The sequence below is a fragment of the Pteronotus mesoamericanus genome, unplaced genomic scaffold (assembly GCF_021234165.1).
Source record: "Pteronotus mesoamericanus isolate MK-2021 breed Mesoamerican mustached bat unplaced genomic scaffold, CSHL_Meso_final scaffold_54, whole genome shotgun sequence".
Lineage (NCBI taxonomy): Eukaryota > Metazoa > Chordata > Mammalia > Chiroptera > Mormoopidae > Pteronotus > Pteronotus mesoamericanus.
The window spans coordinates 21,930,200-21,991,147 of NW_026555321.1; the positions used below are offsets into that span (position 1 = coordinate 21,930,200).

A 60,948-nucleotide genomic window follows, 5' to 3' on the forward strand; every position below is an offset into this window, starting at 1 on the left:
CTGTACACTGGGGGCACAGGCCCAATGCCCTGGCCAGCAGGCCTGCAGCCCAGCGTCCAAGTGAGCTCTGGCGTCGGCCTGTGTGAGGGAGGCTCTCGGGGCTGGGCGTGTGTGCTTCTGCATGAGCATGTGCTAGTCCCACAGTGGGGACGTGGCAGTGTTTTAGTTCCAGCTGCCTGGGCCAGGGCCAGGTGGGAGTAGTGACGGCTCTGTTAGGAAATGGTGGGGACCTCCAAAGGGGCCTCTAGGTGGGCCTGTGCGGTGTTTGCGCTAAGAGGATACCCCGGCCACTAGAGAGCTGTCCCCTGCCTACATGACTTGGGCTGCCTCCTTTCCTGAGCTTTGTGTGGTAGACATGCGGGTCCTGTGCTTTCCTTTTTAGCGTGGCTTTTGCCTCTTGTCCTTCTCTCCTGACACCCACTGCCCATGAGAACGACTATTGTATTGTTTCCTTATTTCACCAATTCATTCATTCATTCGTTTGTTCATTCTTCATTCCTGTACTCATTTGGCAAATATTTATTGAGTACCTACCAGATGCTGGGTACTGTGCTAGATGCTGGAAAGCTAGAGATGAATAAAATGGAAAAAACTGAAAACAATCTTAGGATCCCAATAATCAGTCATATCAATAGAAAGTATGAACTATTCACATCACACAGGACTGGAACTAGGGTGAAAGCAAGTGCTTAGGGCAAAAAAATGTAAGGGGTGCCAAGAAATTCCATAATTGAGATAAACAATATTTTAACAAATAAAAGTCAACCCATGCTCAACAAAACAGCAAAATTTTAAATAAAGACAGAATCAGTATCAGTTCTATGTTGCGTCTATTGGGAGCTGTGGCAAAGGAAAAATCAGTAATACAGATCCCTTGTTCAAAACTGAATAAGGCATTTATCATATCAGCATTAAAATACATCATGGAAATTTGCTTGTTGACAGAAAAAACTCATGACATATTGTTGAGTGAGAAATGAGAGATTACAGAACCACATATAAAGTACGTTCCTACTGGAAATACATTTAGGTGTTGGAAACTGTAAGAACATATGCTGACGTGTCAACAGCTCTTTTCTCTCTTTTATTGCCATTATCTTGTTTGGGTTTCCTGGTTATTTTAAGAGCAAACATGTAATCCTTGTATAATTTTCTTAAATTTATTTTTAAAATAAATAAATAAATAAATAAAATAGCAAAACAAGAGAACTGTAGCAGAGCACACTGGTCTGCAGTAGAGCTGACGAGGAGCTCCCTGACCTGTGAGAGTCTGGGGGACTGTCCAGATCAACCCTCTTCTCACACCAGCAAGGAGGCAGGGCCAGGACTGCCACCCCTACTTTAGAAATGAGAAGCCAAGGCTCAGTGAGGTGGAGGGACTTGGAGAAGAGGAGCCACCTGGAATGCAGTGGAATAGGCCTTTGCATGCACGTCCGTGCTGCTAGAATCCACATGACCCAGAGCATGGTATGCTGAGTCTCTTGCTTCCCAGCTTCTTCCAAGCTGAACCTTCTAAGTCTCTCTTTTTCATACTAGCTGCCCTCCGTTGACCCACCACTTCCATTTGGTGCGTTTCTCAACTGAGAGTAGAACTGTAGGAAGAAAACCTTCAAGAAATATCTTGGGGGATGTGGCTGGCCCCTCTTTGGGAACCTCAGTGAATGGCAAGTGGGCTTTGTGAGTGACCGAGAAAGTATTTGCAATGTTATGTTTTTCTCTCTGGCACAGACACACCCGCAGACTGGCATGAATCATAAGTAATTCCCTAAAGCCCCCATCTGCCTGGAAATGCCTGGTGGTACTTCCCAGAGTTCAGAGCCATCAGCTCTACATGCCAGTAGGCTTAGCTATTCCCCACCCAGCCACAAACCTCTTCCCTCCTCCCAGTCAGGCTCCAAGGGTAGAGGGATCCAAGGCAGACAGGCCACCTCTGGAGCCAGCTGCCACTCTGGGATTGGGCTCACACAGCCTCTGAGCTGAGACCCTCTGGAGTGTCCTCGCTGTGACTTTAGTAGGCCTATTGTCTTAAGCATGATGCCTATGGGGGACAAAATAGAGGCCTTTTCTCTCCTAAGGTAAGGGCTTTCAGGCTCCAGATCACCCTTAGCAGTGTGTGGTCTCTACTTGTCTACCGAATGCCATGAAGCAAGAGTGCCCTTGGTTCTAAACATGGGTGTGGCAGATTGTGTTTCTCAAAGACAGCGGTGATGATATTTTCCTTGGTTAGCTATGCCTGTGTAACTAAGTTATGTCCAATGTCATGTAAGTAGAATTATCATGTGGAAATTTATGAAAGTTTCTTTCAAAGGGTGGCGGAGCGCCCTTCTTGTCCCTTTCTCCATCCTGCTGCCTGTAATACAGATGTGATGGCTAGAGCTCTGGCAGCCTTCTTAGACCATGTAGACTTAGGGTGGAGGAAACTTTCAACAAATACCACAAACCCAGAAGCTAGGAAAGAAAGAAAAAACCATATTTGACTAGATTAAACTTTTAAACATTTCACAGCAAAAGGTAACACAAAGACAACAGATAAGAGATTTGGAAACTGTATTTACACATATGGTTTGTCCAGAAGGTATCCAGCCATGTAATATGAAAAATAGAGACATTTACTAATGAAGATACAAGATAGAAGAAACATTGTACATAGGACAATGATGCCTCAGTCCCCTTCAAAATAGCTTCCTTGGGACCTCACACAGTTCTCCCAATTGTCATCAGCTGCTCAGTCATATCTTCTTGAATTTCATTGACGGTCTGAAATCTCTTCCCTTTTAAAGGTTTTTTAAGTTTTGGGAAAGCCAGAAGTTGCAGGGTGCCAAATCTGGATGGCAGTTGGGGCTGAGTCACCTGTGTGATTTGATGTTTCACCAAAAAACTCTGCACGAGATGTGATGCATGAGCGGGCACGTAGTTGTGATGAAGCTGCCAATCACCAGTTGCCTATAGCTATGGCCTTCTGAATCATCCCAATAGTTTCCACAGAGGAATGTTCAAGCTTAATGCAAAATTTGATGCAGATTTGTTGCTCTACTCGCTCATTTTGAACGCAATGGCCACACAATACTTATGATCACTCAACAGCATCTACCACCCCCACTGACTAGTACAGTGAAGTTGTCATTGTTCACACATGCACATTCCAACCCACTCTCCTTGGCTGCCAGGTTATGTCAATGTCGCACAAACCGTTCTCGTTATATTAACAATGGCTGGACTTTTTCTGGACAGACTATATATTACATATATAATTTGTTGTTAGTAGTTTGGGTGCTCCAAGAATTAGTCACCAAAATGCAATTCAACTTGCAAGAGATTTACTGGGAAAAACTTCTGTAGTAAAAAATGGGAAGTTTTGGAGGATGCTGCAGAATACAATATAGTCAGTTCTAAGCAAGTTTTGGCAACTGGGATGGGGAACCCTTGAGTCAAAGTCCCAGGTTTGTGCAGTCCTGTGTCCTGGAAACAGGCCTGCCTTGGCATCCCTGTCCTGCTCAGTCACTGGCTGGGGAAGCCTGGCCTCAGTGCACATACTGTAGTCAGAGGTCTCAGGGGCATATTCTCAAGCTGCCTTATTCACACGTGGATATGCTTGCACATGTATGTGTGTCTACAGAGGGATACACGTGTATGTGTACATACAGATATGTGTGTATATCTATGTTTGTGTATATGTGTATATACAAGCATAAAGACAGGTATGGAAGGATCCCTGCTAGGTTTTCACATGGGTTACTGGGGGAAAGGCCCTATTTAAAAAAAAGAGAAAAGAAAAATTGCACTAAAATCCCTAATATTCCAGCCTCTTGTACTCAACTGCCTGTACAACACCTGAGGAAGCATCAATTTTAACATGTTTAAAAAATAAATTTGCCCCCTCCACGGATGAAACCCCACTCTTCCTACAGCTCTCCCAGTTCTGATTCCTGCATGTCTGTAGGTGACCTGTGTTCTTCCCACTGGAAGCCTGTGGAATCTTTCCTTTATGCCAGACATTCTGAAATCACACCAGCCCTTGTCTTGCTGTGGGTCTTTCCCCATTAATTGTACTAGGTATGTGACAGGGGCTTGGCTCATGTCTTTCGGTTTGGGGGGATTTTCTTTTGACAGTTTTACATATCATTTTCTCTGTACTTTCTTTTTGAATTGGGTTTTTTGATTGAACCTTCATATTTTCTCATCTTTTCTGGTTTTTTTTTTCATTTTATTCTTCTCTCTGAGTGATTTCTCTCATGACCAAATTTTTCTATTAAATATGGTCTGCTTTTATTTTAGAGTCACATTTTTAATTTCAAAGAAGTTCTTTTTCCTCTCTCTCTGAAAAAATATTCTGATCTAATTTCATGGAAGCCATTTTCTCATCTGAAGATACTGCTTTTCTTGACATTATCCTCTACTCTGCATCATCTATTGTCTGCTTTTACTCTGCTTCTTTGTTGTGTTTTCTGCCTTTCATGTGGGGAGTCTTCTCAAGGGCTTGGAGGCGCTTGCATTTCTCTTATTTTAAGAGGGGTGCTGAGGAAAGCTAACTGGAACTTTGTGCTCTGCTTCCCTGGAGTCTGATAGGAGGACCCAGAGGATTGTTTGGAGAGTTGGTTTCTCTGGGTCTCTTCTCTGAGGCCATTCAGTTCCTTCTGAGAATGGTACAATCTCCTCCTCTGGGTTAGGTAGGGCAGTGGTTAGGGGTGTGGGGGAAAGGGGTTGGTGGGCATATCTTTCACATGGTGACTCTCAGTCACCTGTGTTTTTTTAATTTTTAAAAATATGTTTCTTGATTTGAGAGAGAGATACAGAGAGAGAAACATTGATATGAGAGAGAAACATTGATCAGTTGCCTCCCATACATGCCCTGACTGGGGCTTGAACCCCCAATCTTTTGGTGTACAGGACAACACTCCAACCAGCTGAGCCACATCAGTGCCAAGGGCTCAATCTCCAGTGTTCAATGCTGTGTTCTATCCCCCTACCTTGCCTTGGCCCTCCATTGTCCTGGAACTCCTCTATCTGGCGTCCCTTGGGTTTAACTTCTCTGTATCTCCTCTGGGTGAGATAAATTCACCTGCCAACCAGCTGGGGAGGGAACCAGGGTCTAACTGATGTCTTTGCAGATTCTTAGCCTGTGGTCTGCTTTCTACTCCAGCCCCTTCTGCATTGTCTATGTCTCAGTCCCTGAGCCACCTGGGCTTTCCTGCATGAGGGACAGGTGGTGGCCTCTTGGGCAAGGCCCTCTGGACTGGCACTTGACATTTAGTTTGCCTACCTGCCATTTGCTTTTCCTTTTCTATAAAAGTACTAACATGTTTCATCTGTTAGTTTTTCCTCCCTCCCCCACCATCTAAGGGTCCCTGTGGGATTTGTTATCACTATATAGATGTTATTCTGCAATTTGCTTTTTCACTCAGCATTAGGTCATGGGCATTATTCCTTACCTGCTCATTCAGGTCCACCCAACCCCTGGAGTTTTGAACTATCCCCTTACTGTGTCAACGTGTAGCTTATTCTGAATTTTAACCCTGGAAAACAGGGTTGCTGGGAGCTTCCTGTGCATCCTCGGCGGGTTTGTTTTCATGTACTCTGCTGTCTACTCTGAGCCCAGTTGGCAGGACCCTGGGCTCGCAGATGCATCATCTGCCCTCCCACTGGGTCTCTGTTAGAAGAAGAGCCAAGGAGGCGTCCGTAGGGTGGCTCTTGCTCTCCAGGGAAGGGAAAGGTGTGCAGGAAGGTGCTGGTGAAGAAACGGGCTTCCCCACCAATGGGCCCGTCGCAGTGCACGCCACTTAGTCACTCTGATTATCTCCAGTTTTCTAGGGAGGAGGCCTCACTGCCATGCCTGGGCAGCACGTGAGTCAGAGATGAGGCTCCGGTCCCACCCTCGAGCCCTGGTTCCCAGGTTTAAGTTCCCAGGCAGCCTGCCACTGAGGTGCCAGTGAGAAGGTATTCACGCTTTAACACGACGCAGCGGCTTGGGCTGAGATCTTCAATGGCTTATTTATTTATTTTTTGAATGAGTAAGAGATCCATAGACTCTTCACATTCTTGGATTCAAATACAGTGAAATTGTCCCTCACATTCTTGTTGCACAGCCAAGCAGCTTCTTTCCTTAGAGGTAACTGGAGCCAGTTTCTAGTGCATCCTTAAATAATGTTTTGTAATGGAGGAGAAAAGGCAGATAAAAGCCCACAGTTCCTTATCTGGAAACTTTGGGGACAGGTGTGTTTGGGAATCTGGAACTCAACGTGTGTACAAAGTAGCCCCGCAGGGGCACTTCCATTTTGCAAGTTGTTGGTGATTGTGACAGCAGGGACCCAAGCGCATGTGGGTGGGACCCTCACACTCCTCAGAAGAGGCAATGGTGGACCACTAGTGCATTTTCTCTTCTCAGTCTTTATTTTTCTTTCTTTCTTTTTAACCCTGAAAACCCTATGATGGGAAAGCTCTGTCTACTCATGAGACAACAATAAAGGTAGTGTGTATGTTATGTCACACCCCAGCAGAGTCTGTGACAAAACACTAGTATTTCTGCACCAAGGAGGATCAATAGAGATGTAATCAGCTGTAAGCCAGTTCAGCTGAATTCAGACCTTGCTACCAAATGTGTTTGGGCCAAATTTATTAAAAAACAAAACAAAACAACTTCTGTTCTTTTAGAGATTTTTCAAATTTATAATTGCAAACAAGGGAGTGTGTACTTACTTGTGTTTGTACTACTCCTTATTTAAACACTTATGGTAGTATTCTGTACACTTGGGATCAGTACTGGAGACTTTCTTTTTCTTTCTTATTCTTTTTTGCATCCATGTAGTATTCTATGATACACATGCATCATAATTAACTTACTCTGTTTATGGACATTTGGATTATTTCCAGTTTTCTCCCCAGATGCATCAATGCTGCAATGAATAACATTGTAAATTCATTTAACACATGTGCAAACATATCTGTAGGGTAAATTCCTAGCAGTGGAATTGCTGCGTCAATTAATAATAATGATAATTAACATTTGCATGGCATTTACTAAGGGCTGGGCAGTGTGGTAAGTGCTTTACAATAATTAACGTATTTTAATCTTACAAGAATCTTCAGAGGTGGGTACTATTACCATCCCATTTTACAGAAGAGGAAAACTGAGGCAAGGAGACTTTAGATGACTCGGGCAGCTGGGATTTAGACCAAGGTGTTCTGGCTCCAGTTCATTCTCTTAAACATTACATTCTACTGTTTTTGAAGGTAGTGGGAATTTGTAACTTAGAGGGACATTGCCAAATTGTCCTCCATACAATCTTTCCCAATTATCATTCCCACCAGCAGCATGTGAATGTGCTTGTTTCCCCGCCAACGCTGTGTTGAGTCAAACTTTTTGATCTTTGCCAATCTGATAGGTGAAAATGGTATCTCTGTGTAGTCTTAACTTGAATTGCTCTTACTATGAGTCAGGTTGAACATTTTTCATCTAAGACGCATAAACCAGCCATTCATATCTTTTCCTCGTTTTTCTGTTTGATTACGTTTGTGATTTGTGTTGAGCTTTTCCTATCTTAGGGAGATGAGTCCTTCGTGATTCACATTACACAGATCTTTTCCCAGGTAGTCATTCACCTTCTGATTTTGCTTGTGGCAACTTTGGGCCAGAGTATGGTGAGGAAGTCAGTGAAGAAAAAGGCTTCAGGCCTGGGAAGTGGAAGGAGGGGAACACAGAACAGATCCTTGAAGAGAGAGGCCCTCTGCTGAGTGAGGCAGGAGGGAAGGAAGGTGATGGAGAGAGTGAGGGGGTCCCTTATGGTGCAAGGCCACTGGGTGTGGCCCGCTCTGACCTGAGGCTGGGAGGAGGAGGGGCTCCATGGCAGACAGGAAGATTTCTCCCCAAGAAAGGACTGCCCAGCTGCAAGGCTGTGGTCAGTCGGCAGTTTACAGCTGTTGGCTCCTGCAACATCCACTCAGCTTTTGGACCACGTTTATGCTCTTTGCGAGGTGGCCTTGGCCAGTGACTTAGCCAGGTGGTGGTACAAGGGCCTAACCATGTCCTTATTTCCACCCAATACTGAACAACTCCAGCAGGCTCTGGTGGACTGACTGGCCGGGTCTGCCAGGTCTGCGCCCCAGACTGAAGGCGCCACGTCTGCTTTCTCGCTCCCCTTTCACAGGTGTCACCCCTCCCTCCGTAAGTCACCGGGCATTCCGAGCTCCATCCCAACATCAGCTTCCTGGTAAACCCAAGCAGCGGAGACTCCTCAAGTCTTTTGGTAAAAACTGACATAAAAATTTTAGAACTAAAGAGCCATTCTTGTGTTGGAAATTTTTGTTTGAGTTTAAGGATTTGCTTTTTTTTTTTTTCCAGTTTGGTGATTACTACACGCTTTAGCTCGGACATAAAGTGAAAATGTCACCCTGTGGGTGAAGGCAGCTGAGGTTGGTCCCGGCCAACACCTGGGGGGATTCTGATCTCAGCCCAAATGCGGGAGAAACAGCATAGAGCGGCCAGTGTGGGTCTAGGGGTGACTAGTCAAGCAGGCCAGGACCTCTGGAAAGGTCTCTTGGGTCAGGTATGTGGGAGCCCCTCCAGTGCTGGCCCCATACTACGCAGTGCATGGCACTCGAATGCAACCCCGCCGGCCGTGCAGGTGGACTGACTGTGCCAGGCCTCCTCTGCAGCCTCTCTCTGGCCTGGCCATCTCTCCCAGGGCCTGCTGCTGTGTCCTGACCGGTCTCCCACCCTTTGTATATTGCCAGAGTGATTCCATCACACCGCTTCTCGGTCTTAACCTTTGGGTGGTGCAACACGCGTCCTCCTCCCTCCTCTGCATTCCAGGCTCTGCATATACTGGCCCTTGCCCTTTTTTGTCTCTTTTTAACCATCTCCAGCCTTTACTTCTTCATTCCACACTCAGAGGACTGCTGGCCATTCCGAGAACCCAGCAGGCACTGTGTCCCCCTTCATCCATCGCAGCTCGTCTTTCTGCCTGGAACGCCTTTCTGCTTCTCTGTCTCTCCTCAAGGCCTAGCTGGTACATTGGCATCTCAGACTTGACACATTCTAGTTTCCTTAAGAGATGAAGTAAATATTCAAGGTGCCCTTAATTAGTTAAACCCCGTTCCCCACTCCGTGGAAGTACCATGTCTTAGAAAATATTTAGTATAGAGACTGGATCATGCGAAGGCTGGGTTAGATGGGTCACACGTACATTCCTGGAAGATAGCCTAACTGGCATTTCTTGGCCATTGTTCTTGCAGCCATTTCCACCCCATTCCTGCCAGACATACCTCCCTAACCACAATCACTGATCAACATTAAAACCACTAATTTGGGTGAGACATTCTTTCAGCTCTCTCACCAAGATTACCCAAAATGTTGAAATGCAGTAGAATGCAAACCACCTCAGAAATGCTTGTTGAGCATGTAAGATGGGCAGTGAATGCTGGGAAGTGATGGGTTGGTGGGTTACAAGGAAGCATCATCTGCAACAGAGTACCTGGCCCGGGGGAACGGATTACCCAATTTGTAGATAACACAAATGCTGGTCAAACGATGGCTGTGCGTGGGAAGTGACACAGGTCCTAAGTGACAGGGGACCTCAGAGGAAAGATGCTGCTGCTGAGGCAGCCAGGGAGAGCTTCCCTCAGGAAGGAGGGATTGAGATGGGTTTTGAAGAATGACAGGAATTTAGAGAGACCGTGGAGTGCCAGGAAGGCCGTGCTGGGAAAGGTGGCTCCATGCATCCCTCAGGAGGAGCCCTACTTATTTTCTTTGATGAACCTGGGATGCATCAGATAATTTTTTAAGCACGTTCTCAACCCTGGCTGGGAATTCTAACTACCTGAATGCGGGTTCTCACCTCCAAATACTTTGATTGCATTGGTCTGGGGTGCAGCTTGGGCGTTGGGAATTTCAAAAGCTTTCCAGGTGATGTCTGAAACGCTGCCAGGCCTGAGAGCCTCCGCTTTACAGGAAGTTCAGGCCTTGTGAGACCTCAACCTGTCAGCCCTCAGGCGCACACACACCTGTTGGGCTCTTAGGATGTTTCTGAGGCAGGCCTTTCATTCCATCCTCCGGGACAGCGGCCACCTCAGGGAAGGGCCCTGGCCGCTTACATCCCACTTGCACACCTGGCACAGGCTCCCAGGAGCATGTCTCTGTCAGTTTCATGTCAAGTCACAGAGTGGTCACCTGGGCCACAAGTTGCTTGTCTTCCCCTCTGCTGCCAAGGCCTCTTTTCTGGTGCTGTCCTGAAGCTCTGAAGGAGGCTGTGGTGTCTCCGAGGGCCCGTCTCCCAAGACGGCACCATTTTCAGTGGGCCTTGGACAGAGCCACACACATCAGCTGGGCAGGGGCCACAGAGAGAATTTCTCTCCCTGCACTTCCTGGCAATGACCGGGGCCTGAATAAAGTCCAGCTTGCCCTTTGAGGTCACTTCCACTGAATGGTCGCAGGAATGCGGTTCCTCATTTCAGAGAATTCTGTAGGTGTGGCTGTTGGCCACCGACCAGTGTCCCCAGTGAGGAACGCATTGGTCACAGGTTGGAGTCAAGGAGGCCACTACTCGCCTTCCCTTTTACAGCGCAGCAGGCTGTCCAACGGCTGCAGGATAGGGCGCGTAAGGGTGACAGGATTTTCTGACAAGAAAGCTTGCTAAACCCTGGGGTTTACAATCAAGGTGAGAGGTGAAATGCCCTGGCTCTGAGGCCTGTTTCTCTAGTTACTTATTTAAAAAGAACTTCATTGATTTTGTTTTTAAAAGATACATATTCTTTATTAAAAGAAAAAAAAATGCAAATAGCACATACCCAGAAGAAACTGAGATCCCATTGGCTCAAGAAAGCCACCCACACGAGCCTTTTGTGAGCCTCTCCAAAGGCAGCTCCCTCAACCCCTGGTGCCGTGCTGGGCCAGCACAGAGGTTGCGACCTGGGCCAGCACTTCTACCCAGTCCTGGGCTTGCATAAGTAATGCGATGACTCTCACTCCAAATAGCCCTTCTGGAGACTTCCCACCATCCTGCCTTCTTGGAAAGAACATCCAGTGCGTCCCACACCAGAACCCAGCCAAGGAGAGGAGATGCCGAGGCGGTGGCTCATCTTTCTTGGTCGGGAGAGGCCTCGAGCAGTCATCTCTGTTGCCTCACAGCCCTCCAGCTATGCGAGGAATGCTAACCATTTCCCATGGAACTGGCAATGCTGAGCCCAACCTCCCCAAATATCTGCTTTGCAAACAGATAACACAGAAGCATCCTGAAAATGTGATCTTCGGCCGGTTACCCTGGGCGGCTGTGCAGGTCTGCTGGCCTGCCAGGGGCGTTTCTGCCTGCAAATGCCATCTAAGAACTGTTGGTGAGCCCGCCTGGGGTGTGGCTGTGTTCCCCGAGGGGGGCAGAGTAGAGAAAACCCTCTGGAAGGGGCCTCTGAAGAGAACAGACACCAAGCAATGCCCCAGGGACCTTTGCAGGGGTCCGGCTCCTGTCCCAGTGCTGGTCGTCATTGCTGACAAGTTCTGGAGTCATTCGGGTGCTTTATGGCCCCTGAGATGTCTGGGCATGCGGCTGTTCTCCCCAGCAGCAACTCAGCCTGCCTTTGGTCTCCCCAGTCTATGCCTCCTCTGATATTATGGTCTGAGTGGATGGGGACAGTGGCAGGGACAAGGCCTGTCAGACTTGGCAGCGCGTGTGTCGGGGGAGGCAGAGGACATGGCTTTCTGAGTAGCTCTCGCCCTTTAAGAGACTCTGGAATGCCTCACCGCACCGCTTGCAGGCGTGATCAGGCCCCGGTGACCTACGTAGCCTTCCAGACGTGGGGCAGGTGGGCACCCTGACTCATCCCAGGGCAGCCTGACCTGGGAAGGGTGGGAGTGGGGAGGATTTATATTTCTGAGACGTGGAAACTGCCTGAATGTTCAGTGATGGCTCAGTGAATCATGATATGTCCACAGGCAGAATGTTATGTAAAAGTGACTATTATAAAGGCTGTTTAGCAACATTATAAATGTTTATGATATAGTACTAGTTGGACAAAAGGAAGACATGCATCTCTTTTGCACACGAATAAGAGAAGACTGAAAGTGGCTTTTCAAAGTAGCTGCTATGCTACAGCCATGTGATTCTGAACCTTATTATTTTATAAGAAAGCAGGGACTTTCAAGTCAGATAGATCTGGATTAGGAGCTTAGTTCTATTTTTCACTAAAAGTAACCCCAGCAGGTAGCTTAATGTCTCTGAGATTGGTTCCTGACCTGTAAAATGGGTACTGTAATTCCTGCCTCACAAGATCCTTGTGAAGATAAGTCAGAGGCTGTGTTTCCTCCCTTCTCGTCTTCCTTTCTTCCCCCTTTCTCTCCTTCCCCCTGGCTAGTTTTCACCAACACACCACAATGCAGTTACCCACAGACTAGTCTACCACCGAGTCAGCCTCGGGCCTGCTTAAATGTCTCTCGCGCTCAGGGAAGAGCATTTGCCTGCCTGTGCTCCATCCAGAGCTGAAGCCCATGTGCTTGGATGAGGAAGGGTGCTAACAACTATAGGCCAGGCCACCAAGGGCAGCAGATGCCTGCCTGGTCCTCCCTTTCAGAGCAGCAACCAAGCTGAGCACCTCTAGCCCCCAAGCAAAGTTGCCAAGGCCATAAAGGTTGAAGCAGGGATCTGGTGGGCCAGCCTGGCTGATACTGAACACTAAGCAGACCCTTCTCCTTTCCCAGCTGTGGGGCTCAGGCCCTCTTATCTCCAGCAGGATTGATGATTCCCAAAGCATGAGACTGGTGCCCCAGGGGAGAAGAGAAGTGATTTCAAGTGACCATATACTTTGCATTTTAAGAGTATAGCATTTAGATATATGTTCGGAAAAAATAAAGCAGTAGCTGTAATCGTACACAAGGGATGCCGAAGAATGAGCTGACATAAAGGGAAATAATACATGAATGATCATTGCGGTTGTGCCTGGGTATGTCAAACACCACCAAGCAGGCACGGGAATGACTGAATGAAGCCTGAGGGTCTCTCGCACCCATCTTCTAGCTCTGATCCGGCTTGTCTCTCCCAGTGTCTGCACCCTGACCCCCTCCTACTGCAGCCAGAGAGACCTTCCTAAAAGGAAACCCTTCATGACAAGGCAGCGTTCCTTGGGGACATCGAGACCTCTCTTTGGCAAGGCTTCTGAGGCCTTTAGGGTGGGACTCTCCCTACCGTGCAAGCTTCCTGTCACCCTTGTCCTCTTCCCCCTTAGATTCTTATGTCCCAGACATCCAACCCAGCTTGCCGGCTGGGTCTCTGAGTCTTGGGAAGTGCTGTCTCCTCTGCCCATGACGTCCCTTCCCCCTTATCTGTCCCAAGAACTACGATTCAACCTTCAAAACCTTTTCAAGGGTTTCTTTCTCTTGTGAAACTGCCTTGGTCTCTTTGAGGAAAGTTAATCCTGCCTTCCCCTCCATTTTGAACACCATTTTGTCATGTGTAACCTTAAGTTCCTGTTTCCTTGACTATCTCTTTGATGCAAACTGGAACTTTGTACAGTAGTGGGTATATGACAGGGGTCCAATATTAATGAAAATACAGTAATTATAGCTATTGTTTGTGAAGTGTTCTCTGTGCATTATCTCATTTCATCTTCCCAGACTTGCTAAGAGAAAGGAACTATTCACACACCCATCTCAGGCATGAGGAAATTGAGACTCAGAGATATAACTCATTTGCTGCACAGCCAATAAGTGAAGGAGCCAGGATTTGAACCCAGGCTGCCTGACTTTTGTCTAAGGCCGTTAGGTTAATCCCTACCTAGTCTCCTGCAGTTCAGAGCTGCCCCCTCTGTGAGGGGCAGCCGTCCCACTTAGGTCAGGGGACTGACTCCTTCCAGCCCACCAGGTGTGGCTGCAGAGCACAGGCTCCTGGGCTGCTCTGTCAAGGTCATGAGGGCAGAGGCAAGAGGAAGGGAGAAAACAGAGCTGAGTCAGAGACCTTGTGGAATTTTGCGAATTCTGGGAAGAGAATAAAAGGCTGTACTTATTCCAAGTATGTCAAGATAATAAGGAACTCTTACTGTTTACATGCAAAAATCTCAAGCAGCCAGCACCTGCAAGCAACAGCCGGGAATCTGAGACCCATAGGCCCTGGGCTGGGGCCCCCGGCTCTGGAGCGGGGCAGCTGGCAGAGATGGGGAGATGCAAGAAGGAAAGGCGTCCATGCAGCCCCAGCATTTCCTGCAGGAAGAATTTGGTTCCATTTCCTGGAATGTGGGTGGACCCCTCCTGCATAGAAAGGGAAGTGAACTGCTGCTTCCCTCAGAGCCCCTGACACCCCTGCCTTCACTCCTCGGGCTCAGCAACCCCCTTCTTTGTGGGCATCGGGCTGCCTGGTAGAGCCTCCTCCCTCAGCAGCCTTCTCATCCGAGGAGAGGCCTTGCTCACTGGGAGCACTGCAAAAACACATTGGGTATGAAAGACGATCTGCTTGCAGAATACCTGTGCCCTCCGAGGGTAAGAGCAGAACGGGTGGAAGCCAGGGAAGGGAAGAGCTCCAGATAAGAGGAGGATCCCATGTATTTGGGTGGGGGAGAGGAACAGCAGACAGCAAACTGGCTTCTCAGCCTCTGGAAAGCTATTTATTTACACAATTCTAAACATCTGAGTTGAAAATGGGAAAGGACAATTAATGAGCAATCTTCAAGCACTTATACATCTACGAATACAGTCAACACACATTTATTCATTCATTCAGTGTTTGCCCTGGGGCTGGGTATGATGCCAGGGGCTGGGTATTTGGAAGCATCTGGCATGTCTGGATTTATGTTTCTCACTTGGCAGCAGGTTTGCCTGAAATTCACATACTCATGCTGGGCTCCACCCAGCCTGGGAATCAGGACTTTTGGGGAGGGATCTGGAAATGAAGACTTTGAGAAACAACCCAAGTAATAGGGATATGAATCTCTGATCCAGAAACAATGACCTGATTGGAAACATATCTGTCCAGAAGTATCCACAGCCATCTCTAGGAAGGTGTGGGCACAATCTCCGGCTTGGATTCATTCATTCATTCATTCATTTCACTGTTGCTTAGTATTTATTGAGTTCTTGCCAGGTGCCATGCCCTAGGCATGGGGTTGCAGACTGACCCTGACCTCCTGGGGCTCTCACAGGTGTGAAGACCCATCATGCCACTCTCCTGTTCTGCAGGGCTCTCCATTCTATTCTCAGGGAAGCCATAGTCCTTACAGTGAACCAGTGGCCAGTGACCTACTCTCTGGTGCTTCCCTGACCTCCTCTCCCACCACCCTCCCCTCTGCTCCAGCCGCCTAGCCTCCTGCCTCTTCCTTCCACAGGCCTTCACTCTGGCTGCCCCTTCTACTGACATGCTCCTCCGCCAGGATCCCTCTGCTAACTACTGTCAGCTACAGCTTGCCCCTGCCCCCAGCACCCCACAGCGTTCTTAGCGCATTCTTCTGTTTTCCCTCATACCTATCCCCTCCTAACATTTTTGTCATGTTCTCATTTATCATGAATATCATTTACTGTTGGCGGTCTCTCTCTCTCCTCCCATGGAATGTAAGCACCCAGAGGGCAGTACCTTTGCTCTGTCACTGACGTAGCCCAAGCATCTGGAATAGTGCCTGGCATATAATGCATGCTCAATAATTATTTGTTGAGTGATTAGCAAATAGCAACACACATAAGTGTAAAATAACTAATGTGGGAAGGGCTGGTTAGAAGAGAATGAGAAAATTTATCTCTGAGCTCCTCCCAACTCTATAATTTTACTTTTGTTTTTCTTTGAAACATCTTTCAGTATTTACAAACATGCGTGTGGTCAAGATCATTCCTTTCTATTTTTGTTGTCATTGTGTTTTCTTGTGGCCCCGGCCTCAGGAAGGGAAAGTATGTTGAAGACCCGGCTGCTCTCTGCCCCAGGGCTCTCTGTCCCATCTTTGGGAGCAAGGGCAGCAGGTGACCTCTTGGTGTCCAGGCATGAATTCAGCTTGCATGAGTCACTGAGCCTGTTCAGAAGGCAGAGATAATGGGATTTTAGAACAATCGTAAAAATACTTAACATGCCAGCAGGGAATCAATCAGCAGATTCAGGAGGGTCTAAGCATTCTGATCCTTCATGGTAGCTCAGGGAAAGAGAATTCCAAGGAAAGGGTGCTCCAGAGTGTCAGGTAGTGTGTGTGTGTGTGTGTGTGTGCGCGCGCGCGCATGCATCCACATACAAGCGTGTTTGTGTAAAGGGAGTTGAGCCAGTGACCCCTGTCCCCAGGATCCCAGCATTGATCAGAAAAGCCACCACTCAGAGGCACAAGGACAACCACATGGAAGGACAACCCCACTGAAGAAAGGATGTGTCGGAGCCCTGGAGGGACAGCAGCCTCAGCCCAGCCATACGGACCATTAATTGTCCCAAGGATGGAGTGGGGGCAGCAGGCCATCACAGTCTGATGCTCTCAGTCAGGCCCTTATTTTCTGTCTCCATCTTCTCTCCCCAGGTGGCTTTTGGCATCTGCCTGTTGTGAGTGAGATAAGTGTCCAGAATCCTGGTCATGGCGAGGGCTGTCCTTGGCCTGGTTGTTGTGCCCCTTTCCTAGAGCCAGGGATGGGCTTCAGCAAAGGGAGGAAGGAGAGCAACCTGGTCAAGGAGAGAGTGCCATCCTGTGTTGTCTGGAGTAGGATGGCCACCCACTGGCATTTTTCTGATGCCCAGGCATTGCTCGGTGCCCCAGAACCATTGCCTTTCTTTAAATGTGCTGGGGGCAGTGCCTGGTGAGCCCGGAGGTGGTGGCTGTAGATGGCCCAGCTGAGGAGTCTGCAGTGAGGGGAGGAACCGTGGAAACCGCACTGTGCAAGGTTCTCAGCCGGGGCAGCATGAGGCCGTGTGCTCGGACCTCAGGGGAACAATGGAGGTGGAGACACAGGCCAAGGAGGCTGCAAGGAGAAGGGCCAGCGCAAGAGCTGTCATGGGCTGGCTCAGAGCTGGCACACTCTGAGACACTCTGTCCGGGGTGAGACAGGTCACAGGCAATGACTGAGGTCTCGTGGTGGAGGTCTGGTCTTGGGAGCTCACGGGGAGGGAGGGAGGCCAGAATCTCTTCTGCTGGGAATGAATCCAAGCTGGAACTGCTTGTGGATTGATTAAATTGCCCTTGTCTCACCCACATTTTGTGATCTGATGACCCAGATCCAAGGCCCAGTCCCTCATGGATAGGCTTTGAGCTTCTACCACCGGCACCTGCTCCCTTTCCTGGCCTTCCCCAGCCCGGGTGCTTCCCGTATGGGTGGCTTCTTCTTCTGTGCCTTTGCTCTTCACCCACTCATTCCTCACGCTAAAAGGCCATCTCTTCCTGGAAGTCTTCCCTAAACATGCTGGCGCCCTTGGTGACCCTGAATGACTCTTTTGTCTGGGAGTGTCCCTTGGTGAACCCCAAACACACCTGCACAGGTGATCCAAGGCTGCAGGCAGTGTGCTCAGAGTGTGAAGGCCAGGGTCAGGGGGGCCTACTTTCACAATCTCCTCTAGCCAGGCTCGAGGAAAATCTGCAAGGGACAAACTCTACCAAATGCAGGGCCAGCATTCAAGTGAGCATGCACAAAGTATACGTGGGGAAGGCTTCTGGATCTGGGTTCTAGCTCCACTGTCCAGGGTGGGCCCCTTGGATGAAAAAATTCTGTAGCCAATACTTTGAAAATCTCTCCATGCCATACATCCACTATCACCCATTAGCACATTAAAGGCTCTGGCGAGTCCTGCAGGAAAGTGACTGTTTGAGATTATTTTACTCAGCGCTTCTCTAGTTCTCATGACCAGGGAATCTGTTGTGTATGTGTGCGACATGTGTGACACCTGTTAACATCGCCCAGAGCCCTGGCATTGGACAGGCTCGAACCTCCTTAAGTGCCTGGTGGGCCAGGTGACTTTAGGCAAGTTCCTTGGCCACTCTGAACCTCACATGTCTATTTAGTAAATAAGTTCTTTTTTAAGATTTTATTTTTATTTATTTTTAGAGACATGGGAAAAGAGGGAGGAAAAAAAAGGAGAGGAACATCAATGTGTGAGACATACATCGATCAATTGCCTCTCGCACTCCCCCTACATGGGGACCTAGCCTGCCACCAGGTATGTGCCCTGACCAGGAATCGAATCAGTGACCTTTTAATTCACAGGCTGGTGCTCAATCCACTGAGCCACACGAGCCAGGGCACACAATAAGTTCTTAGCGCAGTCAATGAAAGGGAATGTAGGTTTGGCTGGGAGTCCCAGGAGGACATAAGGTACGAGGCTCCTGTGGTTCTAGCCTCATAGATATGGTCCATGGCTCATGCGACACAACAGGAGTGGGAATTCTGGAAGGCATGATCCTGGAGAGCACACCCAGGAGCCCCAGCAGGAACCACATCCCCACCTACCCACCGAGGGGCTATCTGACCAAAGCACCCCCTTCCAGGTAGCTGGCATTTTCTAGGATCCATGCTGTCCTGGTCACCCACCCTCCAGGCCCACCTTGTACCCCTAGGCCCTCCACGTAACTGCCATATACAGTGCCTGTCTGCTCCTCCCCTGCTCCTTGCTCTCCCTTACCCTGCCACCCACCTTCCATTCTCCCTCCCCTGCTTTAACTGGCTAGTTCAGCCTGCAGGCCTCAGCCGAGATGTTCTTCCTCTGCGAAGTCTTCTGGCTACCCCAGATCACAGGTCTCTGCTCTGTGCTCCTATAGAGCCTCTGCTTCCTGCTTCAGAAATATCTGCTCCACACATTGTGCGCCTTTTATCCTCTGCCTCCAGCCGGCTTGTGCTCCTCTGTGGCAAGGCTGCTGCACCATCCGTGCGGAGCACAGTGTTAGAGGAGGTTCCCCATTGCCCCTCGCCCCTCTGGGCCCCATCCTTGCATCCCCTTTTTCCCTCCATCTCCGTTGGGGTGTGTAGACTGCATCACCCTTCTGCTGCTGAGAGTGATGACTCACCTGTCTCCACGTCAGCCCCACAGGGTGAAAATCCCCCGCCCAGGAGCATGAAGTAAGTGCCACAGACTATGGCTCAGCCTCGTCAAGAGGAACAAGTGAGAGGGGGGTGGGGGCCTATGCAAGGCGGGGAGTGCTGGGGATCACACGCCTGCCCTGTGCATCTTCTTGGTTTCTGCCACGTGGGGCTGTGCGACGGGTGGAAGTGTGGCCCTCAGCTGAAGCGGGTCCTGGGGACCTGGGCATCCTTGGCAGTTGCTGAGCTAGGCAGAGACAGGGAGGGAAGACAGTGCTCCATAGCCCGGCCCTGCCCAACCCAGCCCAGACTGCCTGACTGGTGATGGGGAGCTGGTGAGGATCGGAGACTTAGGGGGGCCCCTTCTTATGTCTGAGGTGGGAGGACAGCAATGCTGGTGCAAGTATAGGTGAGGCCAGGCCCTGATGGGCCGTGGGGCCTTCTTGCACTACCAGACCAGCCCGAAGGGAAGCCAGAGCTGGGATGGCCGGGCAGGATGCGGAAGGCTTGTGGACCAGGCCCAGCACTTCGAGAAACCAATGGGCTGCTAAAAGACAGTCCATTCTGGGTGAGGCCCAAGGCCTGATGGTCACGGTTCCTGGCATGTCCAGGTAGTCTGGGTGTGGGTCTGGGAAAGCCTGGGCCTGATCCCGGCAGGGAATCTGCTGACGTGGGCGCCCCCAGGGGCGGGGCGGAGATACCCTACCCATGGGCAACTTGTGTGCCCAGGCCTCTATAGGTGGCTGTTGGGAGCTTGAGGCCAGAGCTGCCACATACCAGGGTGCATAGCACTGTGGGCCCTAGAGTGGGGTGGCAGGCCAGCGGGGTGAGTCTCCACCTCCTCCTAATATGCAAAACTGACCTTGCCACTCCCTGCCTCCAATCCTGCCCCCTAGGCAACCAGGATGGCATTCAACTCCAGCCTCGGCCTATGAGGTCTTCATGATACGGTCTGGCTCCTCTCACTCTTCTCCACCTGGTGAATCACTCCATGTCCCTCTGCCTCGAGTGCCTGGGACTCGAAGGCCACCCCAGCACCCCTCTAAGTCCTGCTCATCCTACACTTGCTGCTCCATTAGGGGAGTGGTTCTGATCCCCATCTAGTCCCTCCCTGCATAGCTCCCGCCTCCCATGCCAGCTCAGTGCACTGCTGAGTGGGTCCAAATATCATACTCTTGACTAAGTCACTAAGGATATCATGGTGCAGCCTCTCCCCAGCAATTCCCCTCTCAGCCTACAGAGTCCTACAGTGTGTTTACTCATCTGATGAAAAGGTGCTCACTGCTCCGGAGCTTTCTGGCCACCTCTTTATATTCTCACATTTTAAAATTCCAGGAAAGAATGCATTGGCTCATCTTAAGCCAGTTGCCCATCCTTGGACCAAACACTATGAAGAGCATAAAAAAAAAAAAAAAGGCAGTTCCCATTCAAAGCACATGGTTGGAGAAGGGTAAAGAGCAGAACCTAAGAGGTGGGTGCTGCTCTGGGCAGACAAAATAAAGTTGAACATTGCATGAGTGAATAAATGGATAAATGAATGAGCCAAGAACAACACACAGCCTTCAGATGATGGTACAGCTTCTGCAGTGTTTGCAAATCATTCTCATAGGCTCTTACAAAAATTTTATGAGCCCACATTTTACAGATGAGGAAACAGACTTGAAATCACACAGGGAATAAATGCAGCCAGGATTCCACCTCTGTACAGCATATGAGATGTGTGCCCTGGGAGGCTTTCCTCCCACATACGTATGGGCAGCTGGACTTCTCCTGGGCAGTCACTGGAGAAAAGGGCAAGTGTTTGCCTGTGAGGGAGGGAATAAGGACTCTGCCAATGGTTAACTCCAGGACCATTTCTCCACCAACTCTCTTGTTCAAAAAGCTTTTCTTGTCTCAGTCAGCATTGTACATGAGGACACAGCTGCTTCTTTGGGGATTTGAGATCATGCCATCCTTGCTTTAGGGTTAGACTATGCTTTACAGCAATGATGATCTGAGCTTGTAACTGGAGGTGTAAGGACAGGGAAGTCATTATTCAGAACCAGGCAAAGCTGAGGCAGCCTTTGACTTGGGATTTAAAGGGCAAATGGGCTACCTCCCACCCCTGTACAACCAGATACTAGGAAATGCACTGCTTTCTTCTCTGCCTTTACTCTCACATAGCACTTTCTTCAATTCATTGTGGTCAGCTGCTACACTTGCTTCTTAAGGGCAAGGCTTGCACCTGCTCATTTTATCTTCCCAGAACTTGATTGTTTGCAAAGATGCTTTCAATAACTGTTCCTATCCCTATGTGTATGTCCTTTTGCAATGTGACTCTGCTGCTTCTGCCATGGGGGAGTCTATTTCCCTACCCCTTGAATTTGGGCTGGCTTATGACTTGCTCTGACCACTAGAATGCAGCAGCCTAGTCCTCAAGAAGTGCTGCAAATTTTGCTCTTGTCTCCTTAGACTCTGCCAAGCTGTTGCAACACTTGGACACGCTGCTGGAGCAGGTGAGACCACATTCAGTAGACAAGTGCCACTGCAACCGGAGTTCACCTGACTGACTACCACCAGCACTAAGAGTCAGACATATGAGTCAGACCATCTGGGACCTTCCAGTCCCACTAGGGCCACTAGAAGATTGTAGCCACCCTAATGACCCAGGTGAGACTAGCAGAAGAATATTCCAGCTAAGCACAGCCCAAATTGCTAACTCAAAGAATTGTGAGCAAATAAAATTATTGTTGTCTTAAATTATTGACTTGGGATTTAAAAAATTATTGTCTTAAGCAGCTAAGTTTTGAAATGGTGTGTTCCACAGTAATAGGTAATGATACAGGACATTTGCTAGTTGCAGGGGGCTGTGTGTCCCAAAAAGATGTATTCAAGTCCTATGGCCCAGTACCTGTGAATATGACCTTTTTTGGAAACAGAGTCTTTGCTGATGCAACCAAGTTAAGATGGGGTCATACTGAATTAGAATGGGCCCTAAATCCAATAGCTGATGTCTTTATATGAGAAAGAAGAGGGAGATTTGGATACAGAGAGACACAGAGGGGAAACAAGGAAGAAGGCTATGTTACTACAGAGGCAGAGATTAGGGGGTGGGCAATGCTGCTTATAAATCAAAAGATGCAAGGATTTCCAGAAGATACCAGGAGCCAGGAAGAGGCAAAGAAGGATTCCCTCTTAATGTCTTTGGAGGGAACATGGCCCTATTGATACCTTGATTTCAGACTTCAAGCCTCCAGAATGGTGAGAGAATAAATTTCTGTTGGTTTAAGCAACCTGGTTTGTAGTAATTTGTTATGGGAGCCCTAAGAATTGAACACACTAGTTCAAAAGTTTTGCTCAGAGAGTGCTGACTAGCTGAATGCAGAAGCAAGCAGAAGGGTATTAACCCACCCTTTCGGCCCTTCTGCTCTTCACTGGCTCCAATCACCATGCAGCTGGGGCACCATTGTCCAGGGCTCAGATACATCCATCTTCTGCCCAGCCCTCAAAGTCTGGCTCCAAGTCTTCAGGGTATGATGCTCATGGCTTTCTTTCAAATGAAGATGTGGTGTACATGCGTGTGTGCCCCTTTTTTGCACATAAAAGTAGTTTGCAAACCATTAAACACACTTAGAAAATATAAAAAAGTAGAAAGAAGCCCAGAAAAATTACCCATTACTTTATATTTATCTTCCCGAAACAGCCACAGTCAACACTGGTCTGTAAACGCTTAGGGTTTTCTTTTTTCAACATACTGATTTTAGAGAGAGAGGAAGGGGAGAGAGAAAGAGAAAGAGAAAGAAACTTGTTGATCCACTTATCTATGCATTCATTGGTTGGTTCTGATTGTGGATTGAACTGAAACCTTGGAGCATCCAGGCAATGCCCTAACCAGCTGAGCTACCTGGCCAGGGCAATCCTTAGTCTCTTTATTCATACAAATATTGACACGCTACCTTGAAGAGGTGTCATTTTGTGTCCCATGTTTTTCCACTCAGTAATACACCATGAACTTTTTTTGTGTCGATAACTACAAGTCTATTTGCTCAGCAAATATTTATTAAATATCAGTTATGAGCCAGACATTTTACAGAACTCCAGGATGCAAAGATGAAAAGACAGTGCATTCACAGTCCCTGTTCTTGTGACATTTATAGCCTCTCAGGGGACACAGAAATCAAACAAACAATCACAACAATGCTTTTTTGGATTTTTTGTTTTGAGACCAATTTAAAGTTACAGAAAAGCTGCAAATATGGTTCAGCGTTCTCCTGTACCCTTCACTCAGGTTCCCCTGACAGTAATATCTCCCACAATTATATTATAATTCTGAAAACTAAGAAATCAACATCTGTGCTATACTTATCTAGTACAGGCTGTCTTTTCCACTTGGACTATATATATATATATATATATATATATCTTTTTTTTTTTTTCCTGTTCCAGGCTCTAGTCCAGTGTCTCATATTACATTCAGTTGTTATGTTTTCTCAATTTCCTCCAATCTGGGACATTCTTCAGTGTTTCATCACCTTGAGACTTTTTAAGAGCACTGGTCAGTCACCTTGCAGGGGTCCCTTAATTTGGGTTTCTCTGATGTTTTCTCAAGATTAAACTGAGGTTATGCAGTATCAGAAAGGACACCACAGAGGCGGCATGCCCTTCTCAGTGCATGATATCAGGCGGTACATGGTGTCTATATGTCTTACTGTTCAAGATGTTAACCTTGGTCACTTAGGTAAGGTGAAATCTGCTGGGTTTCTCCACTCTAAAGTTTCCATATTGCCTTTGGTCATTAATAAAGAATTGTCTTGGGAAGAATATTTTGAGATTATGCAACTATCTCATTTAACATCATCTCATTTAACTCACTAAGTTTAATATCCATGGGTGGATCTTGCCTGCAGACTCTGGTGTTCTAATGGTGATTTTATATTTCCTCATTCCTTCTATATTTATTATGTGGAATTCTTCTGTAAGGAAGAGTTGTCACAAATACCTCTTCTGTGACAATAGCAAAGAGTTTTACAAGCTTGTCTTGAGAACACAAAACAGAATGACCCAACTCAGTCTGGGGTAGTCAGGGAAGTTGTCCTTGAAGAGGTGACATTTAAGATAATTCCTGCAGGATCAAAAGGAATGAGTTAAGGGAAAAGGTTGAGGGTAAAGGAGGAATGTTTCAGACACACGGAATAGTCTGAACAAGAGATCTACACCCAAAGCCGAAAGAGACCACAAGAAATGGCACGGCCGAGTTTGGCCTGGTAGAAACCTTGGCCACCTGGAAGGGTTTCCTCATTTAAAAGGAGCAGCTGCTTCTTACTTCACACGAAGTCTTGCCAAGTGGAAATGAGGGCCTAGAACTGCCAAAGTTCCTGGTGTGTAAGAGAAGCTGGACATCTGGTTTTTATTTTCCATAAAACTTCTCAATCATTTTCCATGATGGCAAATAATCCCATTCTTAAAAGCCAACAAAACCTGTGAGCTACTGGTGGTTTTCTTGTTTGTTTGTTTTTTAGACTTTAGTATTTTAGAGCAGTTTCAGGCTCACAGCAGGATTGACAGGAAGGTACAGAATCCCCCATGCATGCCCGGCCCCCACCCCTGCACATGCTCCCCCATTGCCAACACACCCCACTGGGGTGGCACACTTGTTACAATTGTTGAACCTGTATTGACACATCATAACTACCTTAAGGCCACAGTTTACATTAGGGGTCACCTTGATGTTGCATATTCTGTGAGTTTTGACCAAGGAATAATGACAGGTATTCACCATTATCATACCGTACAGAGTAGTTTCATTGCCCTAAAAATGCTGTACCCTTCCTTTTACCTCTTCCCTCTCACCCCAGTTGTCAATTTATTACTTGTTCATGGCTGAATCATAATTTATTTATCAGTCTCCTGTGGCTGGACCCTGAATTCACTTTCTACTTTTTACTATTGTAAACAGTGCAAAATGAACATCCTTGTACAGACAACCTTGAAATCTTTAGCTGTGAAAATTTGCTCCAAACTGTGGCCTCTTCGTTGCCAGACCCCATGGCTTTTCCAAGCCCCTACTCTACTTCACCCCTCTGCCCCCACTTTCTCCTGATGCTTCCGTTCTGACTCTACTTTTTCTGTTCTTTTCTCCATTTACATCAAGGTCTCCGCCAGAGTTGGACCCAGCCAACACTGACTGAGACCACACTGGAATCCATACCATCAGTAGAGTCTGTGAAGTGATCTGGGATGTGGTCCCACAGAAGGTGCTCAGCTTTCACCTGGGTTGAGGGGCACACGGGGACATTTCAGGGCAGAGCCCTGGCTTAGCTAACTCTGCTGATCTGCTTCCTGGAAGGCACGGGCCCAAGGCCAGCTCCACAAGCACTCTGGTTGCTCAAAGGGCAACAAATACATTCTTGGTGGATTCACTGAATTGCTCTGATACCACTGGTATGGAGGAGATAAGGAGCTCAGGCCTGATGCCAGAATCCAAGGAGGAATTCCTACCACATGTGGAAGGACGGACCTGGGATCTTCTCTTGGGCCCGGCGTCACCCCAGTACTCTGGCCAAGTCCAGCGCGCTTCCAGTGGAGCCCCCTTGTTCTGTTGTCTCTGTGACTGGACTGTTTTTACCGCCTGACATATGGAAGGGGATGGAGGGAACCAAAGGAAGGGCAGCTTTCCCTGCTCCTAGTGTTCCTACTCAGGGAGGCAAGGAAACTTTCTTTCCTTGTGCTAAAGAAGGCTTCATCTGTGGCCAGGTAGAAGGTGAGGGAGGGCCCTGATGGCTGCTTCTGAAAGAGGTGGAAAGATGCTTGATGCTCTCTGAGTCTTGGATTGGTCCAAGGGACATCTACTGAAGGATTTTTAAAGTTATGAACAAAATGAAGCTATAAGAGAGTCTGGCTGTCAGGGGGCTTCCTTCTAGAATAATTTATAAAATAATAAAAATCACTGTAAAATAGTAATGTCCCCATTTACTCTATGCCAAGCATTGTGCTATGGACTCTTCATACATTATTTCATTTAACTATCATGCTAGGCCTGGTCTTAATACAATTTCTGAGCAGGTTTTTAAGCTTATCCTGAAACCAGGGCTATTAATCTGAACCTGAGGTCTGTCAGGAGGGACAGGCTTGGCTGCCACAGCATCTGGAAATCCTCACTTGGACCCCAGCAGACAAGACCCTGCTGCCTACAACACACCTACTCATCTTCCAGATTGGAGAAGAGGTTAAACTACCTTTATTTGCAGATGACATAACCTTGTATATAGAAAATCCTAAGGAATCCACTAAAAAATATTAGGATTAATTTTTTAAAAGTTCATCCAAGGTGGTAAGACATGAAATCAGAATATAAAAATCAATTTTATTTTTCTACACCAGCAATAAACAGTCCTAAAATGAAACCAAGAAAACAGTGATATTTATAATAGTATCAAAAAAATAAAATAAAATGCATAGGAATAAATGTATTGAAATAAGTGCAACTGAAAGCCACGTTCTGGTGGGAACAGTTGAAAAAATGAAGGGACGTCAGCTTGGCCAGGCCATATCCTCAGGGAGGAGCAGGCAGGCCCAGCAGGACCTCCCTCCTGCAGCCTCAGCTACTCGCCAATTTGCACAGCCCCAGGGCTCCAGCACCGTGTCTCCGGCTCGGCCTGCCTCCAGGGTCCTTTGCCCCATTTCGGAAGGGGATTCTATTGGCCTTGACCATAACAGCTCTGCAATCATATCTGTATTTCAGGTTGTGCAGGTGATGAGGACTCAGTGGTACAAAGTCTAAACTGGCGTCCCATTTTGAGGAAAGGCAGAAAGGCACTTCCCAAAGCCCTGCCTCTTTAGGTTATGAGCACTGGCTGCACCTTGGAATGTAAGTTATCTGCTGCCTCCCGCTTCTGGCAAAAATACAACATTTTTTTTTTTTAATTAGCTTTTTATTTTAGAGCAGTGTTGGATTTCCAGAATTATTATGAAGATAATACGAAGAGTTCCTGTGTACCTTGCACCCAGTTTTCCCCATTATTACCATCTTAATTACTATTGTACACTTGCCACAATTAAGGAACCAATATTGAGACGTTATCATACGTCATACTTTATTCAGAGAGCCTCAGTTTTCCCCTAATGTCCTTTTAGTTTCAGGATTCCATCTAGGATACAGTCACATATTTTGTTGTCTTGTCTCCTTAGGTTCTTCTTGCTTGTGACAGTTTAAAAATGAAAGTTTTAGCTTCAACATGGGGATATAAAAGGAGTCTGAGCTCTGGAGTCAGACAGACCATGACACAAATCTTAGTTCTGCCCCTAGTAGTGGGGGACCTAGAGTAATGTATTTATTTTAATTGTGTTAAATGTATTGGGGTGACACTGGTTAATAAGATTATACAGGTTTCAGGTCTACAATGCGCCGTCTGTATATTGCATTGCGTTCGCCATTCAAAGTCAAGTATCCCTGTCACTGTGTATTTGATTCTCTTTACCATCCTCTACCTTCTCCTTACCACCCTCTCCCTCTGGTAACCTGTGGTCTGAGTCTATGAGTTTTTGTTTGTCTTGTTTGTTTGCATGTTGCTTTCTGTTTTAGTATCTCCCAAACATGAGTGAAATCATATGGATCTTGATTTTTTCCATTTCACTTATTTTGTTTAGCATGATATTCTCAAGATCTATCCATCTTGTCAGAAATGGCAGTATTTCATATTTTCTTTTGGCTGAGTAGTATTCCATTGCATATATGTACCATATCTTTATCCAGTCCTCTATGGAGGGACACTTTGGCTGTTTCTGTGTCTTGGTCATGTAAGTGATGCTGCAATGAACGTAAGAGAACATATATCTTTAGGAATAAATATTTTCAAACTTTTCAGGTAGATATCCAGAAGAGGGATTGCTGAGTCACATGGTAGCTCTATTCTTAATATTTTGAGAAACCTCCATACTGTTTTCCACAGTGGCTACACCAATTTACATTCCTACCAGCAACGTACAAGGGTTCCTTTTTCTCCACAACCTCTTCAGCCCTTGTTATTTCTTGTCTTATTGATGATAGTCATTTTAACAGGTGATAGCTCATTGTGGTTTTGATTTGCATTTCCCTAATAGCTAGTGAAATTGAGCTATTTCACTAGAAATTTATATATCTGTTGGACATTTGTATGTGTTCTTGAGAGAAGTGTCAGTTCAAGTCCTCTGCCTATTTTTAAATTAGATTGTTTGTCTTTTTTGTTGTTGAATTGTATGAACTCTTTATATATTTTTTATATTAACCCCTTACTGGAGGTATTATTTGCAAATATCTTCTCACATTTGGTTGGCAGAGTAGTTTATTTAAACCCTCTGAGCATTAGTTTCCTCACCTGTAAAACAGAGGCAATCCTCTTTAGCTTGCAGGGCTGTATCCTGTAAGATAATACACAAGAAACGCCTGGTACAGCTCCAGCGCGCAGCTGTGCTCAACAATAGCAGCATTAGCGATATGTCCACTTGTCTCCCCATCCCTCCGGTGCTGAGCCCTCCTAAGCCATGGCCTGCCCCCACCCTCTCTCAATATGCACTGCACCCATTAAGAACACTTGCCCCTGACACACGTGCTATCATGCTGCAGAGACCTAATCAAAGGCCCTGAATAAAAGGCAACGCCTATTTAATAACTGCTGCCCTATAACCCCTTGGTTTTCTCTAAGTCCTTTCCAGTTGACCTTAGGTCCAGGCATGTAGGCCAGCATATCTCATCATAATCCATGACCTACTTGTCAGGAATGTGCAGGCTGTCTGCTCCTGGCCTTGAGTCAGCACCCAGGAACTCTGACATCCTCTGGCCCAAGCCTGACCCCACCCCAGTCTTCTCCTCCTGAAGGCCTGGTGGTGAGGTGACCAGTCTGCTGCTTGCTCCTTTGGGGCTATATTAAGAGGGCAACATGGATGCATGAGTGAACTGTGTCCCATCTTTCTGTCTGTCACTCACTGAAGATGCAGGGAAATTGTCTCGGAGAGTGAGTCTATGTGCAGTGGACATGTAGTGTTTCTGGGGTATATGTTAGGTGTGAGTGTGGATCCTCAAGAATTTGTGTGTGTGTGTGTGTGTGTGTGTGTGTATGCGTGCAAATGGATGCATGCCCACTTTAGTGTACCTGAAGGTTTATGATGGATGTTTGTGGTCAGGTGTGCATGCCAGCAAGTCCATGAAAGTATTTAGAGTCTGGGTGTGTTTGATGTGGATGGAGGCATGCATTTGTGATGGGGTGTGTTTCCAAGTGTGAAAGTGTGCTCAGTAAGAGAAAGGCATCCCCATGTATCCATTGTGCCACATAGCCTGGGCTCAGATGCAGAAACAGGTCAGACGGATGGAACCTCCCTTATCATCGTGGCCCTGAACCTGTGTAGACACAGGAATGGGGCTCAGACCTCCTGGGCTGGAAGCACCTCCTCTGTTCACATCTGGAGGTAGGTGCACTGAACAAGGCAGACAAAGTCTTTTTACCAAGAGAATGGCCTCTGTTTGATGCTCTGTGTGACCCTTGTATCGGGTGTAGAGAGTTGGCTCACCAAGAAAGATGATTCTGAAAGAAGAGAAGAGATCAGGGAAGCTGTGCCCCTACTTAGGATCTCAGTGCTGGGGAGACCCTGCCCAGACATGAGATGCTGCATGGAGCTCTGAGGGGCCACGGATCGCCCCAGGCCCACCCCAGGTACAGGAGCCACCCCAGGGAGCTGTAGGCCATGCAGAATTCAGAGCGGCCACCTTGGGCCTCCCCTACACAGGGATCCCTATTTTATCTCCCTTTATAAAGCTCCCCCATTCCCTGCCTCCTGCCTCTCAACCCTCAAGAAGGCTTGAAGTAGCCCTGGCTGGTGTGGCTCAGTGGATTGAGCACTGGCCTGCAAACCAAAGGGTTGCCAGTTCAATCTCCAGTCAGGGAACATGCTTGGGTTGAGGGCCAGGTCCCTAGTGGCGGGTGCACAAGAGGCAACCACACATTGATGTTTCTCTCCCTCTCCTGCCCTCTCTAAAAATAAATACACAAAATATAAAATTAAAATTAAAAAAAGAAGGCTTCAACCAGCCAAAGTCCATATTTGCAAAACTCTCCTTTTCGGAATGCACCTTCCTCAGATACACATGTGGCTCACTCCTTCACAACCTTCCAATCTTTACTCAAATACCACCTCAGTCACCACCCTTTTAAAGTTGCAACTCTTTCCCTGGTCTTACCACCTTGCTGTAACTTCTCATTTCTCTTACCCTCCTTTGTTTCCCCTCAAAGCTCTTACCACCTTCTTATACAGCGTGGACCAAGTATGCCCACCGGAAGAGGATATGAAAGCAAAAATTGAGAGGAAGCACTGAAAAACTATAGGTACTCTAGAATCTATGGCAATTCGACATTGCCAAGAAATCCAAGTGAAGATCAGAAAAAAGATGAACCAGTTTGTTCTAACACACTCAATACAATGTATTCAGTTTTCTGTTTGTCTTTCCCCCACCCTTCCGTCACCTGAAGGCAAGCTCCACAGGGCAGGATTTTTGTCTGCTTTGTTCCTCCATGATCTCCTCAGCACCCACAATAGTGTCTGGCACGCAGTGGGTACGTAATGGATGTTTGTTGAATGAGTGCATGTGGAGGATGGGGCTTGAGAGGGTGAAGCATCACCAGCAGGACAAGAGATGGAAAGGCAGCAAACGCTCCCTGTCCCCCATCCTTGCCTGGCTATGAGCACAGTGCTCATGGTCTGAACCCCTGCGAGTTTTGCCTGGGGCTCAGGTACCATCGGACATGGCTGGAAACTGCTGCCCTGATGAAAATCGTTCCACCCTGCTCCTGCCCCTGGTCTGTGCCCAGAGGGAGCCCAGGGATGGCAGGGCCACGCAGGAGCAGCCCTCTTGTGGGGGGAGGGAGTTTGGCTCCACCAGCTATTCCCACGGTTGGGGCTGGCCGGGGCCCACGTGGCCTGCAGCGCCTGGGCCTGTTTCATGGGCCAGCCATCCAGCAGGGCTGGTTCTGGGCTCGCACGCCCACGGCTGCAAGCTCAGCCACTCCTCTCTACCTCGACCCAAGCCCTCAGGCTCGGCTTCTCCTTTTCTGACTTCAAGACTGTACACACAGAATCTCTTTTGTTCTCCTTTACTGCCAGTGAACCGTGGGGGTCTGGCCAAGGAGGAGGGGCATGGGCCTTCTGACCAGAACATCCTATGGGTTTACCACCCTGGCAGTGTTCAAGGCCACTTGTGACTCCAGCACAGGACCATGTGTAACCTCTGTGTAATTAAAAAGGTCAGTTATGTTTTTACCTGCTCTCTCTCAATCGAGCAGAGCCACAGACTACTGTCTGCGAACAGAGGTTCCCTCCTTTGCAAGTATCACCTCTCCTCCCCCTATAGACTTGGGGAGCACAAAGGAAGCTGGAGAGTGGAGGCTGCTGGGAGGAAGTGATGTTCAAGCTGAATTTGGATGGATGAGTTTTGAATAAAAACTCAAAAGAAAGGAGAAAAGGCCAAGAGAGGAGAAGAGATGAGAAAGGCATTCCAGAGAAAAGGAATGGCATGTGCAAAGCCCAGGAGGGAAGAGAGACCCCAGGGCGCTGTGAACCGCTCATCTGTTGTTTATAGAGCTGGGTGTGCATGGGAAAGTGGTGGAGCCCAGAGCCAGAAAAGTTGACAGAGGGGCCAGTTCCTGCCAAGAATACTCTTTTAGCCAACACTTGTGAGATCTGTGCTTGGTTCAATGTGGGGCATGAAGAGTAAACAGATAATAGGAACATAAAGATGTCTGAACACATCCATTGCCTTTATTCATGATTGTACCTTTGGCGCCTGCCACAGTGCTGGCAACGTGGCAGGAACTCCATAAACATATATAACATGAATGAATGAATGAATGAATGAATGAGAAGACCCCTAGAGAAACGTTAGTCTTGCTGAAGCAGAGAACCCAAACCTTAGAGAAAAGCCTTGGAAATGGGGACTGTTTTTCTGTATTTTAAATTAAAGAAGGTACTATGATTTTCAGGGCAAATCCTAGCTGTGGCTTATGCAGTTAGTCACTCTGTGGTTGAGATTTTGGTATTTTTGCTGCTGATGCAACCTGCTGTGAGGATTTCCACAGTGTACTGTTGAGCAAGCAAAGGCTGCAGAGGAGAGGCTGGGCAGGGCCTCCCAGAGCGAGAAAAAAGGCCACACTGATGCAAGGAGAGGCAAACCTGTGCAGGGAAATGTCCACATTGTTGCCCAACCACACCTGGAATGTGCCCCAGGTAGGAGCCTTTGGACTCGCAGGAGGCCTTTATCTGAGGACAGTTCATGACATTTGGCCCACTCAGAATTGAAAGCTGACAGACAGGCCCTCAGAGTAGAAGAGAATGCGTCCCTGCCACAAGTCAGTGATGTGGCTCTCCACGGCACCCAGAGAGTTGACTGTGAAATGTCTCCCCTCCCTCCAACCCCCAAACTCAGTCTGGGGTTGGGGATTTGCTCGGTGGATGAGAGTAGGGTACAGACATGGCCTGGCGGCAGATCTGGTCCTTGGCAAGCTGGTCAGCCCTACAGTCCAGGGCTGCGGTGTTATCTCCCAACTGGATCCCAGGACCCCTTGTTGTGGGTACTTCTGCCCCAGGGGAGTGAGCCACGGTGGGTACCCAGAGCAGTGATTCTGTCTGCTCCAGTCAGAGAAAAACCCCAGCTTCGTTATCTCCAGCTCCAAGACTCACCTGGGAGAGACAAGGAGGGGCCCGAGTCATAGGAGCGTCGCGAATCGCAGGAGCCTCCCAGAGAGTCATTGCTTTGGGGAGACACAAGACCCGTGCCCAGATGCAGGTGTACTGTCCCAGAGGCAGGTGTACTGTCAAGTCAGTGAAGCTTGTGCCTTGAGGAGCTCACCAGACCAAGCCCCTTCCGGGGTCTAATTTTGTATTTTCTGTTTTGCAATCTTTTTCTTAAAGAGAGTCCCCCAAATTACATAAGCTTCAGGTCACACAAAACTGAACTCACCCCTGCCAATGCTTCTTGACTTTGGAAAACCTTGAGCAGACAGTGGGTGCCTGGAGGGAACCTCTGGCCAGGATCGCCGCCCCGGCACCTTGGGGGTAGACGATGGAGGACTGTAGCCCAGAGTAGACAGCGTCCTTTCTGCGGCCCAGGGGAGGTGCTGCTGGAGCTGGCGGGCTGGGCCAGGCAGAAGGAGACCGTCAGCTATAGAAAGGTCAAAAGGCGCCTTTGAGAAATAAGAGCCAACAAGGGCAAATGCACCAGATCAAATACCACTTACAACTCTATATGGCTCATGAGAGGGGCACCTGGTGATCACGCATGGTTGGCGGCTGGCTTAAAATGGATGTTGTGGCATAAAGTACCACTAAATTGTACACTTTAAAAGGGTAGATTTAATGGTGTGAGAATCATAGCTCAACTTTTATAAAGAGGATGCTGAGAGCCTGGTTGCTGTGGTGCTTTCCTTGCAAGTTTGATTCACATGAGCGGCGGGTTCATGAAGGCACTGGTTGGTGCTGTAGTTTCTGGGCATCAGCCACACGCAACAAGGGCTGTTCAGGGACTGCTGTATCCTGGCCAGATCCTCGCAGAGCTAGGAGACGAGATGGTGGCACTTCAAATGAGCTTCCTGTCCAGCTGGGGTCCCTGGAGGCAGTGGGCAACCTAGGCCATACCTGGGAGACTAGGCTCCAATTTGCTGCCCCTGTCTCGGCCCTTTTCTCCAAGCCCTCTGGGACAACAGATGGTTGAGCCAGGGAAAAGTTAATGATTAAGCGGGAAGAGAGAGGGGAGAAGGCTAGGACACACTCACAGGTAGCCTTCCAGGCCTCCGGAACCGTGTGGGGCCTCTTCTGAGCCACACCAGCAGCACTGGGTGGGGGCAGGGCTGCGCCCAGCAGAGAAGCTTAGCCTCCAAAGGGTGCAGAAGAGCCACCTGTGAGACCCAGCGACTGGCCCCTCATTGCCCAGTCCCCCTCATCACAGGTGCCCAGGCACAGGGGCAAACACTCTCCTCACCAGAGCCCGCCCAACTCCACCCCGGCCTGCAGCTCCGCCAGGTTCTGGAGCTTTGTTAGGTTGAAATACAAAGTGCACAGAGAAAAAAGGGCTCCTCAGACCCCACTGGTGGCCATGTGGCTGGAGAGCCCCAGTCCCCTGCAAGGGCATCAGCCAGAAATGTTAGCACCCCTCACATCTTTTTCTATGACATATGCTCAGGCACATGCATGCACAGACACATACACATGTGTATACACATGCTGGGCAGGTCGGGCTGGTTTCTTCATTCCCCTGGTCTGTGCTGAAGAAATATTAAAGTGCCTTTTGACAGACTATTTTTTGCGAAAGACACAGATGTTTTGCAAGTCCTGGGTCAAAGGTGCGGAGGGTGGGGTAGCGCTCCTGTCAGGGCTTATTGCACCTGAGCCTGACAGCCCTCCCAGGGCTCTTTTGAGGGCAGAGTGGAGGTGAACAGGAGCCTTTTTGCTAAGCCAGCTTTTAAAATGCCCTACCATTTTTTTGGATACCATGCCAGAGCAAACGCAACCATGGGCTTGCGTGGCCAAAAGAAGAGCAACATGGGAGCAGAGTTCTGCTATTCAGGCCACCTAGTGCACCCTGAGAGGGCAACCTACGCACACAGCAAACCCCACTCCAGGGCCTGGTAGCAGTGAGGTAGCATGGACGCTGCCAGGCGGTGGAGACAGGTTGAAGAGGGCTGGGGCGACCAAGCGGCGGTGTTTGCGGCCTCTGCATTGCGCTGGGTGGGGAATCCAGCACGGAGAGCTTCCCGCCCTATAGGGCCCATTGCCATTTGCCAAGCTGCTAAAAAAAGAAGTCCTTGAATGTTCTCAATTCTTCTGTTGGACTCCAATTTCTTGCAGGCTCAGGAAGACATGTTCTCTAGGATCCTACTTAATTGCTCACAAACATGGCTGCCGAGCCTCCACACCTGCCCTGGAAAGACTTCACCCATAGCTGCAGGGGGTGACGGTTTCCATCAGATGCCCACAGCCTGTCTGGCTGCCTGCTGCTTTGTGGTCAGACTGACTGCCAGCCCACATCCTGACTGGGAACCTTGGCGTGCCGACTGGCCCATGGAGACAGGTACTGTTTCTGATAGGAGCACACCTGAGGTTGAGAGTGTTTTTCCCTTTTACGGATGGGAGGGACAAGTTTTCCTGCACCTGGGGCAAGAGCGGTAGTGACGCCACAGCGAGGGAGAGGCAGTGCCCAAGAACGTGCCACACACGACACCCTCTGCCCGCATACAGGCAGAGGGCAAGCACAGTGCCGTCTCTCAGAGGGTCCCAGACAACTTTCGGTGCTGGGTGGGGTGGAGAGAAGATAGGAGCAGGGGGAAGGATAAGTCCACCTTCGGACACCCACTCCTACTGTGGAGTAACCAGTGTGTGGCCACAAGAAGCCAGTTATGACCAAGCTACCTGGGGAGACTGCCCAGCTGTCAGACCCTCCTAGGCCCAAGCATCTTCTGTCAAAGGAGAAAAACACCCTTCTGCTCTTTCTATTGCAGCCTTACCAAATTCCCAGCACTGACGGATCCTTGAGGAGATTATACTGTGTATCATCCTAAACTCACAAATGAAAGATCTACCTTGCCCACTGGTACCAGTTGGAAAATGGAGATGAGCTCACTCCTCAGTACAAGGGATGGCAGCGACTCCCAGCCGGCTGTTTGTGGATATGCTCTGGTCACCATTTAAGCAGCAAGGGCCCAGGGGCCCAGGGCAGGGCGTGCGGGTGCGACTCAGTGCGCAGTGGCCAGACACTGTGACATGGGGGGCCCCCACCAAACCCTCACCGCCCCCAACTTTGCTTCCCCTCTTAGTGCAGTCTCACCGGTATAGACACCGCTTTTAATTATTTTTTATTAAAATACTGTTATACCCAGTGGAATGCAACAGCAGTCCTGGTACAGGGTGGCATAACAAAACAGCCATGTTTACATTTTAAATATTTACGATAACTTAAACATACAGACACACATCATGGTCTTTGGCAGAAAATGTTCACAGCACAAAAAATACTTTAAAAAGAAATACCAAATATTAATCCAAAATATATTAAGTTGTTTTTTTTTTCTTTTCACAATATGTTTTTACCTTTTTTTCTTTTTTTCTTTTTGCTTTGTAAACAATGCACATGAACCAAATGTGTTTTGTTTTGTTTTTTTAGCTTTAAGAGGGGTAAGGGGATTTTTAAAAAAATATGCAATTGTCCAGCAAATGCAAATGTTCAAAAAGGAACCATGGGAATAAAAGAACACATACAGAACTTAAAAACAGGAAAGGAAAAAAACAAAGATTCAAGGAGAACTAAACACAGTCAAGACGAACTGCTAAAACCCACCCAGCGCTCCGGGGGCTGAGCTGGGGGGGGGCTCTGTAAGACCAGAAGTCAAAGTCAGCGCTGCTGGCAGGCTGCCACGAGGGCACTTCCCTCTAACTCCAAGCACTGGCCCTGCTTCAGGGCGCTGGGCACGGGTAGGTTGAGGAGCCAGCCTCATGGGTGCCATTTTGTGATGGGGGCTCCCTTCGAAGGACAATTTGAGTCCCATCTTGTAGTTCATTGACTAGTTTTCATTAGCATTGCTCCCTCTCTCAATTCCTCCAAGTGGGAACAAAGACTGATGAGAATGTGGTAACTTCTCCAGTTTCCTTCGAGGGAACCGGTACAGGGAAGCCCACCATGGCAGGTGTCTGTGTGTGGTGGCTCATTTCATCTGGCTCAGGGTTCATATCCAAACCGACAGGATGTCCTAGGGACAGGAACTGTGGAGCCATTTCAAGAAGCTGGTGATTGGGGGCCGGAGGAGGGGGTCCCATGGGCATTTAAAACAGGGATCAAGATGGGAAGAAAAGACAGTATCTCGTGGATCAACCAGTATCAAAATCAATGGGCCAAGAACTTGAGAATGAGGGATACCTGGGAAGCCGGTCAGGACTTACAGGAAACGCGGCGGCAGGGACAAGGGCACAGAATGAGGGGACGAGTCCAAAGCAGCACGCTTCAATCTTCTGCTCCACGAGAAAGGGAATTATATACAAACTGCCCAGCAGATCCCAGTCCACTTAAAGAGCCCTTACTCACTCCAAGTGAGCGGGTAAAGCCGTGGCTTCTGCAGGGCTAACACTTTCAACAGTCCCCGGAAGAAACAAGCCTCAGTGATCCCAAGGAGGCAGTGAGTAGCTGAGGAGCAGATGAGGTTGGCTGGGACCACACTTAGCCAGTGGGGACCAGCATGGCTGACTTGATTACCGAACCAGCCCACCTGGTGCCCACAGGTAGCCATCCTTGGCAATCAGCCCCCTAAACCAACACACCCAACCCCCTTTCTCCCCGACTGAGTGTCGCCTGGACGTGCAAAGGGCACTCAGCTCTCTTCTAGGCCTTCAGTGGCTACCCCAGCAGCGAGGCTTGACAGCAGGTAAAGGCTGAATCCTCATTCTGCATGGGCCTGGGAGGAATGTGGGGCTAACAAGCAGGGTCTTCTGGGGCGCAGGTACTCTCACAGCATCCAAGTTCCCTGTAGCATCCTCTCTAAGCACCTGGGGCCAGACGGTCGATGGGAATGAGTGCCTGGTTGAGGGAAGTGGAGAAGCAGCAGTTGGAGGGACTGCTGGAATGGCCGAGTGGCAGAGGAGAGCAGGGAACGGTTCCAAGTCCCCACGGCATCAACTTCAGATCAGTATCTCCACCATGTCTGACAAGTCCTGGACTCTCGATGCAGTGACAGAGTCTGCAGAGAGACAAGAGCACAGGCACGCATGTCAGCAGGTGTTTCCAGGCCACTCTTTGAAATCCTGGTACACTCTGAAGACAGGATCTTTCTTCATCAACTTTTTCCACCTTAGCTGCCCAAGTACCTAGTTCCCATAACCTGGCCAACTAAGCACAACGCGCTGCTCTCTCTCCGCTCTCCACCCAGACTACCAACCTCCAGTATGCGAGACACATTTGTTTATAACTCTGAACTTCTTGGAGGGCTTGGAAGGAGGGTGGAGAGCCCTGAGGGAGGCAGGCTGCAGCATTCTTTTCATGCCTGTGGTTTTCTGAGATGTGAGGCACAGGCAAATATGCAAAGGCTAATGTGAAAGGGAGCAAAAAATTTAAATGGCATCTTCTCAACTTTCTCCTTCCTGGACTCTTTAAACGAAGCCTTCTAACTTGAGAGTGCCTTGAGGATAACTTGCCAAGCTCCATTATCTTAGATATTTAGATTGGCAATTAATTATGTAAGAAAGACTAGGAAAAGAGGAGATAAAGTGTCTCCCATGGGGTCTCTTTCTTTCAGAATTCTGGATCTGTATGTAATCAGGGTTCTCCATTCCTCTCTTCATGTATCCAACCAGCCCTCGTGTTCACGTTGAGGAGGGCCACACGCCCTGCTCGCCCTTCACCGTGCAGGCTCTCCCGGGAGTGGGGGCAGTGAACAAAAGGGGTCTGGAAAGGGGTCTGGTGCTGCCGTCCGCACCCCAGGGTGCCCTCAGCCTTGCTAGGCACAGCAGCCGGGAAAGTGGGGACCTACCCAGTGAGGCTGTCCTCTGGCCGCTGCTGCAGCCCAGAAGGCTGTCGGGCTCCAGCCCCAGGCAGGCAGGGGTGCCGTCCGGGAGGCCGTCAGTCTGGGTGCTCCCATCTCTGCTCCCGTGCTTGGCATGGGCAGGAAGGGGCGCTGTGGCCGCTGGCTCCTCCGCAGGGGCTCTGTCTGCTGCAAAGGCAGGAGGGTGACAGTTACTGCCTCGTTCACAAGATGTGGCCCCCATGAAGAATACCCCAAGTTTACTGCACCTGCTGGGGGCACAAGGTGGTACGGGTCGCTCTTGATCAGCAAGAATTTAATTAAGACTAAATGCCCGTTTCCACATGTTTGGAGTGGTAGAACCCTTCTTTGTAGATTAAATCTTAAAGTCAGCAGGGAATCTAGAATTTCTATGGCAATTGATTTTAGGAGGAAGTGTGGAAGGGGCTTGCCTCAAAGTGCATTTGCACAGAAAGCTTCATTTTTACTTAGACGGTAAGTGGCTGGCGCTGAGGGTGATGGAATTCACAGAGATGGGGGCAAGGGCACCTCTTTTCACAGTGGGCTGCAGGATCACTGCAATCAGACTATAAGCTGGCTCCCCAGGGAAGGGGTCAGGAGGCCCTGGATCCTCGAGCCTCATTTCTGGGAGGAAAGGCCCAAGAGCAACCTCCCCTTCTGCTATGCCACTCATGAGCCCCTGCTCACCTGCAGCCAACCAGGCAGGGGCGTCCACTTGCCGCTCACTAGAGGAGAGCCCCTGCCAGCCCTGGGTCCCGGCTGCTGCGGCTGCGAAGATAGATGGCACGGACTTGGCGGGCCTCAGGGAGCCCTGGGCGGCCTTGCTGGGGTCTTTCCGGGAGCGCTGCTGAAGGACCTTGATCACTGCATCCTTCTCCAGGATCTGGGCATGGAGCACTTTTAACCTGAAGGGAGAGGTCATGCCCACATTGGTAAGACTCACAGATCCAGCAGCCTCTACCCTTCCCACCTGGTAACAGTTGGAGGGAAAGCCCTCCCTACAGCCAGGCTGGACCGAACTGCCCTTGCAGCAGGGCCAGGTGGGGTCTTCATGAATGTCATCATAGCTTTGGATTTGGATGCTCTGAATACCACCCCTTCTTATACCAGCAAAGGCAGATCATCAAGGGGTGGGTTCCAGATTCAGCTGATGGTAGCAATGGCAACTCTTATTCTGGGATGCGACACCCAGGAGCTGCTGACCATCAGACAAGTTCTGCTGATGTGCTTGTGCTTTTGAGTCAGATACAGGTCAAGTGAAATCTCGAGGGACCTCTGACATTATTCTTGGAGAAAAAGTATTAACTACCTCTAAGCCAGGGACCCAGTCCACATTCCTTCTGGGTGGTACATGGTGTGGACTCAGTTGGAAAGTCTCAGCCTCCGCTTCACCAGGTGGAAGGGGAGTAGGTAGAGGCCCTGGGCCTTGGACGGCACCCAGCACCTGCACATCCAGGGTCTCCGGGGCAGATCAAGGGCTCAGTTGCTATCTGGGAAAGAACGTGCCTACAATGCCCAGTGTGCCAAACACACAGGGTCACCTCAGAAGTAGAAGGGACAGCTGAGCCATGTGGGGAGAGGGGCCTGTTTATCAGAGATGAAGGACATGGCAGAGACTGGACATTGCTACCTCCCACCCTCTTCTCTGGTGCCCCTGGCCTGCAATGTCGAACCTGCTTTCCATCTCCTGCTGCCTGTGGCCGCCGGTGAGCAGGCCCTCATTGAAGCTGCTGCTGGGCGAGGGCTGTGGGGAGTGTCGGATGAGGGTGGTGTCGCGTTGGGCGGCAGCTGTGGCCGCTGCATCCATTGCAAACTGCCTCATGGCACGTTCCTCCAAATACTTCTGCTCCCACTTGGTCATGTCAGCCTCCAGCGCCAAGATCTGCTCCTCCTTCTCCCGCAGTTGCTCTGACAGCCGCAGGGCACTGAGCTCTGGGGACCCGCCACTGCCACTGCCACTGGGGGTGCCGGCCTGTCTCTGCAACGCAAGGAGCACTGTGGTCAAGGACAGAGGTTGAGGTGTGCCAGCCATTGGAGCTCACCCCACAGGAGGGCTCTCAGCTATGCCTGTGCTTCTCTAACCACGCAGCACATTCCCCTCCCACCCTGCTTCCACCCAGGGACAAAGGAGGCGGCCCAGGTCTACACATCCCTGACCTGCATCCTGTGGCCAAGGTACAGGAAAGATCGGGTCTGCCTCTGCACGGGTGCCCACATAAATTATCCTCCCAACTGGGGAAGGGGTGCTCTTAACAACGACACTGGGATAACAGGTGTAAACTAGGGCAGAACTGAGCATACCAGGAGGTTTGCTCAGCCCACCTCTGTGGGGAAGGGGAAGGTTGGGAGTGGAAACAGAACTCCATCTGGTTTGTAAATACCAGTTATTTACACAATCCAAAGGGAGGATAAAAGTTTAGGATGGGGTGCCCATCTCTCTTCTCTTGAGGCAACACATGAGAGTTGACTAGTCTTCTACATCAAAGAGCCTGAGCTACTTTCTCAAGGACGCCAACGCCTGCTGCTCCTGAGGACATCAACACTCGGCCGGGCGAGTGGCAGAGCCTCTGCTCAGTAGTGGTTGGGAGAAGCCTTGCAGCGAGGATGAGGAACAGATCACCCTTGCTTTCCAAGGTGGGCCTAGACCTGGTCTGTGCAGGGGCTCCCAGGGACTTTGGAACTAGCCTTCTCAGGGGCCACCGTAGCTCCACCACCTCCACAGGGATCTCCAGCTCACCTGCTGTGCACGCAGGGCCTTGAGTTCCTGCTCCAGGCGAGTGCGCAGACGTAGCTCCAGCTGCTCACGCTTCTCACACGCAGCCTGCAGCTGCCCCAGTGCCTGCTGCAGCCGCTCCACCTTCTCCACGTAGGCCTGCTTCTTGCGCAGCTCCTCCTCAGCTCGCGCCGCCCGGCCCTGGGCATTGCTCAGAGCCTGCTCCAGCAGCTCGGCCCGCCGCCGCTGGTCCTCGATAGCGCCACGCAGCAGTGCTATCTCCCGTTCCAGCTTCTCCTGCTCCTGCTGCTGCTCATAGCCTGCAGGGAGAGAGACAGGCTCTGTCAGCGTGTCAGGAGGCTGCCTGCCTTGCTGGAGGGCAGGAGGAGGGACTGGCTCTGGGGCCTGTCTGATGCACTCAGAGGCAGTCTCTAGAGTAGAACCATCACAGCACAGTGGAATTTTCTGCTGCAATGGAACTATTCTAAACTCTGTCCATCAGCGCAGTGGCCACTTGGCATGTGTGGCTTTTGAGTACTTGAAATGTAGCTAGCTTGAGAGAGAAACTAAATTTTCATTTTATTTAATTTTAATTGATGTTAATCTTTGAGCCACGTGTGGCTAAGTACCTAGCCTATAGGACAGGACAGGTTCTGGAACAGAAGGCTGGAGGCTTGGGATCTGGGCAGGCAGAAGGGAGGATTCATTTACTTCCAAGGGAGGAGAGGGAGGACACCGGGGACCCAGGTCAGCAGCTCAGGCTCACTCTGGATTTCTGAAGGCTGGACCCAAAGCTGGCCTCATTATTTGATGTAGAGGTAAAAAATGGGGAAGATCAGTATTATTGAAAATTGAGCTGTTCACAGTAGGCTGGCTTCGCATTCAGTGAGTAGGGTGGAGGGGGCAGTCGAGTATGGCAGACTGAGAGTTTGCACCTAGAGACCATACCCCCTCCTGTGCAGGTCCCCTGCTTACAGAGGAGGCCTGTATCTCAACCCAGTCTTATAATCATCCTGTCTTAGAGCTCCAGGTGACGAAACTGCCGAGGGGTACAGAGTGAGGCGAACCAAACCTCTGCACTCCAGGGAGGGCAGCGTGTGACCAGAGCAGCCAGAGCTGGAGAGCTGTGTGACCTGCCCAGTCGGAAAAGCAGATGGCATTGGTGATAAGGATCACACTTCCCTACTAGTGGAGGGGGGTTGGGGAATTGAGGTCAACCAGAGACATTTCCCCTGAGAAGTCTGTTTTCCCCATAGCTATTAATGAGTAAGGAAGAGCTGCTTGACTTTCCTCAGCCCTTGGAGAGGGGAAGGAGGTCTTAGCTTTCTGCTTCCAGTAGCTTCCTGCCACCTAGCACAACCTCTGGGGCCTTGGCAGGGACTGAGAGTCTTCAGGTCTCAGCCACCCCTAGCCACCAGAAAAAAAACAAGGGCCGGCCAGTAGGGGAGGGGAGCTCCTGGTGCGGGGGCAGAGAGCCTGGAGGGGGGAAGAGGGGAGGGGAGGGTGGCCGAGCAAGCTGTGGAAGGAGCAGGAAAGCGCCCTTTGCCTAGAGAGAGGCCAAGGCCCCCCACCTGCAAGCTCCAGTCTCCCTTTGTGTTCACTCTCCCCAAAAGCAGCGGGCGTGGAGGGCCGAGTAGCGAGCAGCAGCGAGGAGCGGTGGGGGGACAGCCCAGAGTGGAACAGCCCAGCGGCTCTGGAATGCCAGGCATCCAGGTCACCCGCGGCTGCGAGATTACTGGCTCCAGCCAGGAGCCAAGAACAGCCTGGCGCTTGCTCCCCAGGGAGCGGAAACGCCTCCAGGCCGGCTCCCCCACGCCCCTCCTCTGCTGGCTCCCAGAAAGTCGCCTGTGACTTCCTTTGTTTGGCAGATCCAGGGCCCAGAAGAAGGCCCTTTCCTACTGGACACCCCCATTCTGCCTCTTCCCAGCAACTAGCCTTCTGCAGACTCCGGAGGGCTGCCCCCTCCCCTTTCTATGGCACCACCATCACCTCCCTCCCAGGCACTCGGTCCTTGCCGCCTCACCCTACCCAGATAGTACATCCTAGCGTACCTCCTGCCCCACCCCCACACCCCCTTTAGGAAAGAGGGACTGCCAGCCAGAGCTCACTCCTCAGGCTGTCCGGCCATTTCTGGTCACCCCCTACTAGCTGTGCTGCCCACAGTAGGGTTCCTGGTAGGTTCCTTGATTCCTTCCTCAAGGCCACCCTCACCCAGACACCACCCACCCCCATTCCTCTTCTGTGCACATACACGCGGCTATCACTATAGCACAAAGTAGGAGCTCTGTGCTTCCTCTTTTTGCCCATGGCACCTCTCCCTGAACCTTCCAGCAGTTTCTTAACCTGTGGCCTCCTCTCCACCCCTGCTATTCCCACTGAGCCCCACTCTCTGGCACTGGGTCCCTTTAGTCACTGGTTCCCAGGCCCAGGGGCACGTGTTCCCTTCAATCTGTGGTTCCCTAGATTCTGTTCCTTCCTCAAGCGCAACCGCTCTTCAGCTCCCCGCCACAGTATCTTCCTGTGCCTGTTCTCACTCTCTGCTCAACACCTGCCAGGTGCTTAGCACAGTTCTGATGAACAAATGACGGAATGGAATAGCCAATAATAAACTCATCCACTCTTCAAGGAGACTTCACCACCCCCTTTCGATAAGCCGCCCCAATCTCTTTTTTAGGCGGCACCGGTTGGTTCAGACATTTTTGCCGTCTTCAGGTGCCTCCCTGCTCCCCAGCTTCTCACGTGCCCGACGGGCACCCCTACCCTTTCTGTTGCCTGAGCTCCCTGGGAAACTCAGACTCTTCCTCTCTTTCGTCTCACCGTCTCCAGGGCAACCCTGCCTCCTCCCTGCCCACTACAGCTCTGCTTCCGAAGGACACTGCACTGACAGTCAGCACCACAACTCAGCAAGTCGCTGCTCCCCAGCTGTCCCTCTTGTATCCACTGATCTCCCCAATGTACAGAGAGCAGATTTTACTCTTCTTTGGAAGCCACCCCTCCACTCCCCAAGTCCAGTACAGTGCTGGGTGCATAGTAGGCATTCAGTAAACCTGTGCTCACAGCATCGGTTTGACAAGGGAAAGATCCAATGCTCCCCGTCCAAAGGGGCTGTTGTGGCCCCACTACACACACATCTGGCCAGGCTTCTCGGGGGGACCCCCACTCACTCTGAGCAAGCAGCTTGGCCACCATGTCCTGACTGCCAGCCTGGGCCTCCTGAGTCTTGCTTGCCAGGCGGCGGTTTGCAGATTCCAATCTCTCTGAAATAAAGGAAAGATGTTTGAGTATTAAATGAAGCTGCCTGCCCACATGTCCCCTGGGGTCCTACGGGGCTGCATCCTCCAAGCTGGGGATGGGCTCAAGGGGAGCCCGTGGATCAGCTGAGGGCCTAATGAGGAGGGAGTACCTGGGACCACACAGATGAGAGCTCCCTGAGAGGCTTCAAGGTCTAGAAGTCAGAGACAAGCATCTCCCTGTCAGGGTGGCCCCCAAGGGGTCTCAACCTGGCCCCTTTGAGTCAACTTACACTCCTTTTTGCGGAGGACAGAGATTGTGAATTTTCCCCCAGAATGGAGGAACCCGTCCCTCTGCAGACACTCCCACCCCTCCACCTGGTAGACCTGGCCTCACCTCTAAGATCCCGGTTGAAGTCCTGCAGCCTCCTCATTTCACTGTCCATCTTGTTCCGCATGGTCTTCTCCAGGGCCTCCCGCTTGGAAGAAGCCCTTGTCAGGCTCTCGTGGGCCTCAGAGAGCCGCTGGATTTCGCTCTCCAGCTGCAAGAAGCAGATGGCAGAGTTGAAGGAAGGGAAAGAGTTCCCAGGGGGTGTGTGCCATCAAAGCCCTCTCCACAGGCCCAGGCTGATCCGCTCTCCCTCAGAGGTGAGAGAGGGGAGGATAAAAAGCAAGAGCAAAAAAAGCCAGGCGGAAATAGTGCAGTGTCAGAAGCTTGCAGCCTCAGGGGTGCGTGCACCAGACTACATGCTGGGAGCAGCACGCAAAGGTCCTGTGAACTGTCCCAAGGTCCAGATGCTTAGTGAAGCCAGGACTAGGTACTTTGGAAGCAGATGCCTCCGGGGAAAAGCATTTTACTTTTGTCTGGCTCCTGCTGAGAAATCTGAGCCTAGTGGGCCAGGAGTGGGCACAAAAAGATTCCATCCATATTCCGAGGTTTGACCTATTTTAGACACCACAGGACAGCCATGGGAGGCTTGAGGCCTCCTGCGAAAGAATGGGGCACTGGACCCCAGCCCGAGCTGCCTCTGCCTGGCATATTTGCTCCTCTGGCCATCACCATCCACTGCAGAGCCAGCCTGGCCCAGCTGCCCCTCCCACTTGGCTGCTGGCAGGTTCCGCACGTGCTCCTAGCTGGCCTGTGATTCCAATAAGTCGCTGGTTTTTTCCAAGAGGAGGGGCTTTCTCTTCGGCCAGGCTGGGCCTAGAACAGACTTGCTGTTGTGTGGGGGACACAAAGGGCTCTCTGTGGGAGGTGTCCACAGGAGGGGAAGGGTGTGAGTGTGAGGGAGCTGGTGAATGAGCTCTTTCTAATCACCACTGGCCAGCAACTGCTCATGCTCCAGATCTGCTCTACGGCCTCCCGGCTGCTCCCCAGCTGTCTGGAATCAGCCAGGGAGGGTGCGTGAGGGATTAGGAGGCGGGAGGCAGAGGGACTGGTGAAAAGCCCAGCCGGACAAGCTTTCAGACTCTGTCACCTCCCCTTCGACTCCCCACTCCCCATTCAGCCTTCAAGTCCTTTCCTCCCCCTGCCCCTCGAAGGCCCTGGCAGGGCCTACCTTCTCTATTCGGCCAGCCTTCTCCGCTGAGCTCTCCAGCTCTCTTTGTAGCCTCTCATTGTCCCTCTGTAGCCTGGCATTCTCCCTCAGCACAGTCTCCATCTGGGCCAGCTGGGCACTGCCCGAGGTGGCCTGGGTGCTTCCTGGACCCTCCACCCCAGGTGGGCTGAGGGAGACTAGTGGGCCATGGCCAAGAGCAGCTGGGTGTGAGGGTGGAAGGTGCTCCTGGGGTTGTTGCAGGTACTGGTACTGCTGCTGCTGGAGGAATACAGGAGGCATCTGGGCCTGCAGGATCCTGGGGAACAGAGGAGATGGTGCTCAGAGACTGCACAGACCCCTACGGCTCCCACCCGGAGCAGCCCTGAGTCGGCCCAGCCCTCCTGGGTGTACTAGAAAGACAAGTCAACTCAGCCTCCCTACAGTGGGGAAGGCCTTTTCCACAGGGTGTCTACCTAATATCCTCAAGGGCCAGGAGAGCAGACCTAGAGGGAATTAAGGTCAGAAGGCTTATTTCACATCTGGCCTCACTGAGGCCAAGGCCTCAGGGATCCACCTGAGCAGGCCCCGACTTCCTAAAGACCCGTGCTTAAAGAAGGCATCTTAAAAAATGTGCACTCAATCCTTCTAATCAAAAGCAGGTTCTTTCTGGGTCTGGAGGCCACATCAGCCGTGGCTGAGCACACAGAGCCTTCCAGGAGGCCCCTGGGCCACTTGGTGGCTGTGCCCCAGCAGCTACCTCTGTCTGTCATGAGCCTCTAGTTTCAGGCATTACATGAGCACCTGCCGGGGCAGCACACTCACGGTTTTCCCTGCCTATTTTGGGTCCCTGGCAGAAACATTTTTAGAAGACTGCAGCTAAGGTTAGAGTGGCGAGACAGATGTCAGGGCGAGAGTCTGAGCTCCAGAGTCTGACAAAATAGACATTTAAATCCCCAAGGTGCCGGCATGGCTCTGCTAAATCACCAGGGCAGGCATCTAGCTTCCAGGGGGTTCGTCAGGGCCACACGAGGCCTCGCAGAGCACTGGGCCTCAGCAGGCGCTGCCACAATGGCGGCCCACCCTCCACCTCTCCTAGTGGTGACCGCAGTTCGCTCTGTTTAAAGAGTAAATGTGACCCGAACCCCGCATTTTCTTAGTGTAGGGGCTGCCTCTGGACTACCACAACAGCCTGAGCGTAGGGACCATGTTCCCCTGGCTCCTGGCACTGGCAAGCCTCAGGGTCCCATGTCAAGGTAGGGCGCAAAAAACAAGAGGTACGGGGTGAGGGGTCGGGGGGGTAACACAGACCCTTTCTGGCGTCTGAGACTCCCAATGTAAGAGAACAGACTGTCTTAGTTATACCAGAAATTGTCCAATTCCCAGAAACCCCATGAAAATGGAATCCCACTTCTGGGTCCATCACCTCAGTACACATGGCCACCGCCTTCCATCCCTCCCTCCCCCTGCAGCCTTGCTCCCCTGTTCTTTTCAGGACCCTAGGCTAAGAGACCCTGCCCCCAGGCCCCAACAAACCGTCCGCATCTGAGCAGCCCACAGGAGCACCTGGGCAGACGTATTTCTCTTCCTGCCTAAGGTATGGCTTCCTGCGGGAGCTGAGCAGAGGGTCCCCACTGGAATGTCCAGGCTCTCCCTGCACTGCTAAATGTGGCCTTCTCGGGGTCACTCCATGCACTTGTTCCCCCTGCACTGGGCCTGGCAGACACAACTGGCATTCTTTGGGGATGACTTAGCTCCCAGAAAGAATAGAGTCTCCTTTCCCTTCACACTTGCTCTCCCTTCCCCTCCCCCTCCCTCTCTTTTTTTGTTCTCCTGCAAACAGTCTACTTCCTTTCCACGATATTATCTTTTCCTGACAGGGTTCAATACAGCTGGTCCCAAAGAAGAAACCACGACTCAGCTTCCGATACGCTCCCCAACCCAGCCCTGAGAAGGGAGATAAGGTAGGGGGCCTGAGAGCTAGGAGTTGGAGAGAACCCACAAGGCTCTGGTTCCTTCGATACCAATACCCTTGCGTCACTCATTTCTCGAGAGCAAGGAAAGGCCAAATGGTGGGAAAGTGGGTGACTAAATGAAGACTCAGCAGGCATGAAGAGAAGCAGACTCTGACCTGGGGCCACCAAAGGAAGGGAGCCTACAAATCCTCAGGCCCCTCTCTGGTGGGGTTTCCTGGGCCCCCGAGGGGATGATACAATGTGCGTGACATGAATTATGTGTCGGCTTCATTTCTAGGAGCATGTACTTCTGCAAAGTCTCTGGGCTCCCTGTCTCCATTCTAGCCCCTTAGGATCCACTCTCTGCAGGCAGCCAGAAGGGCCCTTTTGAAAACGTAAGCCAAATCACATCCTCCAAAGGCTTCCCTTCACTTCGACTTAAACGCCAAGGCCCCCTAGGAGCCTCTCCTGAGCCCCCAGAGAGGGGCTTGTCTGGACCCAGAACCCTCTCCCCCTACAGGCTCCAAACACATGAAACCCTTGGATAAACATGAAAGGGAATAAACAGTAGAGACAGGGCAGCTTCGGCCCTGGTGTAGAATTGGGAGAGATCTCTAAGGAGACCATCTGGTCCTTCCTGCCTCCAGATACTCACAGAAAGCACTGTCCAGTTGTTAAAAATCTCCAGAGTTTGGCAATGATTCCCAACTGTCTTCAGGAAGTTGTTTCTGAAACCTAACCTTTAACCCCCTGCTGTAATTCATGCCTTCTGGGAACTCTAGTTACTTGACTGCTATAGCTAATCAGACAGCGGTGTCCATTTCCGAATTAAAACAAGGGATGTCCACTAAGTTCTCATGTGACCTTGGCTAAGTCCCTCCCTCCTCTGGGCATGAGCCCCTGACTCTTGGGAAGGAGGGGGTTGTACCAGCCTTCCTCTGGGGCTTGCCAGGCCTGACACAAGGGCCCCCTGGGAGAACTACCCTGAAAGGAAGTCAAGAGCTTGAAAGACCAAGGTGGGCAGTTACCTGACTTCAGCATGCTGGAGGTGTGGGCTGCCGCGGGCGCGGTACCGCGGGTCGGTGACAGCAGTGGTGGTCTCGTGAGCGAGCACAACGTGTGGGTACTGAGGTGGAGGTCCACGGAGCTCTGGGCCCTCGGCTGGGGGGCCCCTGGGTGGGGGGCCCTGCTGGTTTCGGGCCAGCTGTGGGAAGCTGTGGGAGGAGCTCATGTGGCTGGGGGCCCGGGCACCGTTCCTCTCCAGGGACAGCTGCAGGAGCCGTTCACTCAGAGAGCGCACGTGCCCGTGCCTCAGCTCTCGCAGGGCCTCGTCCTGCCTCCGATGGCCTCCAGGGGCCCCTCGGGGATCCTGATCACCAGCAAGTGGCCGGGGCCCTGCCTGCTGGGCCGCATAGTACTGCAAGTGCGCTTTTGCCTCCTCGTAGGTGGGCAGCTCCTCGCCCTTGCTGGGCTGTGGGCACAGCCGGTAGAGAGTATTCTCTGCCAGGTGGGTCTCACCGCCCTGGTGCTCCTGGCCCTGGGGCTCCTGCCTTGTGGCCTGCTGCAGCACCTGGCCGTCTTCGGGTACCAAGATCTCCAGGGAGGCTTGGGGGCTGCCGGTGCCCCCAGCTCCAGCCCCGCCCCGCAGGGCCTGCTGCTGGATGGCCAGCAGCGTGCGTGTCTCAGTCAGGTTGCCATAGCGCAGCTGCTCCTGGATGAGACGGTGTAGAACTGTCCCAGAGGAGTCTTCCAGAGTCCTCATGCTTCCTCAGCTTGTACACACCTGCCTGGACAATAGCCAGAGGCACGTGGCCCCAGGGCACCTGGGAAGAAAGAAAGAAGAGCAATGAGTGGGAGTACATGGGAAAGGGGGGAACTTTCCATTAGAGTCAGGTCCAAAGCATAGTGGTAAAGGACAAGGCTTAGAGTGCCACACAAACCTGAGTTCAAATGACAGTGCTGTCCCTACTGATTAAGGCAAATGATCTAACCTCTGAGCCTCAGCTTCTTGATCAGAAAAATGTAAAGAATAATGCTTCCTGCATGGAGTTGAAAACTGAAGGATGCAATGGCTGTTGAGCTCCTGGTGCACTATAAATCTTTGATAAAGGATTGCCAGGATAACTATACTCATGGAGACTTACTATGCCTTAAAGGACGCAAGTACCGAGCAAGTAATCAACCAGGAACCATGGCCTCCTGCAGTCAGCCACCCAACAAAGGGCCTGATGAGAGGCTCCAAGACAGGCCTAGTTCAAATCCAACCACTGAGCTGTCTAGTCCAGGGGTGAACGGGGCCCCACTTTATTGGCAGGCGATAAAGAATGAGTCTAGTCCAGAAGAAGGCCCAGGCAGACAGCCTCCAGCACCCTTTAGAATGAGGCAGGCCTGAGACTCAGCCTTGGCACAGCTAACTCACCACTCGTTACCCTGCAGAACCCTCCCTGTCATGGAACGACCTTGGCAGTCACTCTGCAAGGTAAATGGGAAGGAGAAAATGCATATGGAATGGTGAACAAGGGAAGAAAGAGGAGAGGCTACAATAGGACAGTGGTTTTGTGACAGGAGGCAAAAAGGTGCCACCCATCAAGGTTTGTGGGTCAGGCCTGTAGCCTGTGTGTTGACAGTATCCGCATGGGAGCTTCAGGAAAAAGAAAGGATGAACAATGCCTCTGAGTTTACAGTTACGGCCCCCATATCTCTCAATCTCTCCCATACCCCCTCTTCTTGGAAAAGCGTCCTATGGTCCTCTGGCCACATAGTAGTTGTGCACTGAACATCTTCACATCAGTAACACCCACTTGAGCCCAATGAAGGAGTAAGGGAGCAAGGGGAAGGCTCTTACTCTCAGGGACCTGGAGCTGGAGGCTGGGGGCTGTGACTGCTGGTAGATTATTTCCTGAGGAAGGTGTTCCTTCTGAGCTTGCACTCCCAGCAGCTCATGCTTGGAAGCCTGCCTGCCTCACCAAGCTTCCTTTCCACAGCCTCCTCCAACACAAACCTCCCAACTGGGATTCAGGAAAAGCCAAACAAAGCCCACACCTCCACAGGTCCCGTGTGTATGGGAGGAGGGGCAATGAGAGGAATGTGGCCCCTCCTCTGCCATAAAACTAGACCCAGCGCCTTCCTGCAGTTTGGACTGGGTGGCTTGACAGAGCAGCCATTCTCAATCCATTCCCATAGCTGAGGAGCAGGAGATGAGCCTGGAGGGCATCTCTGTGCCCATCCTTCCTGGCACCCAATCATGCCATCCCCTCCCCCCCCATACACACACGAGGAGTGGAGATACAAGACTCCAGAGCTACCAGAGGCAATTCAAACAGGAATCAGTTCGCCCTAGAGCAGCGATTTTCCAACGATGTGCCAGGGCAGGAAGAATGGTGTACCGCAAGAATTTTTGAAACATGAAATACCTGGCTGATTTAGCAAGGGGCACTGAGCTTTACCCTTAGATTGTCAAATAAAAAAATGACAAAGCCAACACAACAACAGCCGTCCGATGAGAACGAATAAAAATTCTACCTTTTTTGTCAAATCAGCAAAAAATATATTTGTGTGTGTCGCAGAATTTTAGTACATTAGTATTTGTGCCAGCAGATTAAAATGGTTGAAAATCGCTGCCCTAGAGTTTTACCCACCAAGCAATGCCTAAATTTATCACTGCCCCCCCCGCCCCGACTCCGAAGAGGAAGACTGGGACTACAGAGCTTTCCGGACAGATTCCAGACCTCCTTCCTCCAACAGTGTCTAAGAGCAAGGAACACCTCTTTCGGGGCCTCTCATCCCGAGTTTGTCCTCGTCAAGACCTTCAGATGCACATCTTTTCAGCGGAGCCATTACTAAAACATGCGACCCCCGCCCCGAGCCCTTCCCCGCCGGGCGCACTCCGGCTGCGCTAGCGCGCTCGGTTCTGTGAAGCCCGCCTCCCCGCCCCCCACTTTCTAATAGAACAAGCACTCATTTCTGGCCTTTGCCTGGGCTGACGCCCACCTAAAAAACCGGAGTTAGGGTCTCTCCAACCGCACCGGACTCTCGGTCGACCACAAGCACTCTGAGGCTGTCGGTGCGCCTAGAGCGAGCTGGCAACGGTAGCCGGTGGCCCTGAGAGGTCTTTTTAAGTGTCGCGGGTCCGCCTCCTTCCCTCCTTCGCCAGCCCTCTTTGTTTTCCGAATGCTCCAGCGCTGACGTCACCGGGCTGGACGGCAAGCTGCATTCTTTTTAAGTGAGAGCCAATTCGTGGCTCCAAAGATTTTCCAAGGAAGACAAAGAGGAATTCTTGGGCTAGTTGGGGACAAAGGCACCTGTAACCTCTGCCTTATCAGATCAGCCCCCAGGGCCCTGAGACTTAAATTCGAAAAGCCACCTCTTGCCCTGTTTTGCGTCTTTCTCCCAGACCCGCGACCAAAACACGAACGAACCCCATTCTCCCCACTGGCTGCCCTTTTCCCCCAACCCTAAAGGACCTTCGAGCCTTCGAGAACTCCCTCATCCTGGGCGCACGACACGGCGCCTGCGGGGCAGAGTGGCCCTTGCCCACCTTTGTCGCTGCCTGGAAAGGGCGCCCTGCGCCCTGAGGACGCTGGGTCTGCCGGGCTCCTGCTCCCGGAAGAGGCCAGGCCACGCTGGACCTCGGGATTCGGCTGGGTCGCGTCTTTGCTGGCCCGGTGCGCTGCCTGAAGCGCCGATCGGCCCTCCTTACAGCTGAGGTCCGCGGGTGCTCGGCGCGGTCAGAGCTGACGCCCCAGCCCGGCTCTGCTCGGCTCAGCTCGGCGACGGAGGTGTGCACTGGGCGGTGGCGCGGACGCTCTGGCCGCTTAGGCTCCAGCGCGCAGCCCCAGGGTCAGCCCGCGCCGGAGGCGGCTGCTATGCCAGGAATGTGAGAGTTTCAGGTTCCCCCTCGGGATCAAAGCGAACCACAAATAACCTCTCAGCGCGCCGCCCTCCTCCGCCCTCCGCCTCCTCCCGCTCCCTCCTCCCGGCCCCCGCCGTCCTCCGGGGAGGCGGCGCTGCAGACCAGGCGCGGGGCTGGCCCGGAGCTCTGTTCCTGGGCTGTCCTGGGCCCTCCAGGACGGGCTACGACCCTCTCCGTCTTGCTCCCCGCCTGTCTGTCTCTCTCCCTCCCCGCCGCGCTTTGCCTTCGGAGCTGCTAGGGACGAACCCAACTCGGCCCAATACAGTCCCCAACGCCATCCCCGCCGGAATTCCTCTCACCGCCTCATCCCAAGGGCGGACGACACCGAGGGATGAACTTCGCGTGTCCCTGAGGGAGTTTGGGTGTCGGTGCGGGAAAGGCCTGGGGAAGATGGTGGGGGCTCTGTGTGTGGGCGTGAGTGTGTGTATACAGGGGGAGGGTGGACTGCAAAGTTGCCCACATCTGTCCGATTTGGTACGTGCTTCTGGCGAAGAGGCGACACTGCTTCCAGCACGGAGGCTCTTCCTAACCCCCACTGTTTCACCGCCAGCAGCGAGCTTAGAATTGCACCTTTATTGTTTACGAACACCTTCGCCAGCTCTTTTAGGACCTGTCTCCACAGGAAGTGTGGATGTGGATTGGAAAATGTTCTGGTTAATTTATTCCACCTAACCAACTGAATCACCCGTCACCAGATTCTCTGTCCAACTCTAACCTAAGAAGGTAGTGATTGGCAGCCCAGCACGCAGAGCGCACAGTGTGCCACCACTCGCTTTTCCCCTAGTCATCTCCCTCCCAGCCGTCCCAGTCATCCTTCCAGGGAGTTCTGTTACCATCCCTGTGATATAAATGAGGACGCCGAGCCTCAGAGAGGTTAATTAGGTTGCCCCGGGTCACACAGGCAGTAAGTGTTGAAGCCAGGTAACCACTGGGCTGCTCAGTTTCTCATTCTCCAAACCCGTGGCCACCAGAATCCAGGCTCCTTAGAGGGACAGGGCAGGCAGTAGGAGGGACGGTTTTTCACCCCTCCTTTCTCCATCTGCCCTTTCTCTGATCCAGTCTCCTCTTCGTTTCCCCCTACAACTCTGCCAGCCAGCATGCCTCCCCCCCCCCCCCCCCCCCCCCCCACTATGTCCTCTTTTGTCGCTCCTGCTGTTTCTCTTCCAGATGGAATTCTCTCCTCTGCCGTTAGGACCCTACCTCCCAGCCCCACCTTCCCACTAGGCTGGTCCATTTGTGCTGATGGAAACCCCTTTTTCAGCAAGCCTGCCCTGACACACCTTTCCCACCTACCTTCCCCTCCCCCCACAGCTCTGTGCCATTCCTGAGCCATAAACACACTGGGCTTCCCGACACATCCTGGGGAGGGGGGTGGGGGTGGCGAAGGGCCATGTCAGGCTGCTGTCCTGGAGAGTCAGGACTACCATGTCTGTCTGGGTCATGTCCTCCCCTCACCGTGAACTTTGCAATTCCCAGATCTGCTGGAGGGGAACTAGGGACAAGGAAGTGTTTTAAGTTCCAAGAGCATTTACTATCCAGAGACACTTAATTTTTAATAAAGCTCTCTCCCCAAATTTGTGTATATATGTGTGATTTACTTGGAAGTCCAATATTGCATTTGGCTTATCGTTGCAAACAGTGATCAACTCTGGGACAATGGAGAAAATAAGTCACTTGTACCAAAATAAGGGATATTTGGCTATCCAAGGACTACCTCGCAAAGAGAAACCATGGCCAATATGCCACCGTCTCCACTAGATACACTAGGTAAAAATTTGAGAAATGAAAAGGATGAGAGAAAAGGTCCCCAGGTGGCCTTACCCTGTGGACAGCATTTTTCTTGGAAACACTTGGTGGAGGCGTGAGAGTTGATGTGGCCTTTGTGCTCTCTGCAGTTGCAAAATCAGGGGAAAGGTCACATGGTACAGTTCTGACCATGGGCCATTGGAGGGACACCTGCAAAACACTTGGCAAACATTTTTGAAAAGGTTGCAGAAAGGGTTGGGCCCAAGGGAGCTAGGATCAAGGAGGTACATCGTGGAGTGGGAAAGTAAGCAACAGACATAAGTCAGCCTTATGACCACTCACCCCATGCCCTAGAGCAACAGAAGGGGAAGAGAGACCCCAAAACCTGAAAGGAAAATTTACATACACTTCTCTCTGCAAAGATGGAAGGCTGGGCCTTCCAGGCAGGGCAGGGCCAGACACCTTGGTGGAGCTCCCTGAGCTGGGAGCCACGCCTGGCTCTCCAGAGTTGTTGTCTGAGAGGCCACCACAGCTCAGATGTGCCAGAGGCAGGTATGCACAGGTGGGCCCTGGGCTGGCCAGCCTGCTAACACATACACCATCTCTGCTTCCAGCAGGAGAAGAGAGGCTTGCTTAGTGAGCTGGTGCTTTCTTCCTCCCAGCTTTGTCCCTCTCCACGCATCTTGTTCCCTTCTCTCTTATCCCCCTCCCCCTGCAGGTAACGACTCTTCCCAGATGACAGTGTGGCAGGCTGGCTCTGGAATCCTGCCCAGGAAAGGTGCAGAGGTGACCCAATTCTCAGAGTAAATCAGACTTGATGCTTTTGCTCTGGAAGGTGCAGCTCCTCAGGGGTGTGACTGCATCATAGGTGTGTACAGGGCTTAGCAAGGGATCCAGGCACCCACACCCTTGTCCCTCCTTAGCCTGGGCCTGGGCTGTGTCCGTCCGCACCCAGCAGGAATATGAAGGTGAGGTCTGAGCTGGACCCTATCAGCCCTCTCCCATGGAGCTAGGAAGGGAATGGTCTCCTATTTGCCAAATGATTAACTGGTGAAGAAAGGGCTCCAGGGCCCACATGACAATATCAAAGGAAGATTCTCCCTTCCAGCCTCTCCTGGACACTTCCTTTGACAGGTTACAGGGACCAGGCGGACCATCAGAATCTGAAACAGGTAGCACATTTTCAGCAAGAGCCTGGACATTGGCATGAAAGTTCCAGTGCTTCAGTTTCAAGAGTCAAGCTGGGGGCCTTCTTCTTTTTCTCCTTCTGCAGCCCCTGGGGTCCATTATTCACTCTCCTTTATGCTCCAGAGTTGAGGCATTTTAAAAATTAAACCCCACAATGGTTGAGATAAGAGTGTGCTGTCCTAAAATACCAAGAAGCCCTGGCTTTCCAAACTGCACATACCCATTGAGTTCCTGGCCTTCCTCTGTGCCCTTGGCTTCAGATGTTCCTACAGCCCAGGGGCGGGATGATTCCTGCACGTGGGGAGGGAGCTCAAAACACTGCCCTCACTCCCTGCTCCTGCTCTGGGGTCCATAACAGCCCAGAACAGGAGGTCCCTGGTCCTGTGTGTGTCTAGAGAGTAGTGTCTGATGGATATTGATGAATAACTTGATAAACTATTGGAGTTTATTCTTTTCGAGGCAGCCACCAGGCTGGGGATGGGGAACTAAGAATTGGCACATTCGAGACAGTGGGGAAGGGAAGCCAATTTTACAATATCAGTGTGACCCCAGAGACCTGCATTTTCTGCACAGCTTCCTTGGACTGAGTGAGGACTGATTTGGTGGATATGCCACTGTTGTTTGAGAAGACCCTCTGCTCTTGGCAAGGGGTTGCACAGAATGTGAGCGGCCCAGGGTTTGCAGGGTTCCTTGCAGAAAAGAACCCAGGGTTCTTTTTTGTGGCTGCTGGGGCAGGGCCAGCGTGATAAAAGACTGCCCCCTAGCGAGCTCACTGCTGGGTCAGTTCCCCAGGCTCCCGAGGTGGATCTTTGGTCCCTGAGAAGGGTGGTGGAGGCACGCCTGGGGCAGGGTTTTGTCCAGGCGACAGCTGTCCCCCAGGCTCCAAGAATGGACTAATGGCTCCAGTTGTGTTTCTGACTTTTCTCCCATTTCGGTCTCTCCTGAACTTTCACATGGTCTTTAAAGAGATACATACTATCTTTAACAAAACCTTAAATCATTGACATTGGAAAAATACCTTGTGTTTAATCACCTGTTCATTTTTCCATGAATCTCTTCTGTCTTGAATTTTATGTATTCATTCAAAAAATATTTCCTGAGCACGCACTCTGAGCCAGACCCTATGAATCCAAGGGGGCTTCCATCTTTGCGGAGCTCACAAGGCACTGGATGCAGGGGAGACGGAGTACACGGTATACTATAGAAAGGGTGTTAGTATACTGTAGAGCAGAGAGCTCCATCTTGGAGAAAGGGTATGGGCACAGGGAGGGAGTGATGGCAGGCTTCCTGGAGGTGATGCTTCTCCAGCTGAGTGCTAGGGCCAAAATGGGCTGCGAGGTGTCTTCCAAGGCTGGCCTCTGGAGAACCTGCAGTAGAAGCACAGACCCCCTGGTTGACTGGCACAGAAGCAGGAAGTGTTGAGCCATTCATGGATGGTTACTGACCTCCAGAAGTAATTGTGGGAGGGAGGGATTACAAAGGGACACTTTGTGGTGTATGTATGCTAAAACATTAAATTGTATACTTTAAATAAGCATACTTTTTTAAAATACGTCAATTATACTTCGATAAAAAGATTTGAAAAGTCAAACAGTAATACAAAGTAAAAAGTAGTGCCCTGTTCCACTTTTCTCTCCACCAAGTTCCATTCCCAAGAGACAACCACTTTCAAGTCTTTCGCATGTTTTGTTATTGACACTTAAATTTCTAAAAAATAGTCTTCTATTTCATGGTGTTTCTGCTTTAGGTATTATCAACCTACTTCCTACTATGAAAGATTAGGATAGAGCTCTCTTACACACCAGACACAGACACTTATATACATACACACTTCTCTCCTTCTAGCCTCTTGATTTGGCTACATGGCATTTTTTGCATAAATTACTATTCAATGTTTATATATTGTGACTAGATAAATATTGTTAATAGCTGAGTCACATACTGTGCCATGATTACACTTCCTTTCTTACACAACTTTTATTTTTATTGGAGTTAAATATTTGCCTCATTTTTTCATTTTCCTGGTATGTTATATATTTAGCATTAACTTGTGCCCAAACAGACAGGTAGAACCCTTAAATTCAACTCAATGAATGTAGACCCATTAGTATTTTAGCAGGTGCGTTTTGGTCTTGATGGCATCCCTCCTGGGGAGTTGGGACAGGCCAAACAGCTTTCCTCTGGTCCCACCAGACAGCTTTCATCTTGAGATCTCCCTTCATTTCCATAAAGGGTTCTTCCCCAACTTCTCTTCGTTTGTTTTCCTGTCTCCCAGACTCCTTGTCTTCGTCTTCTAGTAGCTTCCTAAGAATCAATCTGTAGGAGGCAAATTTTTTTAAAAATCGTATCTTAAAATCTCTTAATTCTACTCTCATACACTATTGATAGTTGGCTGGGTATACAATTCTAGATTAGAAATAATTTTCCTTCTGAATTTTGAAAGAGTTGTTTCATTGTCATTGAGAAAAATGATATGATTCTGACTGCTGATCTCTGGATATGAATTGTTTTCTCTCTTTCCGGAAGCTTTTAGGATTTTCTCTGCATGTCTGATGTCTTCAAATTTCTGAGTGATATGCATTGATATGTTTTTGTCCTTTGTTCTGAGCCCTTGGTGGGCCCTTCCATCAGCACCTCATGTCCCTAAGTTCTGGAAAATTTTCTCATAGGATTCTGTGGTTACTTTTCTCCAATTGAACTGTTCACTTTATTGGGAATCCAATTATTTGGATGTTAGAACTCCCAAAATGATTCTCTAATTTTATGTCATTTTTTCCTGTTATCTTTCATTTTGGAGGGAAATTTTCACCCCTTTATATTTCAGCCCTTCTATATTTTTGTTATTATTTTTAACTTTCAAAAGTTATTTTTTTTAATCCAGTGTTTCCTTTCATAACACCATCTTCTTGTTTCATGAATAAATTATCTTCTCTTATCCCTCTGGGAGTAGTAATTATAATGAAAATAGTTTTGTTATTCCAATCTCCACATTATCTTGGTTTCCTTGGAGTTCCTTTTTTGCTGTTTGTTTGTTTTGCTCTCTGTTTTTCATAGTTAAGTCTTCTCTCAAATGACTGTGGTTCTTAGCTGTCTAGTCCTATCTAAGAAAGAGGACTCTCACAGCTGATGGAAGCCACGTGTGGGTGCAGAGCTTGTGTTTTGATGGATCTCACAGAAAAAGGATGGGATAGGGTTCTGGCTCTGATGTTGGGGATGCCCTAAATAGCAGAATATATAGGTCATTTCCCTTAGGCCAGTCAGTTTCCCAGTGAAGGATCCTCTGCATCTCCTGCCTGGAGTCAGGAAGCCTGGCTCCCAGTGTGCTCAGAAGAGAACAAAGAAGGGACAGAGAAGGGGACTGGGGCAGTGGGCTATGCCAGACCCCACCACTGCCATCACCACCCTCAGTCTCTCCAGAAGGGAGCTCTCTAGCTCGGCAGTGGGGGTGGGAGGGGAGTGGTAAGGAATAAGGCAGTGGAAAAGGGGGCTGTCTCAGAGCACGCTCTTCTTCACAAGGTTTACAACCACCTTGCCTGGTTTCAGCCTCATCCTTGCCTCTGTCTTGCTAAGAGTCTAAGGCTCTGCCCCAGACTCAGCGCTGGGAGAAAGTTTGTTTCTTCTCTTCCCCAGATACTCAGCGCTGGGAGAAAACTATAACCTCATCTGTCTGTTCTCCATTTTCCAGAATTTTGTTGACATCAGTCTCCTGCTCGCTCTTCTCCTTCCTTTTTTCGCTGAAGGGTTAGGCTTTTTCTTTTTATCTCTTTCCAGTAAGCAGGTTTAGGGTGGGGTGGGGGTAAAGGTGCTGTTCTCTCCTCTCCGTTTAGCCATTCTCAGCCTCCTCTTGGTCTTTCTCACTGGGGTGGCTCATTCCAGACCTTGTCAAGACTGGTGTGGGCACCTGGGGCAGGAAGCTGGCAAGCTCAGGGTTGTTCGTCTGGTTCCACAACTTCAGGGCTTGCTTTCCCTGCCGTGGGCTGGGTTCCCATTCAGCCGCCAAGGGTAAGGCCCGGCAGGGTGCTTCTGTGATGGTAACACTGTGGTACTCTGGTGCTCCAGGGTTCCAGGGCTGCAGTAAAGACCTTGGAAAGGAAGACTTGAGGCTTTGGGTTTTAGAGGCCCAGCGACTGAGTCCATAGTTCTAGGATGCGCAAGGCACCTTCAGATACCATCTTGTCATCACGAAAACTGGGTATTCAGGAGAAGGCTGGCGTTTGCTTCCAGTCTTGTTTCTTTCCTCTTGGTGCATTTGTAGAAGAGTGGAGGGGAGAACACTGTCTCCTCCAGGCCTGTCTTTTGCTGCCTTTTGAGGGCAGAACATCTGACCTTTCAGCCCCTTCAGAAACGTTCTCTTGGTTGCCTGGACAGGGGCCGGAGAGTCACTTGGGAGAAGTGATAACGTCCGGCTTGTATTGTGCAAAGGCTCCGGGTGTGTTGTGCGGCATGCTCCATGAAACCCACGCTCAAATGTGCCAGGGAGACTCCATGAACAGGATTCCTGTCTTAGAGATTCACAATGTGTGAAGAATCTGACAATTCTGGCAGGAAGGAAACCACCTATTTTGTTTAAGGTGCACCCACATAAGTGAGGACAGGAAAGAAGTTAGGTCGATCTTCAGCAGTACCAGGCAGTGGACCAATTGAAGGAGAGAGGCCATCACCCTGGTGAAATAAGGTGGCTCCAGCGTTGGAGGCAGTGAAGCTGCTGCCCATATTCAGCCTAGTCCTTGTGTAACCTCTGCCGGTGGTCCGGAGGGTCTTGCCCTCCCTGCCTTCATTTTCAGATCCTTTTAGCAGATCTTTCCCAACCGCATTAGTACAAAGTTCAAAAGATCAAATCCAAAGTGACAAAGAGTGGCTCTGGAGAGGTACAGGGACAGTGTCTCCTCTGAAGAGGAGAGAGCAGGACTGTGGAGGGGCACGGACCATGGAGACAGGCAGGTCAGTTACGACTACTTTTGGACGAAGTCACATCTGCATTTTTTAGTAAGGTAACTAATAATATGTATCATACACAACACAATTCAACCATTTCAGTGTACAGGTTGATGAATTTTGGTAGTTGTATACAGGTGTATGACCACAGCCACAATAAAGATCAGGATCATTTCTATCTCTTTGAAAAGTTGCTCCCCTTTGCAGGAATTTCCTCCCGAGCCCCCAGTCTCCTTGGCCCACTCTGGCCTCGTGTCCGCACATGGCTGGTTCCTTCTTTTCC

General features: G+C 50.4%; 1 protein-coding gene across 3 annotated transcripts; it reads right to left on the reverse strand.

Annotated features, from left to right (window-relative positions):
* Positions 1 to 35,741: 35,741 nt before the first annotated feature.
* AMOTL2 (angiomotin like 2) lies at positions 35,742 to 52,756 on the reverse strand. 3 transcript variants are annotated; one of them, XM_054595699.1, is made up of 10 exons: positions 52,422 to 52,756; positions 48,913 to 49,707; positions 45,954 to 46,248; positions 44,792 to 44,936; positions 44,329 to 44,421; positions 41,189 to 41,484; positions 40,125 to 40,429; positions 39,139 to 39,356; positions 38,440 to 38,616; positions 35,742 to 37,650 (listed from the first exon to the last, which is right to left on the reverse strand). In XM_054595699.1, the coding sequence occupies exons 2-10, from the start codon at positions 49,644 to 49,646 to the stop codon at positions 37,592 to 37,594; spliced, it is 2,322 nt and encodes a 773-aa protein (XP_054451674.1). In that variant the 5' UTR covers positions 49,647 to 49,707; positions 52,422 to 52,756; the 3' UTR covers positions 35,742 to 37,591. The 3 variants fall into 3 exon arrangements, with proteins under 3 accessions (XP_054451674.1, XP_054451671.1, XP_054451673.1); XM_054595696.1 differs by having other exon boundaries at positions 38,440 to 38,619; XM_054595698.1 differs by lacking the exon at positions 52,422 to 52,756 and adding an exon at positions 51,875 to 51,995 and having other exon boundaries at positions 38,440 to 38,619.
* Positions 52,757 to 60,948: the final 8,192 nt, after the last annotated feature.

What these genes read in the sequence shown, in the direction of transcription:
- AMOTL2 (XM_054595696.1), bottom strand. Translation starts at nt 49,646, where the DNA reads ATGAGGACTCTGGAAGACTCCTCTGGGACAGTTCTACACCGTCTCATC. An exon ending in CTTCAACCGGGATCTTAGAG is followed by an intron (nt 44,422 to 44,791) that starts GTGAGGCCAGGT and finishes CCTTTATTTCAG; the next exon opens with AGAGATTGGAATCTGCAAAC. An exon ending in CCCTGCCTGGTTGGCTGCAG is followed by an intron (nt 38,620 to 39,138) that starts GTGAGCAGGGGC and finishes CTGCCTTTGCAG; the next exon opens with CAGACAGAGCCCCTGCGGAG.